The sequence below is a fragment of the Dryas octopetala genome, chromosome 2, assembly GCF_963921425.1.
Source record: "Dryas octopetala chromosome 2, drDryOcto1.1, whole genome shotgun sequence".
NCBI classification, from domain to species: Eukaryota; Viridiplantae; Streptophyta; class Magnoliopsida; order Rosales; family Rosaceae; genus Dryas; species Dryas octopetala.
In genome coordinates, this window is record NC_141367.1 from 3,065,270 (window position 1) to 3,137,358 (window position 72,089).

At 35.8% G+C, this 72,089-nt stretch overlaps 2 protein-coding genes across 2 annotated transcripts; one reads left to right on the forward strand and one right to left on the reverse strand.

The window, feature by feature from the left end:
* The first annotated feature begins 26,307 nt into the window (after positions 1-26,307).
* J20 (DNAJ-like 20) lies at positions 26,308-28,713 on the forward strand. Its single transcript, XM_086232494.1, has 2 exons — positions 26,308-27,058; positions 28,284-28,713. The coding sequence occupies exons 1-2, from the start codon at positions 26,405-26,407 to the stop codon at positions 28,431-28,433; spliced, it is 804 nt and encodes a 267-aa protein (XP_086088620.1). The 5' UTR covers positions 26,308-26,404; the 3' UTR covers positions 28,434-28,713.
* Positions 28,714-38,575: 9,862 nt separating this feature from the next.
* Positions 38,576-48,184, reverse strand: LOC147292517 (uncharacterized). Its single transcript, XM_086234518.1, has 4 exons — positions 47,854-48,184; positions 46,576-47,539; positions 39,964-40,966; positions 38,576-39,666 (listed from the first exon to the last, which is right to left on the reverse strand). Exons 2-4 carry the CDS (start codon positions 46,651-46,653, stop codon positions 39,179-39,181), a joined length of 1,569 nt encoding a protein of 522 aa, XP_086090644.1. The 5' UTR covers positions 46,654-47,539; positions 47,854-48,184; the 3' UTR covers positions 38,576-39,178.
* Between the last annotated feature and the right edge of the window lie 23,905 nt (positions 48,185-72,089).

A 72,089-nucleotide genomic window follows, 5' to 3' on the forward strand; every position in this document is an offset into this window, starting at 1 on the left:
AGAAATTGTAAAATGTCTCATTTAAATGGTTCGTTTTATAAAGTTTATTGAAATTCAAGTATAAGCCATTCCAAGTGACAAAATTAGAAAATATATTGAGAAAAAGAGTTGAGTTTTATAGCATTTTCCTTGTATTTTTATCCAAAAGTTCAGCACTTAACGATCCTATCTCTATTGTCCAAAATAGAGATAAAAATTGTAGAATGTCTCATTAGAACCCTATGTCGCGAAATGTCTAAATTTCCCCTAACAAAAAAAAAAAAAAAACATTCCTATCGACCCACGTTCTAAAGTAACATACTCAAAACCCATCTTTAATTTTTAAAGTTGGAAAATTTAATAATTTATTGAATTTAGTTTTGTGGATGAAATGAAAAAATTGGTGAAAGAAATTCACCCCCCCTCCCATCCCTTTATTGTAAGCCTCTATGAAGCTGATTGTTCTGGTTTTGCTAGGCCTAGGGTGATTTCAGACTAGTTTTGTGTTTTTTGGGCTGTTTTGTCTCCATATTACAAAAAAAAAAAAAATTCATGTGTCATTCGGTTGTCTTGCTTGCCTCTTGTTTAGTTTTATGTTCTCTTTGGTCTAGTAATAGTGTAATACGGTTGCATAGCACCATTTGGATCACACCCTTTTATCATTTGGTTGGGCTTTACTTAAGACCACAAGCCCATGCGCGTATCAATTGGTAATGAATAGGTGTGTATCAATTGGTAATGAACTGATGCACGCTTAAAATATAGTCACGACTCTTTTGAAAGGGGTGCTTTCACAACTATAAATACTTGATCAATCGCATCCAAGAATATAGAGAATGTTTGAGTTTTCCATGAATTCAAAATAGTCTTTCTTCCTTCTTGATTGAGAGAGTTCAATGTGTTTTGATCCTCTCTTATCTTGTGATTTGAAGTATAACCGTCACAATGATTGTTATATCTTAGGATACGAACGTCGATTAACCATAGTATTAGTGACGTGCGTAATTTATTTTAAGGACATAGTGTCGAACACTAATCTCTACCAAAATTAAAAAATTTTTTTAATTCGATTGTTGTCTTTAAGTTTTCATTAAATTTTATATTTAATGCGTATTATTTTATTATTAAATAAATATAGCTATTAACCCCACGTTTTCTAACATTTAAGTATTTAACCCATGTTTTTTTTCAAGACTCTTCTCAAGAAACACATATTTAAGGAAAAAAAAAATGAGATAATGGAAGAGCGCTAGTTACACGCGTCCGTGCATGTTTTAGAAAGCTAATGATATAGTTTTAGTAACTAATAAAATATTATTGGAGCTGTCCATTGCTCTTGTTTGGATTGCAAGAGTAAAAGAAAGAAATGCAGGTGTCAATTTTATTATTATTATTATTATTATTATTATTATTATTATTATTATTATTATTATTATTATCTTTCTACAAAATAATATGGATGTTAGTGTAGATCGGAAGGTCAGAACCATTTAAAATGAAGGCTGCTATTTGCACACCCCTAAATTTCTTTTTGCACACTCTTCATAAAAGAAATAAAAAAGATCAAAGGGAAAAGACTCTTCTCTCCTTCTCTCACCCAAAGCCCAATTATATTTTCTCTCTTTGCACACCCCCATCAACAGAAAAAAAAAAAAAAAAACACCAGCCCATTTCCCTCCCTCACCCCGACCAAAAAAACACACACACCAGCCCCGACTCCCAACTCTGCCGGTAACGGAATCAACGCCGGCGTGGTGCTTTTGGTTTCAGCGCCGTCGCTGGTTTTCTGGGTGGTTGGCGGGTGTGGAGAGGAAGAGGGAAGAGAGATGAAGTTTTTGGTGGGTGTCTCGTCGCCTGGTTCGTCGGCAAACGCCACCGGGCTGAGGAGATCGAGTTGCAGCGAAGGTTCGGTGGGTGGCTGCCGAAGGTAACTCGAATGTTCGGTGGGTGGTTGCCGAAGGAAACCGCCGGTTTCGGCGGATGGCTGCCGAACGAACCCGCATGTTTCGGCGAATGACTGCAGAACGGCCTGCGAAGCTCATCCTTTTGGCTGGCACTGCGGCATGGTCGTGCGAGCTGGGCAGAGCGAGGTCGGGCGTCGGCGGCGTGGTCGGGCATTGGGGCTGTGCCAGCTTGGCATGGTGGTGGGCGCGGGGAGGGTGGTGCAGCAGGGAGGAGAGAGAGAATGAGAGGGTGGTGCAGCAGGGTGGCGCATGCAAGGGGGTGGTGCTGCGCGCGGTGGTGGTGCTGCGCACGGTGGTGGTGCTGCGCCGGTGTGTGTTGACAGAGAAAGAAAGAGAGGGAAAGAGAAAGATGAGGTGTGTGAGTGTGTAATGAAATGAGGGTATTTTGGTAATGGGTTAGGTGTGTGTTGAGAGGTTTTGAATTTGAGATGAGTGTGTGGAGTGTGTAAGAGAAAAAAAGAGAAAAATGGTGTGCAAAAAAAATTTAGGGGTGTGCAAATAGCAGCTTTCTTTAAAATTTACCAAATGAAAAAACTTGACTCTTGAGAAGTTATATAAGACATCGTAAGAAGCAATCTTGAGTAATTTGATATTGATTTCCAAGATCTTTTGCAATCTGATTTTGATTAATAAAACATTTTGGGTCTAGCATTTGAATTTTAAAATGGGTATGATTACGCTCATAAAACTTTAGAGGAATGCTATCGTTTCTTGTTCATTATGCAGTGTATAGTCATATTATTTGATCATGAAATTACACTACAAAATGGATAAAAAATAGGCTTAATTACATATTTGCCCACGGACAATGACGCAAATTTCAAGTGGGTCCACGAAAGCCTAAAAATTTCAAGCGCGTAAAACCACGAAATTCTCAACTACGTTAGGTGATTGGCGTTAAGTGCCAGCGAGGACAATGCTAACGTGTATTTTTTACTGACATATATGCCACGCAGAAAAAATTAATTAAAACAATTTTTCCCTTCCTCTCTCCTCTTTCTTTCTCTTCTCTCCTTTCTCTCTTCTCTCCTCCCTTCCCGAAGGCCTCTCTCTTCGCACAACCGCCGTCTGGCGGCAATGACCGGCGAGACCATCACGGGTCTCTCCTTCTCTCCTTTCTCTTCCTCCCCATGCCCATCACTCGCTCATAAAACCCAAACAAACATCGGATTGAAACCCACATACCTGAAAATCCCGCCCTCGAGTTTTTTCGATTTCGGCGACGATGAGGCTCGGAACCACCTAGGTCTTCTTCCTCTCATTGTCCTAAGCACGATGGTGTTCTCCGATCTTCCAGCCAATCGCCGCATCAGCAGTTTTGAAGTAGAGAAGCCGATGGTGACTCGCCGGCGATGTCTGTGCTCCGAAGATGTCGCAACCCGACTTTGGTCGTGGATGATTACTCTTACTATGCTGGTTCCATTAATGTCCATGGATCATCCATTAGACCACATGTAGCAGATCGATTCAAGGAAGCTAATTAATCAACCATTAATTCTTGATAATTTTTTAACTATCAAGAATTAATGGTTGATTAGGTTTGTGGGTTTGATTGGTTGATTCAGAGTGGATGAAAAAAAGCACCCAGGGAAGCTTCCAAGGACTTAGGCTTTAGTTGCAGAAAGTTTGGGAGGAGGAAGAAGGAGGGGGAGGGGGTGGGGGATGCTGTGGAGTCCAATCAAAGTGCTTGCTTCTCATAGGCGACATAGATCTCGTTCTTTTGCGCAAAGACTTATCACGCATTCTCATAGAGGCCTCTTATATGCTCAAACCCAAGCTCTGCTTCATTTTCTTCGTTTTTAGGCTCGAGATCTAGCAACGGAGCCAAAACCTAAGGCTTCATGGGGCAGATCTTCCCTTTCAAGAATAGCTCGTCAGCTGAGCTCATAGGCCCGGTTATACCCGATTCACTTGACTCGAACCTTGCAGAGAACTTGAACTCAAAACCAAGAGACGACATAGAGTTGTTGTTATGATCAAACGAAGAAAAAAACTAAGGTTTTTTGGGTTTATTTGACATTTAGGTGTTGTTGCAGAAGGAAAGGGAGGAGGAAGAAGGAGGGAGAGGAAGAAGGAGGTGGGGTGGGGATGGTGTGGGTATCTGCGGGGATGGGTTTGTGGGGCTGTGGGTTTTTTAAGTAGTTTAGTTTTTAGTTTTTAGTATACAAGACTTTTGGTGGACAATTTTTCTTTTTCCATTGACGATTTAAAATAGTCCAATCTTTGTGGAGAGGACCTCACAAACTTCACAGCATTCCTAATGGCTAACACAGACCTATTCAGCTTCTTCAACCCACTCCCCACTATTAGATTGGTTATGTGAGCAACACATCTCATATGCAATTACTTCCCACCCAAAACAGCTTGTGAATTCTCCCAATTATTCATCTTAGACCTCACCCAATCTATGGCTACTTTATTTGCAGAAGCATTGTCAACAGTTATGGCCATGACCTTCTCTATTCCCCACTCCAACAAACAAGCCTCAATAAGCTTCCCTATGGTGGACCCTTGGTGATTAGGAATCACACAAAAGTTTAAAACTCTTTTGTGCAACTTCCAATCATTATCAATAAAATGGGCAGTGAGCACCATATAATTAAGGTTTTGGACACTTGTCCAAGTGTCAGTAGTGAGGCTAATCCTATAGCCGGCCACTCAACTCCTTCTTCAAGCTGGCCTTATGGACATCATACATGTTGAGAAAATGTCTAACTATAGTTCTCCTGCAAGGGACATCAAACAATGGGCAAGCAACACTACAAAACCTCCGAAAACCCATCTTCTCTACAAAACTAAATGGAAGCTCATCAATCACAATCATCTCAACACAAGCTTTCATAACATCACTCTACACAAACCCCCTAGAAACCATCTTGTTACCCTGACTCTTATCACCAGTAAGGATCTTTTGGTTTTTATCTTGATTGGGTGGGTAGTATCTGCAATATTTTCTAATGTGTTTAAGCATTCTCGATGCATGTCCCATTTTTTCCACTATCAACAGCATAATCTCCTAAAGAACCTTTAGGACAATATATGCATTTAGCTCTCTTATGAACAACTTCTACTTCTATCATCTTCCCTATTTCATTATCTTTTCTTTTTTCTTTTTTCTTTTTCTCATACTCTTTAAAGTGATCCCAAACCCAACTACGCTTGTTTGCAAATCTACCTTTACTATCTGTATTGAGCTCACTTACAGGTTCATTTGCTTGGGATGGCATGTTCTTTCCTCCCCATTGGCTCTCTTCTACTGCAGGTTCAGTTTGCATAGAGTTGGATAGTGGGCATGGTGGTCCCATTGGTGATGGTGAGGTTCCTGTTGAAGAACAAGCAACCCCACTCGGGCCACTCTGCTGCTGGAGGGGATTAGACTGCATAACCCATAACATATAACATATCAATTGCCATAAACAACAGAATCTAAGTATCTAACATTCTAACCCAGAATGCTCAATCACTTACCATAACTTGTAGACAGAGGCTGGTGCAGACGTGCAGTGCGATGCGAGGGGGAGAAAAGCTGGTGCGACGGCAACAGAAGCTGGTGCCTGGTGCGATGGCCAGAGAAGCTGGGCGACGGCGACGTGCAGTGGTGCGATGCGAGGGGGAGAAAGGCTGCCAGTGGTGCGACGCGCAGTGGTGCGATGCGACTCGATGACCAGAGGCTATGGCGACTGCGAGGGGAGAGAGGCTGCCAGTGGTGCGACGCGCAGTGATGCGATGCGACTCGATGACCAGAGGCTGTGGCGACGGCGAGGGGAGAGAGGCTGTGTCGACGGCAACGACGAGAGACGGCGACGGCTTCGAGGGTTGGGATGCGAGAGACACTTCGTCGAGAGGCACTTCGTCTGAATCTGAAGTGGGATGCGAGGGACTGAGGGAGAGTGGCTGCTGGGAGAGGGTTGGGCTGCGAGGGCGAGTGGCCGCTGGGAGAGGGTGTGGGTTGGGTTTTTGGGTGAAAGACTGAAATTTAAAAAATAAAATGGGTTGAGTGATATTTGCCTATTTGGGCCCATTAAATTATTAAATAATTAAATTTTTAATTGATCGGTACGGGACGGGATCATCCAGGTATTGAATCTTCAGGACCGATCCCATCCCGTTTAAGATCGGTACGGGATGGGATCGGTACAGGATTGAAAAAAAAAAAACGGGATGGGACCAAATGATACGGAATGGCACGGAATGGGATGGTTTCGGTATTTTCGGTCCTAATGCCCACCCCTAGTTTTTACTATTTTAAAAATACTTTGATGAAATTTTTTATTGTTTTGTTTCCATGTGGCATACAAGTCATAAAAAAAATTTATGTCAGCAAGGTCCACGTAGCACTTAACACCAGCTTTGACGGATGACGAAAGTCAATTTTGGCAAGGTTTTCGGGAGTTCGTGGACGCGCTTGAAATTTTTAGGCTTTCGTGTACCCACTTGAAATTGGCGTCATAATTAGTAGGTAAATATGTAATTGAGCCTAAAAAAAAAAAAAAAAAGGTGTACGGACTAGAGAGAAGGCACAAAGAAGAAAGGACACTCCTCCAAATTCTATTTAAATATTTATATCCTTATCCTTAAATAAAAGGGGCATTTTTTTTTAAGTCCATTTTTTAAAATCTACTATTCATCCAGCCCACACGCTACAGTGAAATACTATAGCGGCCCACTTTTAAAAAACCCGGTGCTACAGTAACATCGCTACAGTGTTTTAAAAAATGCCATTTTTTTTTCCTTTATATTTTTTCATTTCAGTACCAATTGGTACATAAACTACCAAAAAAAAAAAATCATAATGTAGGTATTTTTCATTTCATAAACATGTTAAATAATATCTAATATAAAATAAAAAAAAATTTAAGATGAGGCATCTATAATCTTTTACGTTTTAATAGTAAATATAATTGTTACTATCGAATAATAACAATTACCTATTGCTACTGCCGGGCAGTGGCAATCAAGTATTATCATTATTTGATAGTAATAATCATTTATTGCTACTGTCTGGCAGTGACAATTAGGTATTGTTATTATTTGATAGTAACAATCACCTATTGCTACTGTCTGACAGTGACAATTAGATATTGTTATTATTTGATAGTAACAATCACCTATTAAAGATAACTAATATATTTTGTTATTGTCATACAATAATAATCATCAAAATTCAAACTATAGAAAATCACAAAATTCAGAGAGTAACAATAACTTGATTGCTACTGTCACACAGTAACAAATCAGGTGATTGCTAATTTGCTAATTTTCTACTATCACACAGTAACAATCACCTAATTGCTACTGTCACAGTGACAATTATTATTTATTGCCACTATCGAACAATGACTATTTTCACTGTGCCAAAAAAAAACCCAGAAACAACATACATATACAAATCTTATGTATTTTTCTAACATAAACACATAAAAAACAAAAAAACTTAAACAAAAATCTTTGGCTTCTTCTTTTTTTCTTTTTGCTGAAGCAGCCATGTACTTCCTTTTTATTATTTTTTATGAAGCTGTCATGTGTCTTCTTCTTTTTTTCTTTTTTGTTGAATCTGTCATGTGTCTTTTTTTTCTTTTCTTTTTTAACAATAGCCACCGCCAAAAAAATAGTCACTGTCAAAAAAATACTATTTAACAATTGTCACTATCAGGCAGACAGTGTCAATCACATAAAAATTAGTTTAAATATGCAAGAAACACATCAAAACCAAATCCAAAATAAAAATAAGAAGTAGAGATCTCAAAAACAAATAGCCTCTAGAAAAAAATGTCATTTAACAGTGGCGACAATAGAAAACTATTAGAGAACTGCCATTTACAAAACACCATTAGAGAATTGCCACTCTAAGTGAGTAATTTATGTAGGCTAATTGCAATTACTTGGCCAATGTGACTGCATATATTGCCACTGTATGACAGTAACAATTACCTATTGCTACTGCGAATACTGTTTTGCAGTAGCAATCATGTATTGTTATTGTTTGATAATAACAATCACCTATTGCTACTGTCGCAATAACAATCACCTATTGTTATTGCCTAACAGTGGTAATCAGGTATTGCTACTATTTGCCAGTAGCAATTAAGTATTGCTAACAATCATCTATTACTACTGCACCTATTGTTACTGCATGGCAGCAACAATCACCTATTGCTAATGCCTGGAAGTAGCAATCAGGTATTGTCCAATATTACCTGCAATTCATCTACTCAAAATTATGTCTACAAACACCACTTTTTAACGCATCAACTAAGCATCAACAAACATTTCTAAGGTACCAGTGGTGCCATATTAACAAGAAGCTAAACACAAAAACAAACCAAGAATAAACTAAATCCAAATGAAAACTATTGTTGATTATCTAAACCCAAGAATCCAAATCAAGACAATTGCTAAACTTTGTGTCCCTTTCTCCAATTTTTGCTGTCATTATATGCACAAATTCATCAAAGTGAATGGCACTATTGTCATCATTGTCAACATCTGCAATCATTTGAGTAATTTGTTGGAATGAAACAACAGAGCAATATGTTAGTCATTCAGTCAATGGCTATAGGAAATGAAAACTTCCACCTAAAAAATCATGCATATAAGAAATGAAAACTTCATTCATTTGTTTCGTTTACTCATGCTTATTATTACGCTAAGCAAGTTGCAAGCACCAAGCAATTAGCTTAAATTAACTTTTATATATGAACCTAATAACGCACATGTAGACCCAAAATTAGCTTAAATTTATCCCCTGAAATAACCTTAAGCCTAAGCCTTACCGTAAATATATGTTGTTGTTTGGCTGCACCATAGCTTTCTTTGACAACCTTGCCAGCAACAGTTCTATTCCCTACAATCCTTCCATGCCTTGTCACTTTATCAAACCTGTGTGAAATCAAATCCTCAATAAAATAACAGCATCAAAAGAATTGAGGACACTGCACAAACATAAATGGTGCATAATATTTGCAATAAAATCGAACTATCACATTTCCCTAAAACAGCTTGCAATGTAACATTTGCAAAATTAAATTACAAATATATTGCCCTCAAGAACAGGAATAATATTTTCAGATTGTGCCTCAAATTTTCCTAAACCATTAGAACCAATTTCTATAAACTATCATCCAATATCCCTAACGAATTAACATCAAATTTCATCAACAAAATACCCATCAATTCATCAGCAACCTCCTGCCTACAAAAATTTCAAAACAAAAAAAAAGAAATAAAAAACAGCAACACATCAATAATCATAACGACCCAAAAAGATGAACTACCTGGTTTGCCGAGATACGAGAGAGAAGAAGGAGACTTGATACGTCGAGAGAGAGAGAGAAGAGGAGTAGTGTAGACTTGGAAGCGATCTCCTGGTTCGTCAAGAACGATCTCGCGCCTATACCCATATCCAATGGCAGATGGATCTCGAAGGTCGTCGATCCGATCCAGTGGAGAAGTCGCCGGGCTGTGCTCCATGGCGAAGACGAGAGAGTGAGGTCAGAGAGAGAATAAGGTTAACAGAGATAGACGGAGAAGAAGAGGAAGTTAGAATGTGGACCGGGTTAGGTGTTATTGGACCTCCTTAAAAAAAAAAAAAGCACATGGGTCTTAAAGGTATAGAGAGCCCAAATTTGGGTTTTATAATCATTTACTTTAAATAAAATCTAAATTTATAGAGTTATTTATTAAAAAACCCAGATCTGCAACCCACAGATCATCCGACCCGGTTGCAAAAAACTGGTACCCAGCCTGTCCACTTGTTGCAGAGAGAGAACGTGAGGGAGAGAGGAAAGAAATCAACTCCTCAACTGCTGGTGCAGAAGAAGAGAAGAGGAGAGGAGGCCAGGCCCGACTGGTTCTTGCAGTAGCATTCAAAGCAAATGGTGAGGACCGATGCTGGGGAGATAATGATGGTCAAGAATGTAGGGGCAGAGTTGTGGACATGCCAATGCATATTGGCTTCATCACCATGGAGCCCAAGTCCCTCTTCATCCCTCAGTACCTCGACTACAATCTCATCCTCTTCGTTGATCCATAGAGGTACTAATCAATAATATCAATTAAGTTTCTCTTTCTCTCTCTCTATCACACAGACACACATACCTCATTTTCTCTTTTGGTGTTTATGCATCACTTTATAAGAAAATTTACTTTTGGAATTGCTTAATTGGGTAATGTTTGCGCAGAGGAAGATAGAGAGATTAGGGAAAGAAAAGTTGATTGGTAGTGGGAATTAATTATTAATTGCTACTGTTTGTGTGACAATCCTTATTATTGTGGGACAGTAACTATTCAATTTGCCAAAATACACTACAGCAGTAGTAATCATTGTCACTATGAGACAATAATTATTTAAATTACAAAAACACTCTATTAATTGTTATTGTTTGACAGTAACAATCATTGTTACTGTGGAACAATAACTATTTAAATTGTAAAAATACACTATTAATTGCTACTGTTTGACAATAGCAATCATTGTTACTGTGGTAATTTGCTTAGTTTTTTTTAAAAAAGAAACCATGAAAAAAAACATAACGTGGATTTATTTGTACAAAATGGACTTATTTGTCATTCAACTTTTTAGGTGGATTTTTTTTGTACAAAGGACTCTAAAAGTGAACTTTTTTGTAATTAACTAAAATTTATATCCAATGCCCATGTTTAAGAAAATCTAAATTTTATTAAACACATGCATTGGATTAAATTCTAATTCTAATCCTTTGACGTTGCATTTTGACAATATATATAAATATAAATATATATATATATATATATATACACAAAAGTGTTATAAAGTTAACTGGTTAATAAGTTGATAAAGAGGTAACCACTCTTTTATACTCACCACATACACTATATAATCTCATAATCCGAATCGTTAATTTTTTATGCCACACTTTAAATATTATCTTTGTAAAAAATCTCCAAAATAAAAAATTATTTAGTCATTTGATTATAATAACAAATGGAGTTTGTCTATTTATATGCTTTTATCGAAAACGTTGTTTATCTATTTATTTAATTATAGTTAGATGATTACATGAATTACGATTTGGTTGGAATTTTGCAATGATGATATTTGAAATGGGGCCTAAAAAATAGACGGTTCAGATTATACTATTAGTCATATGACTGGCCAAAAATGGTAGTTAATTTTGTATTAATTTGCTAAGTAGTTAGCTTAATTTAGAGCGCTCCTTACTTTAAGAAAAGTAAGAACATCTTCTCTGTGAAACACCTGGCAATGCAGTTCGATGATCGAAACCATTTATTTTTTAAGTTCTTTCTCAAGGGTCATTCTTGCAAAAAATCAGCTAAATCGGTGATTGTTTGGCTATTTAAATTGTGCAGACAAATACAGTTCGTCAAATAAAATTGAAATGATGTTTGCTATAATAAACTGGCTAAATAGTTTTCGATTTGGCTGATTTTTTGCAAGGGTGATCTTTAAATAATGTTTTAAAATATAGACGGTTCCGATCATTGAATTGTAGGTCCAAATAAGATGTTCTTACTTTTTAAAAATAAGGACATTATTATTTAAAAATTTCTTTATAAATATATATATACACACACACGTAATACATTATCATTTATATGTACCAACATATATGTTCACAATTTAGCATAACATACCTACAAATAACTTACAAATTCAAATTATTAGAATCAAAATCTAATCTCACACTCACTTTATTGAAACTAGCTATTATCCAATAAAAAATTCTAATTCTAACTTTTTCCAACAAATGATATGACAATTTCTCATTTATAAATCTGGACTTACATTGAATCTCTTATATTTTTAAGGCTCAATTACAATTTACCCCTACGAACTATATGAGTGATTTCAAGATGGTCCACAAATAAAAAAATCTTTTAAGCGCGTCCTTCAGCTTTCATAAATTATGAAACGTTAGTGTTTTCATCCAATTTTCCGTTAAATGCCAGCATGGAGTGTCACATGGATTTTTTTAATGATGTGGAGTGACACGTGGAGATAAAAAAAATAAAAAATTACAAAAATATTTTATAATATTAAAAACTAAAACTAATTAAAAAAAATTAAAACAAAAAAATTCCTACCTCCCATCCTCTTCGGTGCATCTCTACCAGAAGGCAGTAGCCCCCAGGCCACAACCCGACCCTCTAAAGTCGCCATCTTCACCGGCAAACCTCTGACCTCTCTCCCTCCCAAACCAAAAATCAATCCAAACCTTCGTCGACCCAAACCAAAACCCAAACCCCACCTCTCATTCTCTTTCCCCAGCTTGTTAGACTCAGAGGCCGACGACGACGCTGTTTCGCGCTCCTCGAAAAACAGCTACTGTACACGTACCAGCGGGGAAGGGGAGGGAAGGGGAGCCGGCGGTTGGTGAGATGGAGGGAGGGTACGGGTGGGCTTGTGATGCAGGGAGGGATGGGTGGGCTTGTTCTTATAGTTTTTTTTGCCAATACCAGATTATGAATACCCACAAAAATACATCCAAGCAGAAAATAAAAGATGTCAAATTTCCAATCAATTACTCCATTTTTTCTTCATTGAATTTCAATTTTCCCAAAGAAAATACTGTTAGGAATGTAAAGATTTAATTTGCAGGTTGGGTTAATAATGTACAAAAGGCATAACGGGTTCAAGAGTCACATGGGGGACTTCTTTAATTTTTTTTTTTTTTTACTTTTCCATGAGTGATATGTTCATAAATTAACATCCTTTTATATTTCTCTTACTTAGTTTTTGTGAGTTCATTTGATTAAAAGCTTTAAATTTCATTTAGTTTTGTGTTTTTAGATTCCGAGCAATAAAATGAGAAATTTCACAATTTATTCTCCTTAATAGATTTTAACATGAATCCAATTGGAGATAGAATCTAACACCTTGAAGTTATTCCAGGTTAAATTTCGTGACATTTGAAGACTTTTAAGGTGTTCATTTTGAATTTCAAAGTCAGCACAAAACTACACCCGAGGAGAACTGAGTTAGCTGCATTGTGTGAGGCATAACTTTTTGGTTCGAGCTTGGGTTGAGGCACAAATAAAGAACCCAACGCGGACCAAATTCACAGAACAAAAACAAAAAGCAGTTTAATCCATAAAGAAACACTACATTTTCTAACAAAGTAAAAACAAATGTAAAACTAAAAATTTGAAATTTTTTTTTCTTTTATACTAAATAAAATTAACCCTAAATGCAACCCAAGCTTAGGATTAAAGTCCTAGGACTCCAATCCCCGGCAACGACGGGTGCCAAAATTGATGTTAAGAAAGGGCTTATGACCATGACCGTTCATGACACTACCATTGCCTCTAGGGTCTTTGATGCATTAAAGAAGCCATCATAAGCTCATGATTGTTACCGGATTGAAGTGATGGATTGCATTGACAAATTTGTGAAGAATATATTCATTGAGACATCAACAAAGGATCCTTTGGAAGCTTGTATCATGCACAATGACATGAATTTCATGGAAGATAAGACACTTGAGGCCGTGAGGCCCTACACACCACACTTGGCTCCCAAGTTTGAGGTATATCCTTCTAACCCTACTCCTTTACTCTCATCAATTGCATGCCCCCCTAATCTTGAGCTTAAACCTCTTCCTACACATTTAAAGTATGCTTTAATTGGTGAAAACCACACATTGCCTGTAATTGTGTCTTCTTGTTTGAGTGATTTGCATGAAAGTAAGCTTATGAGAGTGCTTAGAGAACACAACGGAGCACTTGGATGGACCATAGCCGATATCAAGGGATTGAGCCCTAATTTGTGCATTCATAGAACTCTCCTTGAAGATGATATCAAGCCAACAATGGATGCTCAAAGAAGACTCAACCCTCCTATGAAAGAAGTTGTTAGAGAGGAGATCATGAAGCTACTTGATGTGGGAGTGATATATCCATCTCGGATTCAAAGTGGGTGTCACCGGTTCAAGTTGTGCCCAGGAAAGGTGGAGTGACCGTGGTATCAAATGAGAAGGGAGAGCTTGTGCCACAAAGACTCCCCACGGGTTGGAGGGTGTGTATTGACTATAGGAAGCTCAACAATGCCACAAGGAAAGATCATTTTCCACTGCCATTTATTGATCAAATGTTGGAGAGATTAGCGGGCCATTCCTACTATTGCTTCCTTGATGGGTATAGTGGCTACAATCAAATCCCTATAGCACCGGAAGATCAAGAGAAGACCACTTTCACTTGTCCATATGACACTTTTGCATATAGGTGGATGCCCTTTGGTTTATGCAATGCTTCGGCCACCTTTCAAAGATGCATGATGTCAATCTTTAGTGACATGGTGGAACGCTCCATTGAGGTATTCATGGATGATTTTAGTGTTTTTAGCTCTTCTTTTGATGATTGTCTTCACCACTTGGATCTTGTACTTCAAAGATGTGAAGAAACCAACCTTGTGCTCAATTGAGAAAAGTGTCATTTCATGGTTCAAAAAGGCATAGTTTTGGGGCATGTTGTTTCTCCAAGAGGGATTGAGGTTGATAAAGCAAAAGTAGAGCTCATTGAAAAGTTACCGCCACCTACAAGTGTGAGGGTTGTGATGTAACGCCCCGAACCTTGGGCCCATAAATACACTGAAACATCAACCTTGAAAAATCTATTTTCTCTTTCCTTTGAGCCATGCACATAAATATAACTAAAAACAATTTTGCCAAAAAACCTTTAAATGAAAACGTTGTATAAAACAATTAAATAAATCACGTTGAGTCCTACTGCCTCGACTTCTCCTCATTGCCTCCTCAGCCTGCTAAACCTGCAAAACACAAACCCTACACCGCATCTATGGTGTACCGGGTTATACAACAAACCCGGTAAGCTCACTAGAGCTCGTATGAGTGAAATGACAAAATAAATATCCTCAATAAAATCCTCAATTCCCATACTTAATAATAATCCAAAATAATATCCATAAATATTTAATCACACAACAAATTCATCACCAATCATCCAACCATTAGGATAAACAATAGTTCCTCATATTCACATCAATTTTCACCAATAATAATAATCATCATTCTGGCAACAATTGCCTAATCGTCATCTACTAACTTCAACCTCAAATTATTCACATCCTAAATTTAATAACCTCAAAGCATAATTATCATCACTTCCATTCTCAAGCTTTAAGCCTAGACATTACCAAGTCCTAGCCAAACCAAATCCTAGCAAACATAAGCACGCAAGCACACAAAGCAAAAAAAAACAAACTATCTAATTTCACTCACTGTTTAACCACATAAAATGACAAAAATGCCCTTCTTGGCTCCTTTGCTCGGATCTCCAATCCGGCAGCATAACGGCACCGAGAATGAGATTTCCCGAGCCCGTGTACCTGTTAAGACCAGACAATCAACAAATTAAATCCAAGATCACAACCTGGCCGTTCAACAGCCGATATGGGTGGTAACCACCATGCACGGTGGCTGCCCGGCCCCTAACAACACACAAACACTCACCGAAACGGAAGCAGACCCTAAAATTGGACTCTGGATGCTCTGAGGAGGATGATTGACGAGGAAAACCACCCAACCCGCCGCCACAAGTGCCGGAGTTGGCGGTGGTAGCGGCGGTGAACCGGACCTGTACAAGAAAATCGACAAATTCGAGCCCAAAATCAAAGCTGAGACTTCAATTCAACTGAAATGGGTCAAAAACAACCTAAAAATCTGAAAATCAAAGGGAAACTCGAAATGGGTACAAGCCCTAGAATTCAAACTTCAATTTTCTCAAAATTGACCAACAAAACCAAGGGGGAAAGAAAGGCCATACCAAGAGGATAAACTTTCATAACAGGGTCGACGGCCAATTATCGCCGGAAAAGCTCGAAAATCGCCGGAGAAGCCGCCGAACAAAATTCTTCGATCCGCCGCCGTGGTGGGTCGTCAGAGCCAGGGAAGCACATGGGGAGACTTGTCGTGACGAGAGGAAGACAACCTAGGTGATAGGAGGTCGCGACGTCGCCGAAAAATCGAGATCACCGGCGAGGAGAGGCTAGGCTGTCCTGCGTCGTTCCTTCGTCATGGGTGATTGGCCAGAGAAACGGAGTCCACAGAGAGAGAATGGAGGGTGGCGAACACAATGGGCGAAACACTTAGCCCAGCCGCCGCCGGACGCGCCGGTGGCAGGGGCGGAGAAGGTGAGGGGCAAGAGAGAGAGACAGACACGCGGGGAGAGAGAGAGAGAGAGAGAGGAAAATGAGGAGAGAGAAATGACTTTTGGGGTTTTAAAACCACTTTTATAAAAATTACAAGTTTACCCTTTACTTCAAAAGCCCGTAATTTACAAACCATAACTCCGATCGACGTGTGCTACGTGTCTACTAAGTCGTGGACTCGAGACCTATCCAACGTGCCCAAAGTCAAAATCAAAAGTTCACTAATTTTAAAAGTCAACTTTTAGGTCAAGCCCAAATTACAACAAAAATTAAAAATTTAAACCAAAACCTTTTTAAATTCCAAATAAATTCCCAAAATCCTTAAACTAATTTCTCAAACTAGTTAAAATAAATCTTTGAAAAATACGGGGTTTCACACGTGAGAAGCTTCTTTGGCCATGCCGGTTTTTATAGAATATTTATCAAGGACTTCTCCAAAGTATCAAAGCGACTTTGTGATTTGCTAGCCAAGGATGCACCATTTGTGTTTGATGAGGCTTACCTACATGTTGTTGAGAAGATCAAGGAGTTACTTATCAAATCTCCTATCATTTGTGCACCGGATTGGAGTATGCCATTTGAGTTGATGTGTGATGCTAGTGACTATGCTCTTGGAGCCGTTTTGGGACAAAGGAATGACAAATTTCTCCATGCCATCTATTATGCAAGTAGAATCTTGAATGATGCTCAACTCAACTACACCACAACAGAGAAGGAATCGCTTGCCATCATCTTTGCTTTGGAGAAGTTTAGAAGCTACTTGTTGGGTGCCAAAGTCATTGTGCACACGGATCATAGTGCATTCAAAATATCTCTTGTCCAAGAAAGATGCAAAACCAAGGCTTATAAGATGGATACTCTTGCTACAAGAGTTTGATATTGAGATCAAAGATAAGCCTGGAAAGGAGAACTTGGTTGAGGATCACTTATCAAGATTTGTAGAAGGAGGTGATGATTCTCACATCCCTTTGTGTGAATCTTTTCCGGATGAGAGCCTTTTTGTCATGACTACTAGAAAAGATTCTTTGCCTTGGTTTGTGCATTTTGTGAACTACTATGCATTTTCTGAACTACTTGACTACCAAGCCAAAAAGAGGTTTTTAAAGGAGGCAAGACACTACATTTAGGATGATCCCTTCTTGTTCAAAATGTGCAAAGATCAAGTAATGAGAAGATGTGTGCACCAAGATGAAGTTCAAAGCATTCTTAAGCATTGCCATTCATATGCTTGTGGAGGACACTTTGGAGGCAAGAAAACCGCACTAAAGGTACTCACTAGTGGATTCTTTTGGCCTACTATATTTAAGGATGCATATGCTTTTGTTACTAGTTGTGATAGATGCCAAAGGGTTAGAAACATTTCATCAAGAAATCAAATGCCCCTAACTAATATCTTGGAAGTTGAATTGTTTGATTGTTGGGGCATTGACTTTATGAGACCATTCCCTAGTTCCTATGGCAATCTATATATTCTTGTGTGTGTTGATTATGTGTCAAAGTGGGTTGAGGCCATGACATCCAAGACAAATGATCACAAGATGGTTATGAAATTCTTCAAGGAGAACATCTTTTCAAGGTTTGGCACTCCTAGGGTTCTCATTAGTAATAGATGATCACATTTCATCAACAAGCCCCTTGAAGCCTTACTCAAGAAGTATGATGTGAATCACAAAGTGAGTACTCCCTATCATCTACAAACTAGTGGACAAGTTGAGATTTCAAATAGGGAGATCAAAAATATCCTAGAGAAGATGGTAAACACTTCAAGGAAGGATTGGAGTTTGAAGTTGAATGATACTTTGTGGGCATATAGAATGGCATTCAAGACACCTTTAGGAATGTCACCTTATAGGCTTGTGTATGGGAAGACATGACATCTACCCGTGGAACTTGAACACAAAGCTTTGTGGGCACTTAAGGAGTTGAATTTTAACTTTATCAAGGCCGATGAAAAGGGGAAGCTTGATCTTTGTGAGCTTGATGAGTTGCGATATGAGGCATATGAGAATGCCAAGTTATACAAGGATAAAACCAAAGCATATCATGATAAGAAGCTTGTGAAAAAGAATTTTAAGCCAAACCAACTTGTGCTTCTTTACAATTCAAGATTAAAGTTGTTTCCGGGCAAACTTAGATCAAGATGGAGTGGTTCATTTCAAGTAGTTCAAGTCTTTCCCCATGAAGCCATTGAAATCAAGAACATGAAGAGTGGGGATGTATTCAAAGTGAATGGCCACCGTTTGAAGCCCTACGTCTCGGCTAGCTTCAATGAAGAAGAGGAAGTCCTTTACTTTAAGGATGCTCCTTGTGCACCATAAAGGAAACCCAAGTGTTGGAGGTCTACAAGGGGGAGTTTTTCTTGACCCTTATCTTGTTTTAAATTTATTTATTTATGCTTTGTTGTTTTATGTGTTGTTGTCTTTTGTGTTGTGTGTTGTGTGTTGTTTATCTTTCACTCCATGCATGAATTTTTCATTACAAAACTTTCAAAGTCACTTTTTAACATTGAGGACAATGTTAGATTCAAGTGTGAGGGGAATATAACTGTTGTTGAAATTTTTTAATTTTTGTTGTTTAATAAGGGCTAAGAAGAGAATGAGCATGTTTAGGTCTTAGAAGTTCCTCTCTTGTTAATAGTGAGTTATGAGACCTTATTTGAATCTATTTACACAAACTTTATCAATTTGATGCATTGTAATGAGAGAAGCATAGTAAGACTTGTGTGAACCAATTATGCCATATATGTGAGTTTTGAGCCTAATGGAAGTGCATATATTGTTCCTAGCACTTTGTTCTTCATGTGTGATCAATCTTGTGCATATTGCATCTCTAGAACTTGCTTAATATCTCTCAAAACTTTGTGTCATGTATGAATCCATCTTGGAAATGATCTAGGCATTAGGAATCCACCATGGCCAAATGAGCATAATCTCTAAATATGTTATATCCATTAGATTGCCATTTTGTGCCTTTATGTTAGCCTTTCATTTCTTTCCACTACAAATGTCTTACCCTTTTTCTTAAACACAAGCCTTACCCTTTTCAAGCTAACTAGTGAGAAATATGAGATTGAGTTATGTTAAGGTGCTTGCAAAGAAATAAGTTTGGGGGTGTTCTATGTATACAAAAAAAAAAATCGTGATTGTGATTGCATGTCCAATTGTGAAACACGGTGTGGAAGTGATAACTTTGAAAATGCAATTGGATAAAAAAAAAGTTTTATTCAAGAAATAAGAAAAGTTTTTATTTTAAGTTTGGGGGAATGGTTTGAGGGTTGAGTTTTGGCAAGAATCTTAAAGTTCTTAAAGTTCTTAAATCTCAACAAGAGCATTGCTTATTATGTTTGCTTGGAATTTGTGATAACCTTTTCTTTTCATTTCTTTAACCCCTCACCCTAAACCCCATTACAACCTAATAAAAGTCCTTTTGATCCAAGATATTTTGTGCATGACTAGTGGAGATGAGATTGAGTAGCAAGAATATGGAGGCATATGCACAACATTACATTGAGTGCATACACTAACCCTTAAACACTTGTGTGAAAATAGAGAGCATTCCAATAAGTGTTTGGTTATCCAAGTTTGAATTGCATATCTTGTGAATGCATTGAATTGACATATAGTTTATAGTGTACACACTCACTCAAGCATGTGTTTCATGTCTTGTTATTAGCACTAGAGGAAATCTAGAAAATATTTTGTGCTTATGAAATTCATAGCCCTATCTTGTATTTTTCTTTATTGTGTGTTTTGTTTGCTCGAGTACGAGCAAAACCTAAGTTTGGGGGTATTTGATATGTTCATAAATTCACATATTTTTATATTCATCTTACTTAGTTTTTGTGACTTCATTTGATTAAAAGCTTTAAATTTCATTTAGTTTTGTCTTTTTAGATTCCAAGTAATAAAATGAGAAATTTCATCGTTTATTCTTCTTAATATATTTTAACATGAATCCAATTGAAGATAGATCGAAGCTGACACCTTGAAGTTATACCAGGTTAAATTTTGTGACATTTGAAGACTTCTAAGGTGTTCATTTTGAATTTCAAAGTCAGTCCAAAACTGCACCCGAGGAGAACTGAGTCAGCTGCATTGTGTGGGGCATAACTTTTTGGTTCGAGCTTGGGTTGAGGCATATGATATATGGTTGGAAAGAGGACATGCAGAGCTTTCTATTGATATATAAAACGTAAATTTCTGAGTTGGTTAAGGGCTCCAAATTGCTCTCCAAAGACAGCTCAGAAATCATGTCAGCAAAAAGATAAAGTGGTCCTAAGACATCTTTCCATTTTGGGTAATTGCCTATCACATGCTCTCTTTCCTTCCCCTTTGTTTGCCCATTCTAAGCAAAATTCAGAAACCACAATGTGAAGGCTCTAAATGAGGCAAAGAGAACATCTACCTATCTCAACATCCTTTAAGGATCATCCATTGAGGGATAAGATGAAATATTCTTATTTTTGAATTAACCAAACCTTATCCATTCATTTCCTTTTAATCCTAGCCACATATTCTATACATAACAACTCACCCAAACCATAAAACATTCTCTCATTTTCGAGCTCCCCCCTCCATCCTTTATAATTTCACTCATTTCATCATCTCATTTCAAAAACACACATCTCATCTTCCATCTTTCAAAACCCTAGCTTTTTCTCATCTCTTCATCATTTCTTTTCTCCATCTTCCCTCCATCAACTCTTCCTCTCTATTTCAAATATTTCAAATATACACCTAATTTATTATGTAAATTGAAAAATGAAATTTCGTCCATTAATTTATTGAGAGATCAGTTAAATGTCAGCTTACCTTTTGTTAACGAGGATTAATTGGCGACGTGGCACCAACTCAGCATACATTTCCCGCCAAATGAGTAACACATGTCCACTTGACATGGGCCCACACACACATCACCTCTTTCCCGCTCGTTGAACGCTCTCCTGACCATTTAGTCTCCAAAAAACATTACGTTTTCCCCTAAATTAGAATATAAATCTCTCACTTGTGTTCAACAAGCAAGAAAGAGATGATGAGTTTGTGGACCCGTGTCAGGGGTTAGATGGACCTGTGTCGGTCATTTGGCGGGAAATGAGCGACACGGGTCCACCTAACCCCTGACACGGGCCCACAAACTCTCTCTCTATTATTATTAAATTGTGGGCCCGTGTCGCTCATTTGGCGGGAAATGTTTGCTGAGATAGCGCCACGTCACCAATTAATCCCGGTCAGCAAAAGTCAAGCTGTCATTTAACTGATCTCTCAACAAATCAATGGACAGAAATTCATTTTTCAATTTAGATAATAGATCGGGTGTATATTTGAAATATTTTAAAGTTCATGGGCCCCGTTGAAATAGCTTATATAGTTATGTGTCTAAATTGAATTTATGCCTATTTTTTAACTTCTTTTAACTCAGTAACCAAACATTATATTTTCTTACTAACCACACACCCAAACAACCAATCTTTCTAACAATTCAACCTTCCGACCACTGTCCCACCCAACCTTCCAACCACCATCATCCCAACTGCAACAACACCGCCACAAACCCATTTCATAAACCAACAAAAAGATGGGTTTTTTTTTTCACTTAATTTGGATTTGTTAGTGCTACAGATTGGAGGATTTAGCACCTCGTGAGATTGTGGGTCTTCTTTGTGGATATTCTTTTTGTTGTTGTTTGATGTTGGCTTTGGAATGACTGAAAAGGAAAAGAGAAAGGAAGAGTGAAATTGAGGGTTTGGATAAGTAGGATATGTTGGATCAAATATTGTGTTCCAATTGCTCCAAATTACTCACGGTTGCAGTAGGTCACATCTACCACTGTTATGAAATGAATTTGTGGCGGTGTTGCTATAGCGGGGATGACGGTCGTCAAAGTGGTGGGTGGACACAACGGTGGTAGTTCGGTGGGGACGGTGGGACTGTTGAACTACAGAAATTCTGATTGTTTGGATTTGTGGTTATCAATAAAATGTGGTGTTTGGTTATTGAGTTAAAGATTTATAAAATAACACGTGTCAAAATTTTATTTGGCCACTTAAGTATTACGGACATGAGGACCCAAGTATTTCCCTATTTTGTTGTTTGGTTGATAAAAAATAAAAAGAAAACTGCATGTAAATACAACTTGTGCGACACGATAAGTGACCCAGTCGTGTTTTGGTTTACACACGTTAATACGACACAACACGAACACGCTAAAACACTACGTTGTCGGGTCTAAACCCAATACCAATCTATAAAACAAAAATTTGGTTGTTGATTTTAAAGAAAAACCAACGCACAAAAAACTAGGCTGTTGGTTTTAAATGATATTTTGAAAAATAAAATTAAGTCGTTCTATTTCATCTCCAACGGTTATTCATCTCCTAACATAACCAATGCATGGTTGAGATGAAGTCAACGTTAGAGATAACGTCATCTGTTGGCAAAACTAATTTGTGAATTGGTATGTGTCCGACAGTGACGAGTGTTGCAGGCTATCAACGCAACCCTCTCTCTCTCTCTCTCTCTGTCTTTCTTATCCTTCATCACGTACGTGGGTTGGGCCCGATAATACTCTTAATCAAAACTCTGCTCATATTTGGACATGAATTTTACTCTTAGGTGATTTCTCTCTCTCTCTCTCTCTCTCTCTCTCTCTCTCTCTCTCTCTCTCTCTTATCCTTCATCACGTACGTGGGTTGGGCCTAGTAATACTCTTAATCAAAACCCTGCTCATATTTGGAATGAATTTTACTCTTAGGTGGTTTTAGACATCACCCTCACTGGCCTTTTGAAGCAGGCTCAATGACCCACATTTGAACATATCACTCTCATGCTTACCGGTTCACTGGAGATCTCCTAAGTTAGTAAGAAATATATGTTCTCTTGTTTCTTCGGTAAATTTGGTAAGTGAGATGCAACTGGGTGAGATTATATATATTTTTTTTTTTGTAGGATTTCAAATGTAAATAAAACCTCGATCTCTTATTTTAGTACGAAATTCATCGTATGTGTAATTATTGTTGGTAGAATTTGAAGACAAAATTGAAACTCTTGAAATTTTATGGTGGGATTTAAAGTACCAAAATTGTCACATCAAAAAAGAAAAGTACTAAATTGCCCTAGAATTGGGCATAAGCACGAAATGAGCCTGAACTTGGCACGACTCGTTTAATTAATATTGTTTATTTTATTTTTGAAGAACTTTTCAACAAGAAAATGAAAAATCAATTTTTCAAGAAAAAAAATGTTAATAAATTGTAACTTTGTAAGAAAGAAAAAATATCAAAAGATAAGTTTTCTCACCTTGAAAAAAAATGTCTCGTTGGCTAACCCATTTAAGGCATGACAAAAGCACGAATGGGTGTAGGTAGTGCTTGGCCTAGGTCTTAGTTATTTGGGCCACCATGTGCACGACACGCTTAATATTAAATGGGCCAGGTTGGCACCGCATAGCCTGTTTGGCACCTCTGCTTGGTATGAACTAGCTATATATATAGCATTGGCTTATTCGCGCCAATGCTCCCTGAAAGTAACTTTGATTTTCAATTTGCCCCTGAAATTAACTTCATTCCTTCCACTTTGTCCCCTGAACTTTACAATTTCAATATTACGCTAACTCCGTCTATGGGTCCGTCAAAAAAGCCTACGTGGCGCTTACGTGGAAGGGGCAATTAGGTCTTTTACATTAAAAAGAAAAAATAAATACTTTCTAAAAAAAAGGAAATTAAAAAATAGAAAAACCCCACCCCACCCACTCAGTCGTCAGTCGTCGGCCCTTTTTTCCGGCGCAACACCCCACCCCACCTCACCCAGCCACCGACCAGCCTCCCCTCCCTCTTTCTGTCTCTCTGTCTTTGTCTCCCTCTCCTTTCCCTTTCTCTATCTCACTCTCTTCCCCTCTCTCCTTCTCTTTCTCTCTCTCTCTCTCTCCCTATCTCTCTGTCATCTCTGCCCAGATCCAGACCAAGTCGAAACCCAAAGTCGCTGACCTTCGGGTAATTCACAGATTACGAAAGTCGTTGGTGGGGGGTTGGCTGCTCTTTTTGCCTCAAAACCCAGATCTAAGAGAAAGAGGGAAAGGGAAAGGAAGATAGAGAGAAGGAAATGTGAGGAAAGGTGGGGAGGGTGGAGGGGTGGGTTGGGTCGGGTTCAGGTGGGGGAGGGAATGGTGGGACTGTTTTTTTTTTTTCTTGTTTTTTTTTTCTTAATTCAAATTTTAATTTTTTTTAATTTTTTCGATATATTATAGTTTTATAATAATTTTGTCCACATAGCGAGTTGTCAGTCCCAGATATTGGACACGTAGGTATTATATTAGCATTTTTAACGGTTGGACTAACGGAGTTGACGAAATATGGTATTTCGTAAAGTTCGGGGGGCAAAGTGGGAGGAATGAAGTTTCAGGAGGTAAATTGAAAATCAAAGTTACTTTCAGGAGGCATTAGCGCGAATAAGCCTATAGCATTTTGGGTGAAGTAGCCATTGGTAATTATGCTTAATTTTGTGAATCTTTGTAGGAATATTTTGACATTTGTTTGAATTTTTTTATTTAAATTATGGCAGTTGATTTTAGAGATAAAAAAACGGTTACTTCATTCATTCTATTTAATCTCCAATGGTTACTTCATCTTTTGGGATGTAAACATTGGAGATGATGTCATGTTTTGGAAAAACCAACGCGTGAATCGGTGCCGGTCCTACACTGATGAAGTAATTGTTGGAGATGACGTCATCTATTGGAAAAACCAACGCGTGAATTGGCACAGGTCCTACACTGATGAGCGTGGTAGGCTGTCAGCTCTTTCTCTGCGCTGGTCCCACACTCCCTCAGCTCTCTCTCGCGCGAGTTGGCCTACTGATTTCACTCTTAGTCAAAACCCTACTCTCGACATGAATTTTACCCTCAAGTAATTTCAGACATCACTATCACATCCATTGGAATAGCCTCAATAACCCATATGTGAACATCACTCATACTTTCACCTAGAGGTGTTAAATGGGCTGGGCCGGCCTGAGCACGACATGAGTAAATGGGCTGGACCGGGCCGAGCTAAAGTTTTTAGCCTAGTAGGCACGACACGAGCGCGACACGAGTCAAGCATGGCACGAGCATAAGCACGAAGTGAGCTCGAATTAGGCACGACATTATTAACATTGTTTTTTCCATTTTTAAAGAATTTTTCAACAAGAATATGTAATTTTCATACAAAAAGAATGTTAATATTTAATTATAAAGAAGAAAAAAATATCATAAGATTAGTTTTCTCATCCTAAAAATTAAAAAATTAAAAAGGTATGTGGGTCGACCCATTTAAGGCATGGCATGAGCACAAATGGTTCACGGGCCGTGGGCCGTTCCTGGCCTAGGTTTTAACTGTGTGGGCCGACTTGAGCACGACATGAAAGCATGATGAGCCCAACTTAAATAGGTCAAGCCGACCCGTTTGACACCTCTACTTTCACCAACCCATTAGAGATGACCAGCCTAAGTGAGTAAGAAATATATGTTCTCTTATTCTTATGGTAAGTGATGAGGTATGCGTATTCGGCATATCTATCTTTTAATTTTAGAAGATTTATTTTATTTTAATAATTTGTAATAAGAATTAAGAAATCTATTAGTTTTAGAGACTTTTCTTAGGCTTTGTAAGATAGGATTTTAATTAATATTTTAATTAGAATTTTTGTTGCCCAACTATGTTTGGCGCCCAAGTAATCTAAGTCCTATAAATATGGGATTTTGTACTCTTTTGAGAGGTGGCTGATAATTAATAAAATTTGAGAAGAGACGATTTCTCTTTTTTTTCCTTTCAATTTAATAGAATTCCTTCTTTCTGGCCATTCTCGATATAGAGAATCAACGGATCTAAAATATATTGTGTTTCGAAAAACCGTATATCATTCGCACGCCGCGCACTGCATCAGTAAGTGAGATACACGTGGACAAAGATTATTTTTTTAGGATTTTAAAAGTAAATAAAAACTCTCTTATTTTAGTAAGAAATTTCATCACATGTGTAAGATTATTTTTCGTAGGATTTGAAGACAAAATAAAAGCTTTTGGAATTTGTATGGTTTGATTTTAAAGTAACAAAATTGTCACATCATAAAAGAAAAGTACCAAATCACCCTTGGATTAGGATTTAGGATCTCCATTGTGTTTATAATTTTATTTGTAGTGAGAGAATGTAAACTAGTAAGGTATGCATCTTCTGTAACCCACATACCCAAATGTACTCCACAAATATTATTTTTATTCGAGCCATCACTTTTATTTTTATTTATTTTTGGTTTTTTAAGTTTTTATGAACAATCATGATTCATTCTTTAATTTCGTGACTCAAAACTCAAAAGCCAACACTCAGCTGAATTCTTTCCAAAATCCAAAAAAAAAAAAAGAAGGAAAAACAAAAACAAAAGGCTTCATAACCTCTAGCATTGCCAGAAGCGCAAGCAAAACGAGAGAGAGAGAGAGAGAGAGAGAGATGCGAAGCTATGGATTGACGATCTCAGGAAGCGACTCCGGCTTCTTCAACCCAACCCAGACCACCTTCTCCGCCAAGGGACCCGTACCCAACCCTAAATCGACCACCCTATTCCCGAAACCCGAATTCTTGGTCCGGAATCGTTTCGGGTTGCTCAAACTCAAAGCCAAGGCCGCAACCAACGATGGGGTTCTGGCGGCGAAGGCCAAGGACGACCTCTCCTTCTACGAGCTGCTGGGGATACCCGAATCCGGATCCATAACCGAAATCAAGCAGGCGTACAAGCAACTGGCCCGGAAGTACCACCCAGACGTGTCGCCTCCGGGTCGGGTCGAGGAGTACACGCAGAAGTTTATTCGCGTTCAGGAGGCTTATGAGACCTTGTCTGATACAAGGAGGAGAGCTTTGTATGATAGAGATATGGCCAAGGGTCTTCATCTTGCCTTCTCTGCAAGAAGATGCCAATATGATGAGGTATTTGAGCTATGTTTAATTTTTGATGATCCATGTGTTCTTTTTACTTTAATTTTTTTGTGTTAATTTTCTGGGTTTTGAGTTTTGTTATTTAAATTGTTTCTTCTTGATGTGGGTTTCTGGGAAATTTCAGTAATTTTTGGGGTATCCTTGTTTTATTGAAATTTTTTTTTTCCCTTTTTTGGGTTGCCTTTGATTTTTTAAGTTTGCTTAGATGGGTTTGCTGGTCTGTTTCAATCTGGGAATGTGATAGTGTATTTTTCTTATTCTTTTTTAATTTGTTTTTCTTTTAAATATTTCTTTGCTGAATTATTGGTCTGCTGTGATATACTTGCCTATGAACAGTAGTATGATTGACAATTCACTTAAATTAACTAGTAGTAAATATGTTATGTGAGTGAGATAAGTGTTGCCAAACAATTTCAGCAATTGAGTTTTGCTTCCTATATGTTCTCAGAGTTTGTTTAACCAGCAGCTTTATTGCAAGGATTTGTTCGATTAATTCAGGTTTCATAGGAATCAAGTAGTCAGAGGTGACTGCATTTCCTTCAATCTGGGATTTAATTCCTGACTTTGTAATTGTTTTTCTTTCTAACGATGACCTAGTATGTAAACTCATGATTTTGGGTTGGAGTCGAAGATATTATTAAGGTTGTCCTCCTTTTGGATGTTTTGGCCCATCTTTGTTAGAGTTTTCAAGTTTTTATTGAGTTTGAGAGTATATTTTGTGAGAAAATTTGGCTTGTGCCTCATCGGCCTCATTTCTCAAATCATAGCATATTCCTTCTCCCCATTATATGTCATCAATAATTCATGTTCTTTGATATCAGCTGGTCTTTGATAATTTAACTTAGTAACTTGCCAATTTTAATTTGCAGGTTTCTAACTCTTTCATGTGTGTATCTGCATGTCTTGGTTTTTTCACTAGATAAAGTTACTTCGTCATGCTTTTGAACTCTTGGAGTATGGCTTTCTTATTTATAGCTTATAAATTAGTCTACTGTTTATGCCAATCCTTCATTGAGTTAGGGGCACTTCTGGATTTGTGCGTATTTGTGATCTTTAAATTATTTTACCCTCAAAAATGGCCAAGTTGGTTTCTTTTTGCTTCTCTTCTCTGCTTTTATCTTTACAAACAGCTGTATTAAGAAGGTGAGTGCTGGTGCCAGGCTATTAACTTGTGACCTTTGCATTAAGTTTTAATTTGGATTATTTATACTTTCAGGGAATGGAGGACAAAGGCGAGTGGAAGAATCGATGGCAAAGTCAGCTATCTGAATTGAAGAGAAGAAGCATGAACAAGAATGCTAGAGAAAATATGTCATGGGGAGCTCGAATGCGCCGGCAAAGAAATGGTCCATCCGATGAACTATAAGTAGGTTCTCTTATGTTCTATATGTATAAATAGTATATCTTCCCTGCCTCTTAGTCATGGTTGGCCTTGAAAGAGGAAACTAAAGCTACCATTACCGTACCATGCAAGGAATTTATGTCAATATGGTAACCAGATGAATTGTTAAAATAGAAAATTGTGAATTTGTATTCCTGTCCTTGACAACCACAAATTATAGGCAATGCAAGATATAGTGTACATAAAGTTTTGTTAAGTACTTGTTTCCTCTTAGTCATAACCCCTTTTTGTCTTTGTTGCTTAAGACTCATCTTTGTACAAGCTTCATCACTTTTATGCTTTTGTTTGGTTGATAGGAGTATAGGACCATGTATCTCTATTAGATTGAGATGCATTGCTCCATTGGGAATAAAATTTTGTGACAAATACTAGAAAGGTTGAATAAAATTTATGGTTTAATAGGGGAAAGACAATTTGCTTTTCTGCTAATTTTTAGTAAGGAAAATTTCAAATGTTGCTCTAGATCTAGAAAGTGTTATATGCAGGTAATATCATAATGTTCATAGGAGAATTTTGGTAACGTGGTAATACTATGTTTTTATGCTAATGTGGTACGATTATGCTATGTTCTTTGCACTGTAACCGTCGCATTGTTGTTGTGTATTATTTTGTAAATGTCGCATCGATGTTGTGTATTGTATTGTAGCCATGGCATCGTTGTTGGGTATTGTATTGTAGCTGTGGCATCATTGTTGTGTATTATATTGTTACCGTTGCCGTTGCCTTTGTTCTGTATTGTATTGTAATCATCCCATCGTTATTGTGTATTGTATTCTAACCATACTGTTGCGAAAAATTAGTATTGAAAATTTAGAAGAAGTTTTTCAGTTTCAACGTCATGTAATATAACGGTCGCCGTTGTCTGACAAAATAAATGTATTTGAAATTTTTGAGTTTCAATATGTCATGTATTGTGAGCAGACGCTTGTTTTTCCCTGCGTGCTTGTAATTGTCTGATTAAAAAATGTTTTGTAACTACAAAACAAAATCTTAAAACTATTATGATTTTTAGAATGATAAAATGAATAAATGATTTCCTTTTTGAGAGGTTTGATTCACCATATCAAGGACAAGTTTTTCTTTTTTGAAGAAAAAGAAAATGCTACTTTTTTGTAAGGAAACTTTCAAAGTATGCTCTTGAGTCAGTGTCATATATAGGCAAATATCATAATGCTCAAGAGGAGAAGAGCTTATGTATGTTGATCGTGCCATGATATTATGGTGATATGTTATGACTAGTCACGGTTATTATGCTGATATGGTATGACTAGTAACTCAAACAATGTCATGTATTGAAAATTAAAAGAAGTTTCTATAAAAAAAAAATTAAAAAAAAAAAATATATATATATATATATATATTAAAAGAAGTTTTTTTTTAAGAGAAAGCTGTGATTTTATTTAATGAAGATCATGATACACAGCATCCAAAAGCCTATCAGGCAAAGCATTGGTTCAAAAAGAGACCCCCGCATGGGTTAAAGACTTAAAGCATATTTAGCAATATCATGTGCTACCCTATTACACTCCCTCTTGCGAAATTGACACCGCCCAGTCACAAAGGAGGCAAGCAGCTGCTTCACCTCCTCCACCAAAGTGCCATCCACTCTCATTGATCTTTGAGAACACCAGTGTCGTGCTCTCCCACCGTCCCACCTGTGCCGGCGCCGTCAGAGTGCGATGAGGCAGCTGGTTGGCCTCCTTAAATTCAGCAGCGTATTGGGCCAACCTGTTGAAAGCCAATGTCGCCTCGCCTCCTCCTGTGTATTATTATGAACAAAATCATTGAATATAATGAATGTGGATGGCTCTACTTCCAATCGACACCAAACCGGTGGGTTCGGAGTGGTAATTAGAGATAGTGATGGTGCTATGATTCTTGCTGCAACTAAGCAAGTTCTTGGAGCTTTTTCTGCTAGCTAGAAAAACCAAAAGAGATTATAGCGGATTATATTGGAAATGGAGGCAGACGTGGTTCTTGTTTAGGATGTTAAGACACTCTTGATACCTTTTGTGGAAGCTCAATGTCAATTATGGCTAAGTCATAGGAATAGGGTTAGTTATGGCATTAATATGTCGTTAGAGGTTGGGCCTTTATGGCTGCAAGAGGCTGTATTTGATGATCCTTCTATCTAAATAAATTATTGTCTTCTTTTCATAAAAAAAAAATATATATATAGTGATTCATGTATGGAGATAAGTGAATTTATAACATGATCTCTCACCTTCTTTAGAAGATGTCCTATGTGACCCTCCAAAATATTATCCAAGAAGTTTTTGGAAAAATAAGAAAACAAGAATTAATTAGAGACTGGTCTCCAATTAATTCCACATAAGTTATATTAGTTGGGTCGATTAGAGATGATCATAATAACGCCTCGACTAGCTTGACATGTATTTATGCCCGGATATTGAGATTGGGACATTGTATGACAAAATGTATTTTACTGAATAGAGTTACAATAAAAAAAATTCATAAATAATTTTAGTTAATTCACGTAACTATGACACATGTTTCTAGGTGTTACTTGAAGCTCGAAGAATAAATATAGTGAGTTAATTACAAAAGCACGTCTTAAGTTCAATTATAATGGGTTAATTACACAGACACTCTTGAATTTTTAGCTCGTTTACAAATAATCCCCTACACTTCTATGATTAGCTACTTGAACAACGTCATGCATTGAAATTAAATTAAAATAAATTTTTGAGTTCTATGTACCTTATGTAATGAAAGTTTAAAAAAAAAAAAAAATTTCATTTTTAATAGGGATTAATACCATTTTGCTCCCCATACTATTACATTTGTATCAGTTTGCTTCTCATACTTCTAATTTGAAAAATTAAGGACTTTGACTTTTTCAATTTTTTCAATTGATGTTCTTCCGTCAATTTACACATTTTCCATCCAAATCTTTGAGAGCAAAATGGTCCCTTCCATTTAGATCTTATCATTTTTTCCTCGTTCATTTCTAGTTAAATTTTGGTTGATCATCCCGACATTTGGGATGAAAAATGTGTAAATTGACGGAATAACTTCAATTGACAAAATTGAAAAAGTCTAAGTCCTTAATTTTCTAAATTAGAAGTCTGGGAAGCAAACTGATACATGTGTAATAGTCTGTCGAGCAAAATGACATTAATCCCTTTTCAATATATGTCATGTACTGTAACTGTCATTGTCTAAGAAAAAAAATGTATTTGAAGTTTTTTCAGCTTCTATATATGTCATGTATTGTAACTATCTAATAAAAAAAATTTAAAACATTATTTTTTGTAATGATAAAATAAACGAATGATTTCTGTTGAGAGGTTAGATTCACCATATCAAGGACAAGTTCTATAACGAAACATTCACAGATTGCTCTTGAAGTCTTGAGTCAGTGCCCTATGTTGGTCATACCATTTTATTGTGCTTATATGGTATGACTAGTCATGATTATTATGTTAATATGATATAATTAATCACTTAAACAAAGTCAACTATAAAAATATTTTTATGTGATTAATTCAATGACATATCACAACTATCTTGTATGTGCATTGCTAGGTTTTGATGTTACAAGTCATATATAGTCTATCCATGATAGACTTGAAAAAGGATCGTGTTTTTTCGTGTCCATATATATTGCGTGAAAACTAGGTAAACCTGAACACGACTAGTTAAGCTAACGGATGAAGAACGAAATGCAAACTCAACCATGACCAAAAAAAAAAAACAGGTAATTAGTTAAATATTTCATAATTAAGTTTCCTAATGAGTGTGGTCCATATAACAATCATGATATGTTAAGGATTAAAATTGTTATAGTCAGACTAATAAGGATTGTGGGTTAATTTCCTAGTCCATACCTACTATGATGGAAGGTAGAGTTTTACTGTAATTGAAATAGGAAATTCGGTTCTTTCTCTTCCTATAAATATATAGGCTATTCCATATTATGGTTAATTGAATTTCCACCTTAAGTAATTGTGAGAATTATAAAGTTCTAGGTCTTGAATTTATGGATTGAGTCTAATGATTTACTCAATATAAAATTTACAATTAACCCACACACGGTTAGAAAATCTTATCTTATTGGATATTGTCACCCTTTAGATCCACTACTTGAAAAAAAAAAATTAATAACTTCTGTTTTCAATAAGAAAACTTAAATTAGTTATATTTTTATGACATAAATTTATAGACATCACAAATGAAAAATATCTCGAAAATCTGTGCAAACGAAATGATCAATAGCCTAAGAAAAAGTTTAAGATTGAATATCTTTATTTCTTAATAGGTCATCAATAAGTTTTGCTGATTAACATGAAATTGACCCATTTTATAAAGAGTCTACCTGTTATCAACACAACCCGATAAGGCTCGACCCGAAAACCAAATTTTTTCGTGTGTGTTTGTGTCTTGTTAATGCACGGGTCATGTATTATTTTACCACGGCTAATCCATGAGATATTGTTAGTGATTCACGTATGGAGATAAGTGATGTACAACATGATTTAATTGTCACCTTTGTTAAAACTTCAAATACATTTCTTTTTTCAAACAACGGCGCAACGTTTATAGTACCCGACATTGAAACTAAAAAACTTCTTTCAAATTTTCAATACTAATTTTTCACGACAGTGCGGTTACAATACAAATAACAACGATGCAACATTTATGATACAAACGGTGTTCGAGTAGCTAATCATACCACATCAACATAAAAACACAGTACGGCCATCCTACAGAAATTTTCTCCTGCAAACATTATGATATTACATATATATATATATATATAACACTTTCTAGCTGATCAAGAGCAACATTCGAAATTTCCTTACAAAAAATTAGCATAAAAGCAAAATTGTCTTTCCCATGCTGCATTATAGAAACAAATATTAAACAATAAATTTTATTCAACCTTTCGAGTATCTGTCACAATTACAAGCATTTTTATTCCCAATGGAACAATGCATCTCGATCTAATAGAGATACATGGTCCAATACTCCTATTAACCAAACAAAAGCATAAAAGTGATGAAGCTTGTTTAAAGATGAGCCTTAAGCAACAAAGACAAAAAGGGGTTATGATTAAGTGGAAACAAGTACTCTCCCAATTTGAAGGGTATTTTCCTTAATTTGAAGAGTATTTACCCTCTTAGGGTGTAAAGTAAGTTTTGTAGAGAGTGCATGTTAAGTTTTAACTCCGGGATTTTGGGCGGAACTTAAAATTTCGAAGTTAAAACCTAACATAAAGCCGTCAAAGAAGAAAAATAAAAGGACTTGATTAAAAATTCTAAATCACTACCGATCTTAGTCTAAGAAAGACTCATAAAATGGACTGGATTCTAAGTCTCCCTTATTTTTATGAGATTCATAATTTAATATTCTTTGAATTTTTAATTCTACATTGCGTTTTTATCTAATCTTCTTAAATAAAATCCTAGTTGGAATGCCTTCACACCCGAAAAAACAAGTGGATAATGGGTAGTGAGTAGTTAATACACACCCAAAACTGGATTGTGATTTATGAGACAAGTGTTTTGTTTGAATTAATTAGTTGATTTCCATCCATGTTATCTGTTATCTAGTCTAGTCATCTAATCAATGACTCATCAAATGATTCAAAATGTATTTTGGCAAATTGATGGTTGTAAAGAGTTATCAGAAATTAGGACATGGACCACATCAATGTGAGGTAACTAAAGCCAACCGTTGCTATATATACTCGTCACTATCACCTCGGTTTTGGACAATTTGAGTGAAACCATAAGTTGAGCTTTCATGAGCTATACCTATCACAAGACAAGAGAAATTAAAGGCTATTCCCCATATGGCTATTCAAAAGTTTAATATTTTGTTTTTTGTAAAGTGTTGGAAATAAGAAAAGAGATTTAATTAATTGGATTTGAAAGTGGTCTCCTTCATATTGTACACATAATATGGCCGATCTTTAGATTTTGAAGATTTTAATGTGAAATATAAAAATTGAATCTTCAACTTTTCATGTATATTATTTGGGCATAACATAGTATATTTTGAGTGTAATAATTATTCATGATATTCAAAATTTGTCCTTTGAAAATGCACTATTCTATTTAGAGAGCAAATTTGCCCACCACCTCATTAAAGTGGTGAGCATCACCACCATATTAAGAGTTTGACATGTGTCCTACATGTGTTGAATGTTAAAGGTTGTGTGTTGATTGAAGATCTTCTTTGTGTATTTACTGCCTCTATTTATAAGAATCAAACTCCCTCAGTCATTTCCTACGTACTTGGATTAGGCTTCTATCTTACGTTTCCTTCATGCCCAAGACTCTCGCTTCACTTGCCTCAATTGGTTTTCTAATCCACCAAGGCAATCTCGACAATATTGATTTAGAAACCTTCCAGAACTCACACACTCTTTAGACTTGGGCCTTGGCTGTTGGGTTTGAACAAAACCAGGTCTGGTCGTGATTTTGACCAAAAACCAAATTGAGGTGTAAACAATATATAAAACTTATATTTGTCCAAAGTGTACTGAAAATATGTCTGTAGTTGCAGTTTCAGTTTTCTAACGCAATTTCAGTTTGTACGTAATTTCAGTTTAGCGATTGTTCTGTTTTGGGTGGGTTGAAATTGTTTTAGTAATAATTTTTAATTTTGAGTGGGTTGGACTTGTGTTAATTTCAGTTTTTATTTTGGGTGGGTTGAACTTGTGTTAGTTTAAATTTTTTATTGGACCTTCTAGAAGGTTGCTTGGAAGTTAAATTTATGTGTTAGGATGGTTTTAGTTAAGTTTTTACGTTGTCAAAACCTTGAAATAAAAACACTCTTTTTTAAATCTAAAGAACCCACCATTCATAAATTGTATTTAAGTCTTACACGTACAGCTAAAGGGTTGGTAATCCATTCTGATTTTTCCAGATTCTTCTGGAGTTTTTAAATGAAAAGGTCCCCCATCTATAATATTTATTTTCAAAGGGGAAACAGGAGAGCTATAACAACATATTTTTGCTAGTTTATGTCCTTCTGTTAATTGATTAATTTAAATTTAATTTCTCAAAGAAGAGATGTACATTATCCCCATTTTTAAGTGGGCAGGTGTGAATAAACACATTTTATATCACATAAAATATCCTTGAATCGTACTTGTTAGTCATGTATTTAGTTTAATTTAGGTCACATAGGGTGTTGTACTTTTATATAGTTTCAGGACCCAAGTAAATAAAAGGGTTTTAAGGGCCAGTTTGGTATTGCTGTGAAAAAAACAGCTGTGAAGTAAAACAGATGTGAAGTAAAGCCAGTTGTAAAGTAAAGCAGTTGAGTGTTTGGTAAACTATATTTTCAAAAGTACTGTGAGTGCAAAAAATAGTATCAAAGTGTTTGGTAAATGTTAATGTAAAAGTGTTGTGACTGTGTATAATTACTAAAATGGACATGATGCTGAAAGTGTCTTTCACTTATTTGTTTGGTAAAACTAAAATATTTTTTTACTTATTTTTTAAATTTGTGGCTATAAATTTTTATTAGCATTAAATTTTTTAAGAACAACATTATTAAATAAGTATTCCTATTATTTTTTTAAGTATATTATAATTTTAATCGTACAAATAAAATATCATAATTAATCATCACAATATAAAATATAACTAACAATGAACATATTTTTTAATTTAAAATAAACAAATAAAAATTATAGAAATCAATAAGGGTAGTATGAGTAAAATAAAATATTCATTGTTATGATTCACTACAGTTTTCAAAAGCACCTAGAAACTTGTTTTCTGTTTTTGCTGTGGGGAGTTGAGAATTGTGGGGGAAAGCAGTTTTTTATTTTTTTACCAAACACCAAAACTGTTGTAGGTGATTAAGAATTGTCATCCACAGCAGCTTTTGGGTCCTCCACCGCAATCCCAAACGGGGCCTAAGAACTTAATTTTGTGATCACATCCAAGTGGACATTTGAATCAATTCACGTTCAAATTATAGCATTGGGTCGTCCATTTATCTCTCTTAATCTAGCTAACTATTTGATTATTATCTATCTTTCTTAAGTGTTCTAGAAAATGTTGTGATTTATCTTAAAAATACTTAGGCTAGAGTCTTTTAAAAAAATAATTTTTAAATGGAGACCTGGGTGTTTTAAAATTTATAAGAAAATTATTTTAATTCATAATAAAGTCTTTTTAATTTATAAGAAAATCTTTTTAATTCATAATAAAGTCATTTCCCGATTTGAAGGGCATTTCCCCTCATTCCCCTCATAGGGTATAAAGTGGGCTTTGTAGAGGCTGCATGTTAGGTTTTAACTTCGGAATTTTAGGCTATAAAGTATAGAGTGGGCTTTGTAGAAGCTACATGTTAGATTTTAATTCCGGAATTTTTGGCGGAACCCAAAATTCTGGAGTTAAAACCAAGCTGTCAAAGAAGAAAAATAAAATGACTTGAGTAAAAACTTAAATCATTACCAGTTTTAGTCTAAGAAAGACTTATAAAATAAACTGAACTCTAAGTCTCCCTTTATCTTATTGCTGAAGAAAGTCTCATTCAACAAAGAGCACACGTGGCACAAGCTGGTTTTCTTCTATAGTATGAGACTAATGATTTGTGTGCGGGCTTGGTTTCTTCCTAGTGCGGCAGTAAAGGGTTTATTTGTGATTAAGAATTTCAGAGAACACAGATGATAAGCTCTACTTGGCTAAGGAATTTGAACATGCTGATAGGATAGGATGAGTTGCAATCAAATGAAAGATATATCACACTTTTGAAAGAGTCACCTTCTGACTTGGGAACCCAGAGACTTACTCTATAAATAGAGCTCATGGGCACAGGATGTGGGGGGAGCAAAAGCTACAAAACTCCAGTTTTGTTCTTTTGTTATTTTTTTCCATGTCTTTTAATTCCAATTTTCTAATTTTCTATCTAATTCCCTAGCTTATGTGCTTTATTGTTTTATGATTCTTGCTTCAGTATTCAAAGACTTTTACTCCTTTCACCACTCATGCCAAGTATTTGTGGTAGTTAGGATTTTATTCAATTGAATTTTGCTCGGCTTTATATTTCTTAATTGCAAGTATTTTTTCTTTTATGTGTTTCAAAAGTTTTGGATACATTTGATGCTTAAAACTTCTACTCTTAAATCAAAGAAGAATTTAACTTAGATTTTATTTATGCGTTTCAATGATTAATCTTGAGAAGCACTAGGTTGGTTTCTAGCTTGCTATTTTTTAATTAGGGAAATATAGATAATTATTCAAAGATTTATTGATTAATGGTGTGGAACCTGATAGCTTGTTATTGGTTATTTTTCAATTTTTATATCCAGTAGACTCGTACTCTTACGCATCAATGTGACTTTTAAAAATATCCAATATCTTTATAACAGTATAGCTAACTAACTTTGAACAAAAGTACTTCCCATTGACCAGTTGAACTAGCAGTACTTTTGACCATTGTTACTTTTGTGGGTTTTTTTTTTTTTTGACCAATTAGTTTTGTGGGTTTTTTTAAGTAGTGCTTTTTTGGTACTAGAATAATACAATTTGAACAAAGTACTTCAGCACTCCCTAACTAGTCAGTCTGGTCCTAATCAGCAATCTCTCACTAGGGGACAAAATCTGCATGAACAAGGAGGCCTGTCGTAATAGGGATCTCAAGTTTCAAACACTAGCTAGATACAAAACAATTTGGGCAGTTTGGAAGGTCCATATATAATAAATACACTGGGGAGCTAGTGAACAACTGATCATGATCAGACTACAACAATTGAAAATCCTAAGCTTAAACTTTTAATAGATGATCATGAGTTCATGACCTAAGCTAACTTTTAATGTGTGGGGCCGTGCAGTGGCTATAAGAAAATGAGTTGTGATTTCTTTCTAGACCTAAAGCACTGCTGCTAGAGTATTATTCTAGGGTGTACGATATTCCCTCTACGTAGGAATTTCAATTCTATTTCGCCCACCTGTCAGTAATGATGAGAGGTCAAAAGGTACGCAACAGGTTAAGGTCGAAAAAAAAAACCTTTCATGGTATTGTCCTTTATGTTTCATGTACGTGACATGATGAAATAGAGAAAAACAGATAAACAAGACCATCCTATAAAAGTTTTTCCCGGTTAAGCACAACAAATTTGGAAACAAAACTGGGTTTGGGACCTTTGGGTTATGAACAGAACAACAATTATGAGAGGTCAATAAATGAATGCAACTACTTTCCTTTTGCTCTCTATCTTACATTTCTTGTAAATAAGAGTTCTATGTTACAAATCAAAATTGTGGAGTTGCAAATACCACATCTAGTTTCTCTTAAACTCTCAATTAGAAAGAGCTTCTAAGCTCCTAAGCGAATAAAAAACAAAAATTGCACAAGCTTATATATCTCCCCTTTCTACGCGGCACCTTCACTTGGTCGCGTTTATGAAAATTTTCACTTTGAATGAATTAGCGTGTTTAATTCCATGCAGGAAAGACCTCCCTTCAAATCCAAATAGCCCTTCCGGTCCCGGAGCATGCCGTGAGGTGTGACAGATACCTTTGCATTTAAGACAGTTTGAGAACCAGGTGATCAGTCATATTCATTGCTACGGAGGGGCAATCACAGATGAATGCACAGCTAGAAAAATCATACAAATCCGTGTCCAAGGGCCAGATGCCTTTCTAGCTTCGCTCTAGTGTGGTCCTACGGAGGGTTGCCCGCATCAGAGTTAGGAAGTGAATCATGCCCATTTGGGTCAATCAATATGGAATGACATATGGCAGAGCATAAACATCAGCTGACTCTATCTGCAGAGCTTCTGACCATACCAACGGTGTCTCCTCAGCCCCTGAAGATTCCACCTTGGGCTTCTTTGATTGGGTATCACTGCAACCAAATAGCCATTCTTGATCGTCATAATCAGACAATTCATCCATTTTTGGAACCAAATAAACCTCGCTTAGATATCTGGAATCTGGATGGGGTGGTCTCATAGATGCTTCAGCAACTGGATCTGCTTGTGCAGCTGCAGAAGTAGGCTTTGCAGGGGAGACAGACGATGGCCGAGCTTCAATAATGCCATTTTTCTTGTGTTCCTTATTGTCCACCTTAACGTTATTGGCTCCTCCCTGCCTATCTGAAACAGAAGGGATGGAAGTTTGGCAAGGTTCCAGTGTCCTTCCATTTTCCGTTAATGGATGAGAGGAAAAAGAGGGTCGCAGCAATTTACTGGGCCTAATGTCATTGACTGTAAGAAGATCAGAAAAGGAAGCACCATTAGTCAGCTAAGAAGAAAATTACCAAAGTTTGAACCTGGTTGACATAATTGATTCAAGACCACTGCCAATTGACTTATACCAAGTTGAAAAATAATATTATTTGGAATCAAAAGGAAACAATGGATAGCAGGATCTGATATTGGGTCCAAAAAGTATACCTACAACCTCCCTCAGTTGTAGGGAAAAAGGGCCAGGTTGTGTAAGACAACTATATAGCATTGATTGGGCTGCAATGATGATACTTTACGTCATGAAAAAGAACTCACCATGCAAAACTCCATTCGTCTTTAAGTCCTTTCGTTTCTTAAGATTTCCCTCAGCACCAGCACTTTTGTTGCTGTCCTTTGAAAGTTGGGAGGTTTTAATGCAATGGGAATCAATACGATCATCTCTATTGCACTCTTTTGATTTATCTGCCCCAGGATTCTTTGAGTCACTTTTCTCCTTCGCTTTCTCTTCCTTTTTCTTCTCTTTGTCCCTGTCCTTATCTCTCCCATGGTTTTTCTTTTCTCTATCTTTATCCTTGTGTTTATCCCCTCGTTTATCATCACCTTCCTTCTCCTTGGTCTTTTCTTTTCCATCAATCTTTCTATCAACGTTGCTCTCCAATGGTCTGGGAACTCCTCCAACTTTAGTTTGAACCATTCCACCAGGGTTCTGAACCATTGCATTTCCACCAACCCATGCTGCATCTCTGACTCCTTGCCCATCCGTCTTTCTATCATCAATTCTCTTGTCCTTGTTCTTTTCCTTAACTTCAGCCAAAATGCCACTACCCTTAGCCACCAATCTGACCATCCCCTCATCCTTCTTTCGGTCTGAACCAGTAATCTTCTCAACCAACTGGTTCCCAATTCCTCTGGCCTCATCTTTAGTTTTCCTACCCAACTCCACCAACTCAGAGTTCTTGTTCTCCTCAGCCAGATGACTGTTTTGAGTTTTCTGACTGAGATTCTCTGCCTGATAACCTCCAACTTGGCCAGCATCTCTCTTGTTGATACTGTTATCTTTGTCCTCTTTATGGATGACTTTCTCTGCACCATGACTCTCAACTTTTCCTGGAATTTTTTTCTCATCGGTAGTACTAATTTTATCTTTAACTTTGTCCCTGTCTTTCTCCTTATCCTTCTTTTTGTCTCTGTGTTTTTCCTTCTTGTCTTTCTTTTGCCGATGTTTTCCATCACTTCTATCTTTCTCACTTTTTTCTTTACTTTCTCTCTTCTCTTTGTCCTTTTTTTCCTTCTTATGCTTTTTTTCTCTTTGCTTCTCCTGTAAATTATGAAACAGTTCACAATAACAAAGGTAAGGATAAATATAAAAAAAACAAAAAGAATATGTACTTGGAGAATTGTGTTGATTTTTATTACTAAAAAAAAATGTTTCATGGATTCCATACAGAAGTAAGAGATAATAAGAACTGTCCCAGAAGAAATGTCAAACAAAAAGAACCATTACTAATTGAAGACCTGCGGGAATTCCCTCAGTCATTTGAAGGAATTCAAATTTAATAGTATGTCCAGCTTCAACATGTGCCTTTCTACCTATAAAGATCTGTGCATTCCTCCATTCTACTCATAAAGAACATTGCATTCCTTCTCAAAAATCCCAAAAAGCAGAAAAGAACACAAGAAACAAAAGGTTGCATCTTTCACATAGTTTCTGCACACTTAAAACATCAAATACCGTCACATCAATAGTCCCAGACATAAACATTCAGTATTTGAAGCATGAGAAAATATTTTGTGAATCATACATCCAAAGTGAAATCTCCAATTTATTCACTTGGAAAACCTTGTTTTAGAAGTAATATAATTTGTGTACATGTACAAAGCAGTGTCACTCTAGCACACAGGAAGCATAAATCACCCAATAAATCATTTGAACATGAGAATGTCCTTAAAAGAATACTTGAAGTCATCCATAATGCCTTTACAGAGAAAATTCCAGAACTTAATTATAAAAAACTATCAAGACAGACAGTGACGTAAGTTGCAAGTACTTTAATCACACTACCACGCTTCAATATTTGCCTCTCCAAAAAGAAAGGTGCATTTCAGAAATATAATTTAGGCATATAAGATGGTGCAGAAAAAGGACGTGTGAAGGCAGTCCACCCCGAACCATTGTTCAAGACAAGCAAATCAGGAAAAATAACCAAGAAAGAAAATTAGAACATTTCAAACTCAACTCCATCAGGACAATCATCACAAAGCCATCATTGAAAAGATAAAGGAGATACATGAGCCAAAAGAACCCAAAAACAAGCAGAAAGAGAAAACTTCTTGTTTTCTAGACTACACGAAGTCCACAATGAAAATGAGCAGAGATAAATCCACGTTTTAATACTCCAACAGATCAAGGCAGCACAGTAAACAATAATCCATACTCTCCACTCATCATAATATGCCCATCAATAAAGCCAAGAAATCCAAAGGCACTGCGTTACATTGTCATATGCCTTTCAACATTGACTTATCAATATAAAGACCAAAATGCCTTCTCTAACCCTTAAATTAATGCATGTGTTTTGCAATGAGGGTTGCATCTAAAGATTGTGTGCCTTGTACTTTTGATAAGAAAAAGTTTAATTAGATAACCAAACATAAAATAAAAACAGGGTACAACCCAAGTGCAACATAGTATAAGGGAACCCCAAAAGAACGATGAGACAACAATTTAAGAGATCCATATATTCCAAAAGAGATTAAAGTAAACTCTGCCCAAGGCATTCAGCTTATCAACACAACTCCTAAATTAGCATTATACTATGAAATGTTTAGAGGAACTCCTCTGATCTGAGGAGCTATAGCTTTCAATAATTTATGAGATAAAAGTTCTTTTATGTAATATGCATTCAGCACCCCCAAAACTTCAATGAGAGAGTAATGTAAAGCAAATAACTGCCGCTTTTAAGAAAATCTCATATGTAAAATTAGAATCCCCTCCCCCAGTAAATCACAGCTCACCCACGTCAACTGTTCTCATAAAAACAAAGCAACCAATTACAATATCTATAATTCAGATAACAATTCCAGGATTATAAATTCTAAGATGCAAACTTGTTAAAGATATTTAACTTAATTTTCTTGTTATGAAGAAATTATGGAGCAATATAATAAAAAATGAAGACTAGTTTTTTAGGGCTTTACCAGTATTAGTAGACTATCAACGACCTTGAATTTTTAGAAATGAATGATTTGAGGATTTATTGGTACGTTGAGAAGAAGTTGAAGGAGCAAAAGCGAAAAAAGAGAAATAGATTAATCGGACAAGTTATGCCGTGGCCCATGTGTGAATTGCAAAGAGACTTGGGGAGGATTTCACTCCATTTTGTCTTCTTCATTTGAAAAGATTTGTACTGGGTGACTGGGAAGGGGGACATGGTGTGACCCATTCCCGAGAATGAGTGTGTGTGTGTGTGTGTGTGAGAGAGAGAGAGAGAGAGAGAGAGAGAGTATCCAAGTGGACAGAAAATTAAAAGGGGAAAAAGAAAGGGTTTAGGCATTGGATTTAAAGTAGACCTCAGTGCAGAAAAGTTGTAACAATCATTGGATGATTTACGATGGTCTAATTGGATCTGTCCCCACAGCTACAACAAAATTGATACACAAATGAATACAGTCTTCTTATATTTGAGAAATGCTACTAGGCTCGCAGACAGCTACCTAGGGCATACCAAATCTCAAACTAAAGCCAATGCATAATACTTAATAGCCAGATCGATTCTAATGATCACTGACAAAAACCACATCATACAAAGTCCAACTTAGCAATTAGCATGGGAGTGTGTCTCATTTTGCCATCATTTAAAAAATATCCATCCTAATCATCATGGTTCAAAATATTCTAATTACATCTTGTCAAACCAAAACATTTGTTTAAATATTAAACAATAAGAAACTGGCATAGTACTATTAGTAAAAACAGTTCTTGTATATTGTATTAACAATCAAAATATCTTTCGCGGAACGAAAAAAAAAGACACGGCTTCTAATACCTATGGAAATGAATATAAGTAAAAGTATCAATCTTGACCAATTTTTTTTATCATTCCAATCTTTAACCAATTAATTGTTATCATATGATGAATACAAGTAGGGAGTGGAATTTAGACTAATTTATCTGATTTATCTGGAATACAGCTTATACAAGATAGCATGAAAGAACATATATATATGGATACCAAAATATGATTAAAAGGTGGTACTAAAATATGACTAATTTTGATGACGGCACACCTGATTAAAAGGTGGTACTAAAATATGTGGAACAAAGAAAGAAGGTGAAATTCAGGAGACCAAAAAAGGATGAAGAAATTGAGACAAACAATAAGGTATTAGGGTTTAGGGTTTAGTAAAAACAAAACAATACAGCACATTCCAAATTTAGGTTTGAAAGTAAATTTTGGAATAAATGGTAATGGCACAAGCAAAGGCAGAGTTAGCACAATGTTAATCAGTAACCCTCAAATTGATATGCAAAGTTTTAAACCACTTGGCATCCTTAAATGTTTCATTCTAAGTCTTCTATGATTCAAAGTATCAAATTGCCAAAGTGTATTTTAAACTTCTGTTAACAACCATTCTCCCCATATCTCAACACATTTTAAGACGCTGTGCAAATGTCCACCACCAGAGGATTGTGTTCACCAAACATTTATCGTCATCATTGACTTTATGAAAACTAGTCTTCTTTGTTACACATACTCAAATAGAAAAATACGTAGCCCATTAGTGTACTATCAATCACATGCATGCACATATGTGTAGCCATTTTCTTATTAACATACTTTGGAACTTACCATGGCTAACACCACATGACCACATCAAAACACAAACACTAATGTCTATGTGACATCTTAGAGTTCTTTGTGAAAATCATTCTTGTAATACTTACTCTCTTTGAATCTTTTTTAATGAGAAACACAGATTTTTAATATGCTATAAATTGAAGTGCAAAACATAGTGGGCAAGCTGTCCACTGGAATGCATACAAGAACCCTAACCAACCAGCTCCTTAACAGTATACACCATACAATGTCCAATAGTAACCTGAGTGCAATAATTACAAAACAGCTAAGCTCTGCAGGCGCTCGGGAAGGGAGAAAGATATTTAGAGACCACCGCCTTCCAATCCACGTGAATAAGGAAAGAAGGTATATCCCAAATGCAAAGATATTGAAGCCTACAATGAAGCCCAAAAATGACAGTTATCCAAATCCCTCCACTTCCTCCCTCTAAAATTTTCAGAAAAAACCTTTTATTTCGTTCCATTCACACTAGCCACACCATAGCCATCACACAACAAACCCACAAGGTTTCCCCACACCCCCGCCCCCTCCCCACAACAACAATGCCTCTCAACAAACAAATTCATAATTTGAATATCACCCACAGCACATTAGTTGCCAAAAAGTGTGCCAAAGCTTTAATGTAACAAAGAAATGAAGGAATATATGATTTATACTTTTAGCTTCCTCATTGCACACAGTGCACCAATGTGGGGATAGACTCACATCAGGCCTCCTCCTTTGAATAATGTCACAAGTATTGGCTCTACCATGAGTGATAGTCCAGTCAAAAATGTGTACATTACAAGACACTTTTGCCTTCCAAATCATGTGAAAATGGACGAAAATGGGGCGAGATGACTCATCAATCAACCTACTAAAGTGAGACTTGCACAAGAAAAAACCAGAAGACTGATGCAAGTCTATGTTTGACTGACCCATAACTAATATTGGAATATCTAGACTAACATAAAGTAATAAGAAGTCACTTACACACTATGAGTATAGCCTAAGCTTATGTATCAAAAAATATATGGTTGCAATCTGATGATAATGACACTAGAAAACAAATATGCCTGGGTGATGCAGCTTCCATGCACAGAAATTCAGTATGAGAACAAGGAACCAGGTAGGAGAGAAAAGGGCAAAATTCTCTTGTGGGTTTGTATGTGGAAAGCTCTGAATTGTTCATCAATGATCCATTTAAAAGACCAAATCTCTCTTATAGCAATGAGGACAGCCATTAGATGCATTAACCACAGTTCCAAAGCCCTTTGATAATGAAGGGAGTAAATCCCAGTCAACAAAACAACTAAGTTCCTAACAAACTTGCCATATCAGCAACTACACACATATCAAACAAACAACTACACAACCGGAAGCAAATGTACACAAAACAAAGCTACTTAGCGCTCTTCTCCGTCTTACAATGCTCAAACTTCCCTAGATATGCCAATGTCCTATCTTGCACTGCATAACTGGGTATTGATCCAGTTTAGAGGGCACCTTAAAGTATTGCTAAGTCAACGTGAAGGGGTATATATTGCTCTTAGAGGAAAACAATTTGTATTCCAAGTAGTACCTCGCTTTCAAATTCCAACAAATTATACAAGTAGCTCTTAATACCACTAATTTTTCACTTTGGCGCGGGCAAGAAAAGCATCCACCAAATGTAATCAAGTAGAAAACAGGGCATAATCACCAATGCTGCACTGCATTTCAGCCTTCCATAATTTTCACTAGCACCCAAATATTTACTAAAAAAATTTATTGTAGATTTTAAAATTTTATCTGCTCCTAAACTACAGCATTAAATAAATAATCCTTACACATAACACACAGAAGTTTTGCGTCTTCAATTAAAACATTTACTGAAAGTAGAGAAAGCAATTATTTTACAACAATTTCAGATGCCCCATGAAGATGTGCAAGCCATACTGGTTCAGTGCAAGGCATAATTACATTCATTTTACATGCCTCTGATGAATGATTTATTTCTTATTTTCCTTTTTCTCTTTTTGATAAATCATGTCCTTAATGACCGTTATATTAGGAGATATTAGTGAGAATATAAGGAAAGTAAATTAACCTTTTTTAGCAAGTCCGCATCATCCGTCCTAGCCTTTTTTTCATATCCTGGTGGCGGAAATGGAAAGCAGCGCGACATTGCATAAAATCCCACAAAACAAAAAACCAGCGCCTTCCAAAGAAGAAAACTCCTGAATTATTTCCCAGTAGCACTGTTCCGGAAAGGGAACGAACCAGCAACTATGCTCCTGTCCATGCACCATGTCACCGCATTCATTTCCAGCATCAATAATCCTCCATGAGCTTCTCAGTCACTCCAACAGACACTTAAATTTTTTTATTTCTTTTCAGGCAGCCGGGCACGCAGAAAAAGCAGCCAGATGTCACAAAAATTCACTTGAAAAATCAAGGCTCTGAAAAAAGCACCAACTCAATGAAAACAACTGCAATACTAAAACTACACTGAACTACACTCCAACAAAACCTAGATAAATTAATAACTTGAAAAGCTTCTTCGGTCAAGAACTCTGCTCGAACTAAGTTAGCCCGAACGGCTTTTGGAGAAACGAGAATGGTCCAATACAATCTAATCCTCTGTGTTGCTTTCTGGGCCAATTCAGAATCATCAGCTCCTCCTTATAACCAAAACCCAAAACCAAATTCATTCCAAGCTGAGGATCAAGCTCGTAAAAACAGCAAAAACCCAGAAACCCTTTTCCTCCAAAATACCGATTCCGCAAGTCTCTGATCACTCCTCTAACCAATTCTATATGTGCAATCTTCTTCCATGCTCAGAAAGACAATGTTTTCCCATAATTCTATGCAATCTCAGAGTTCATATACTCAACCCAGCAGCGCCAAATCAACAATTCCATCTCCGTGAAAGATCGGAGCTCATGCTCCTTGTATGCAGGGCCGCGATGATACCAAGATCACTCGGTTTTCTAAATCTCTGCTCTGATCAAACCCTAATTAGTCGAAAACAGTGGAATTGGAAGAGTACCCAGTTACGATCCAACGAAACCCTAGAAAATCCAAAAAGAGAAAACATGCTGAGCTAAGATACCCAGTATCAAAAACCCTAATCCACTCCTCTTAAAAATTAAGCAGAAAAAATCAAAATTTCAAAAAAGAAAAAGAAACAAAGAGAATCGAGCACTTTATAATTTTAATCTTTATTTGGTGGTTGGAAGCTAATTTGAAGAAGAGGGTATCGATCAAAAGAGCAAAAGACAGTGGATTCAAAGCGTTAACTGTTAAATGTGTGAAAAACAGATTGTGGGTATTTGTGTGTGTACGTGTTAGAATTTGTGGGGATGACTGTTGAGAATGAGATTACCTTGTCCACTACAAAGTGGGCAATGTGGGATGACAAACAAAAGAGATCTGTCTCTTTGTCTTTTCTCTGTAGGAGAAATGAATGATTTAAGGATAGCAAGAAGAATGGTTTGGATGAATAGATAAAGCAGTTTCTTCTCTGTTTTTGCTCTTTCTCTGTGAGTCTTCTTCTGCTTGTATTTTATGGTGGTGTCTGTGTCTGTGTGTGTCTGAGCCTCTCTCTCTCTTGTTGTGTTGTGTGGTTTTTCGTTGAGAGGGTTCTCCCTATTTTCTTTGTGGGTTGAGAAATAGAATTGAGAGAAAGAAAGGGGCATTGAGGGGGGTTGAAGCCCATATAAATTTGTGAGACGCCACTCCACAACACATGCTTTCAAGAGAGAGAAATCAAAGCTCCATCAAAATCAAGTCCCACGCTCTCAATGCATTGTTTGTGTTCCAAATTTTCCTAATGGGATGTGCATGAGCCGTCCGAGCCAAGTGGAGTATTTGGATGGTCAAACTTGGTTCATTTACATGTTACTCTTATTCGTATTGAAAAAATTATAGGGTATAACTGATATACCATTATGTGTATAACTAATTTAATATGTAAGAGTATTATTAGATGATATGTTTATATTAGTAGGGTATAGTATTAATAACATCCACTCATATTATTACAAATAAACTGATTATACCACGTGTTAATATATCGATTATACAAAATTATTTCTCTTCGTGTTGAAATTTGGCTTGGATATTTCTTTGTACATTGTAGTTTGGCTTTGACTTGGATTGTTTGTGTGACAACTTGAGCTTTAAACGAGCCAAACTTGAGTTTAAGGATCAACTCTATTAAATTTAGGGCAATGATATATACGTCCAAATAAAAAGATTAATGCACGAAATAATTCACGTCTTTAAAATTAAAATAATTCAATTCACTTTTACTATTAAGTGTTCACATAAAATTTTCATTGAGTATTTGAAGGCTCTTTGTTATATTATTGATCAGTTATACTTCGAAAATTATGTTAAAATAAATGTGTGACAAACCAATCATTACACAAGTGTTTGAACGCTCAACTTGAAATTAGACCATTTTCAATAACAATTACAATCATATACTCAAAAGGGCAAATAGATGATTTTAAAACTTTGATGATAGTTGTATGTTTAATGTTGGACGTTCAAATGCTTACTTACAACTATAACTGCACATATTATAATGAATGGGTAAGAACCAAATCGTAGTGTTACACACATGAACAAAAATAATAGGGTTAAATACAAAAATGGTTTACGAACTTTATACTGATTCTCAATTTGGTCCATAAATTTTTCAAGTTGTACCAAAGCAGTACAAAAGTTAACTTCTATCCGAAAATTAGCAGAATTGGTTACATGAAAATGTGATGAACGAATTGAAGTTCCCCTGAAATTAAGATTACCTACTTTGCACATGATCAGTTTCTGTTAAATTTTCGATGGAAGTTAACATTTGTACTGTTTTGGTACAACTTAAATAGTTGGTAGACCAAATTGATACTTTTTATAGTTAGTGAACCACATTGAGATTTATAGTAAAGTTTATAGACATTTTTGTATTTAATCCAAAATAATATAAAGCTGCATGGGTTACAGTCAAATACAAATCCCTTACATAATGCTTCTTTTTTTTTTTTTTTTCTTTATGAACTTTTACATCATTAATAATGTTGATAGAGACATTGTAAATACGGGAATATATTACTCAAATTAAATATGAGATCAAATAGATAAAAAATTCAATATAAATTGATTCTTTTGATATCTTTCTATTTTCGAGCAAGTTATAATATTTTTTGAAAAAAAAAAAAATATGGTTGTTTATTCTTTGATTTGACCTTGCATTTATGAATCATTTCAAATTTACTAGATATTAAGAGAAAATTAAAAGTTTTAAAGAAAATGTCAGTTTTTTTGTTTTGTTTTGTATAATGAAAATGTCAAAATATTATTCAAGCAAGCTGAGTTTTTTTATAAATTAAAAGTTTTAAGTTTTAACATATATATGTCAGTAAATGATGAATAATTATGTTCTATACTTCTTAATAAATCACACATAATGTTTTGTAATGTAAAAATATCTACCCAATGATAAATATGTCTACATTTTTTTAAAAAGGTGCTGAAATTGAGACAAAAAAAAAAGAGGTGTTGAATAAACCGGAGGCACGATACTGAAGTAAGTTAACTGAACCAATATTTAATGTTTCGACAGTAACTCTATAATGACATAATCAATGATAAGCATATATATGATCGCTATAATTTATTTTAATAAAAATACAATTAAAACCTAACATAAACAACCAAATTCCTCATATTAATTATCTCCAGAGTAAATAGAAAAGATGAAATACAGTCCTTAACTCTAAACTTCATATTCCTTAACTCTGAACTCCCTATTATTCCAAAACTATCCGCCAACCACCTAATTATATTTCCAGGTAGAGCTATTCTCCTTTTCATATGGAGAATACTTTTTTATCACAAATAGTTCTTTAAAATTTTACGAAAATATCAATTTGGTCTCTAAAGTGCATTTTATTCAATGTCATCCTTCATCTTTGCCACCAAACATTAATTTGGTTTCTAGACACACTTTAAAAATTCGCCAAATATAGTTTAGGATATGAAAAAATTCTCTGAAAATTCTTATAGACTCGTCTTGACTATTATTATTTTTATATGGGGTCAAATTATCAAATTGACGTTTATTATTTTTCACAAAATTCGGGTAACTAGTTTGGGAATTCCAAATTTTTTGGAAAATTCATTTGATAATTTGACCTCATATAAAAATAGTAGTAGTCAAGACGAGTTCATAGTAATTTTTGAATTTTTTTTTTGTATCACGAACTATTTTTTGTGAATTTTCAAAGTGTGTTTAGGGACTAAATTGATGTTTGATAACAAAGATGAAAGATGAAATTGATTGAAAATGTACTTTAGGGATCAATTCAATATTTGAGTGAAAATAAAGGGACTATTATTAATAAAAAGCCTAAAGAGAATATTTGTCATGGTTTTATTGCGTGAAGTAGTACACAGCACGCGCTCTGGACGCGGGTGTGGGGAGGAAAACTGCGGCTCAAAAAGGAGTTTTTTTTTTTTTTTTTTTGGGTCATGAAAAAGGAGTTATTTGGGTAACTGGCTAAGCACATGCGCTGATGCGCGGGTTGGTTTGGTTCCTTCACCATCTCTCTTTTTTCTACTATTGCTGCATCTCCAGGTGGCACTACCCTAGCCTATCACACTATCTATCTGTCCATACACGTGTCGCTTTATCACTCCCTCAAAAAGCAAAAGATAATTGACTATCCACACCCCTACTCAAAAAGGACTCTCTGGCCTCTGCTTGTGTAGTATTTAGCACCCGCCAATTAAATTGGTATTATGTCTTCTTGCATACATGGCCAAATGGTGCAAAACCCAAACTTAGAAGCAAAAAAAATTTGCTTGCTAAGTGACGTTTCGCTTGCTTAATGGTTGATATATCCACCTAATCCACCTAGGGGGCTAGGGCTAGTCCTTCAATTTTTGAGGAACTTTGTCATATTGGGTGGGTAAAGAAGACATTGAACGGATTGGATTTAGGTGCATGTTCTTTATGATTTAGAGATGGGATATTAAGGTGACATGTGTGCATATTAATTGTATGTGTTACCAATTTTATTAAGATATCCTTTAAATACTATTTAGAACATATTAATTTTATGCGGGTAACTTATTTTTTTTTTTAATTAAATCTTGTAAATTTCAGATTTCTTCAAGAAGACAATTTGTTAACATCAAATATTTTGATGTTCTTGAGAAGCAGGACTCTATCTTCGATTGCCGATAATGAGAATGGAGGGAATTGTACCGGCAAAAAACTTTCTGATACCTAAGTTAGATTGTGTTCGAAGAGTGAATAAATTGCAAGGAGGATTTTTCATAATTTGAATTGAAGATCAGTTAAAAAATTTAGTATGTGCACAAAACAAGTGTCTTAATTAATCTTATTATTTTTTTGGTAGTTTCATATTATTGTTGTTATATAAATTTGATATTAATTAGGCTTTTTATTTTTAAATCCCATTATGGGAAATAGGCTTTTTTTTTAAGGCCCAATATAAAAAATCAGGTCCCAATGTTGTTCACTTTAATGAAATCACGTGGAAAAACGCACTGGGCAAGATGCCTAGTGTGCCTAGGTTTTTTTTTCGCTCTTCAGGAGAATTGCCACTGTCCAATAGTGACAATTATAGTTATTGTTGGACAATGACTATTCTCACTGTGCAATAATACCCTAAACAAGACAACTTATATAAACCTTCTATCTTTTCTTCCATAAACATGTAAAAAAAAAACATAAAACCAACACAAAACACAAAAATTTAAGATTTTGGAATAAAAAATATTAATTTTATAATTGCCACTGTCCAACAGTAAATATCGTCCCAGATAGTTATTGTTCGACATTAACAATCGTCCAGCACTTTCAGATCGTGCCCTTAACAAACTCTGGCCTCTATACTTCTCGATCGGAGGTAAACACACTTTGATCTACAGGTCGCCGGCCTCCTTCAAGGCTTCAACGATGAGTTATAGTGAAGAGAAGAGAGAGAGAAATAGACAGAAAGAAAGAGAGGTCATAGACGATGAGAAAGAAAGCAAAGAGAGAGAACATAGATAGAGAATGAAGTCAAAGATCAGAAAAGAGATCAGAGAAAGAGATTGGAGAGAGGTAGGAGAAGATATATCAGAGAAGAAGATGGGGAGAGAGAGAGAGAGAGAGAGAGAGAGAGAGTTGATCAGAGAAGGAGATAGAGAGAGAGAGAGAGAGAGAATTGATCAGAGAAGGAGATAGAGATCAGAGAGAGAGAACCACCGTTTTTTGGAAAATGTGGGTTTAAAACTAATTAGGTGGACCCTTTTATCATTTCGGTAAAGTAATTGGGTTTATGTATCATTAAGAGTCCAAAAGTGAACTTTATAATAATGATATGATCTTTATTAATTATGATAAGAACATTAGAAAAATTAATTCTCAAAATAAAAAAAAAATGTTCAAAGTTGAAACAAGCAACAATAATATCATTTCATTCTAAAAAAAACAATAATATCATTTCAATAAAAAACTTAAATATTATAATTAATGGAGATAAATAACATTAACTCATCCTAATATTATCTAAATAAGGTAAATGTTATCTTAATGGGGAAAGAACGCACCATATGAGAGAGACAGAGCACAGAAGAGAAAGAGAGAGAGCGTGAGAATGAGAATGAGAGAAATAAAAATGGAAAACTGATTTTGAATAACCTAGGGTTATAATAGGGATACTAAGGGGGGTGTATTCAATTAGGATTTTAAATGACTTTGGTAGAATTAAAAAATCTGGTGGTATTCAATCAAAACTTTTAAAGAGTTTATAAAAGTCTAGTGTTATTCAATCAAGACTTTTAAAAAGTCTATGGTATTCAATTAAGACTTTTAGAGAGTCTATAAAAGTGACATGGTATTTAAAAAGTCATTGACTTTATTAAATGATAGACTTTCATAGACTTTGTAGTGAAATATGTTATATCAAAGTCAATAATTCTCTAGCGTTCCCCCTACATATTTAAAAGGATTTCAAATATTAAAAAGCTATTAAAAAAGTGGTATTTTTTTTTTTTTTTAAAGAGTGATGCTAAATCTCTTAATCTTATTTCTTCACCCACCTCTTAATTTATTTTTTCTAATTACTATATCCTCTTATATTAATTTTTTTTCTCTTATATTAATTGACTCCTTATCTTGGGTTGGAACCAACAACGTTGCCGCAATGCAATGTAACATCAAGATATTCAAACCAACCATTTCACAATCTTTAAGTACTCAACAAAATCACAAGATTATATATTCATAATTTGAGAAATAATGTTACCACCACATCATATAATGTTCTCAACCTGTCAATTCAATTAGACAAATTCTAACAACTCATTAAAACACAATATTTGACAGTCTAATAACATAAAAACATAAAATTCAAAACACTTATAATAAATTATGGAACAAAATAATTTTGGTCCCTACAATTTTAGTCCCAATTTTTTATATTGTTTGCAATATTAGGACAATTTATAACACATGCATCTTGGTCTTGAAGCTCATCCCACGAAAGACAAAACAATAAAAAAACATATTGGAAAAATCCTAAAATAAATAATAAAAAAATTATATCAAAGTTATTTGAAGTCTATAAAAATCCTTTAAAATCCATGAGAAGAGTCAGAGAAACTCTAAATAAAATTATGTCAAAGTCTATGTGGAATTTATGAAAGTCATTAAAAATCCATCAACTCTACTAAAGTCAATGACTTTTAAAAACTTTACAAAAATCCATTAAAATCCTAATTAAATACACCTCCCTAAAACAAAAAGGGGTCAAACCAAACTGGGTGTTAGTTGACTAGGGGGTTATGAGAGAACCTAGCTCTAAATAGGGGGTTAGTAATAATTTACATTTTAAATTATGCTGACTCATCCAAGTATATATTCAAAATTTGCTTATATGGACACTAGTCAAAGGGTTAAACCTCTCAAAAACATTATGGTGGCCGAGTTGCACTTAAGAAAAATATATATTGCAGGTGGTTTATCTTAATTTACTATATAGATTGTCAAGGCTCGGGCTTCAAGCATTTCCTCTTCTTAGTTTTTCTGCCACTTCCCCATGTGTGCCACTTTGTTTTGTAAGAGGAAATCAAATAACTTGGCCGTCAATTTTAGCTAATTGTGGCGTTAGTGGGAGACTGGTTTGTGCTATGAGAAAATGTGGTCTAGATTGTCTACTCGCTAGTTTCTTTGTCATTTCCTCATGTGTGCCACTTTGTTTTGTTAGAGGGAATCAAATAACTTGGCCCTCAATTTCAGCTAATTATGGAATTAGGGGAGATTGGTTTGTGCTATGAGAGAATGTGGTTGTGATTGTCTATGGTAATGTGTAGGGGTGGGTTTGGTGGTTTCGGGCGGTATTGGTAATACCGAACACGTTTTAATTGTTCTAAATTTTGAAATCTAAAATGCTTTTCAACAAAAAGTAAAAATATGGATTCATAATTTGATTTTCTAGGCAACTCTATATTTTTACTTCACATATCAATATGTCATCCATAATTTCATACAAATATACAATACCTTAATAAATCCAAGTTTCTCACACACATACACTTAACCTGTGAACAATTAACAAATTAGAAGGAGGAACTAAGAACTAAGTAATTTAAGTTTTACAAATTACTAAATTATTGTACCAAGAAAGGGAAAGGGAAAGGGAAAGGGAAACTTAAGTTACAACCTTGCAAATTACAAATTACAAACTTAAGTTTAAAACTTAAATTATACAAATGAAATAGAAATGAAGCTCTGCAGCTGGAAAATGGAAAATGGAAGGCAGCAGAAATCAAGCCCATCTTGGCCTGCACATTGAAATTCAAAACCAAACCAAGTAACTTAGTAACAACCTACAAACAAAAATAATCAAAATACCAAACCAGACAGCCAGCAAAATTGAACATAGAAATGTTAAAACAAATAATAACCAAACCAGGCAGCCTGCAAAATTGAACATGAAAATTTTAAAACAAATAATAACCAAACCAGGTAACCAGCAAGTACCTCAGATTTAATCATGTAGTAGTAGAAGTAGGAGGCATGGCACTTGCACTGGGTCCACTGGGACTTGCACTTCCTTGAATCAAAGTGGAGGCTGCATGTAAAATAAATTACAAACTTAGAACACAGAACAGAACAATCAATATAATTTAAATTGTATTGAAATTTGAAACACCAAAATCTTACTTGCTTCTATTTCTTCAAGATCCCTATAAAATTCAACCTCTTCGTCCATTGGTTCCTAGTAGAAGCTAAATTCTTTGGCTCTAAGCCAATCATTAGTACACACTAATGCCTCTACCATTTTTGGAGTCAATGACGCTCTAAAAGGATCAACAATCCTCCCTCCTAGGCTAAAAGCATTCTCACTAGCAACGGTAGAACTTGGAATTGCAAAGATATCCTTGGAAATCTTTGCAAGGATTGGATATCTTGTTGCATTCACTTTCCACCAATTCAAGATGTTGAAATCAGCCGATGTCGCACTCTTAAAAGGATCCAACAAGTATTTATCCACTTCATTGGATACTTCCACAAGTCGTTGCTCAACCCTTTGTTGTATAAGGACTCTCCACATGTCGGCTCCTAGATCTTCTTCTACATCATCATCAGCCATCTCAACCCTTACCGACCCCCTACATATCGGGCAGCTTGACTCTCATTGGTTCCACTCCCTTTATACTCATCATACAAAGCAAGCAAGCATTGTTTAACCTCACCCACAACTTCTTCAACCCTAGATGGATCGGCTCCAATATTGAAGAAGGATATTTTAATCATTTCAAATTTAAGTCTAGGGTCTAGTGCTTCGGCTACAAATACAAGCTTGTTTATTATCTCAAAACTCCCCCAATACTTGTCAAATTTGGCCTTCATCGAAGAAGCCACCCTTTGCAATGTAGGATCTCTTACATCACTCACTTTTTTCAGTATCTCACTTTGTAACCCAACCATTTGTTGCCAAATTATGGGTGAAGTACAAGTCTTGGTGGCACTAAGTTTTAATGTTGTTTGATAAAATCTTTTAAGAAAATGCACATAGGCTTTTGCCTTGTCCCAATCCTCATCTCCCGGAGGCCCCACTCTCTTAGCTAGGTTTCTTGATGCATCCTTTTCATACTCATTAAATTAACTCACAAAAGGAGCCGATTCCTCCCTCATCCTTTTGAACACCATCCTATACTTGAATGCACTCTCAAGCATCTTATAAGTGGCATTCCACCTTATAGAAACATCCATAGGCACATTTGCCATCTTGTCCATGCACTCTAAGATGGCAAATTCCCTAAACTTGTCTAACCTAGATGGGGATGAGTGAATGTACTTCACACAATTCCTTATCCCCTCAATTGAGCTATAAAGCTCCTTCAACCCATCCTTCACATTTAAATTCAAGATGTGACAAGCACACCTCATATGCAAGTACTTTCCATCAAGCATTAAAGTTTTAAATGCCTTGAACCTTTTGGCCATGTACTCAACATCCCCATCATTTGTCTTAGCATTATCCACTACAATGCTAAACACCTTTTTTATCCCCCAACTGTTCAAACACCCCTCTAGACACCTCTCTATATCTTCCCCCTTGTGACTTGTGATCTTAGTGAAATTAATGATCCTTTTATGCAAATTCCAGTCACTGTCCAAGAAATGGGCAGTGACTACCATATAATTGATGTTTTGGATCGAGGTCCAAGTATCGGTTATGATACTTACCCTTTGGTTACCTATCACACTCAATATCTTAGCCCTTTCCACTAAGAACAAATCCCACACTAGGGCAGCCACCTTCTTCCTATCGGGCATCTTGAACCTAGGCTGAAGATCTTTGATGAAGGCTCTCCACCCTTTTCCCTCAACTGTCCTAAAGGGCTGCTCATCAATAATAATGTATTGCACAAGCATTTGTTCAAGTCTTTGTTGGTTAAAGGACCAAGGAACCAAAGGAGCACCCATTGTCTCATTTGTCAATAAAGGTTGAGTAGGATCCTCCTTATCATAAAAAGGACTAACCTTGCATCTATCTAGGTGACTTCTCAACCCAGTGGTCCCATTCTTCCTAGAATCAGCAGGTACCTCCTTTTGGCAATAGTTGCAAACCCCCATGGTATGCTTTACCCCCTTATCATCTGTTTTTTGGATTTTCTTGCAGTGTTCCCACACAATAGAACCACCCTTTTTCCTTTTTCCTTTTTCCTCCCATTTCAGCGACTGTTTGGGGTTGAGATTGTGTTTGTGGTGAAGGTTGTGTTTGGGGTGAAGGTTGTGTTTGTGTTTGGGATTGTGGTACAGACCCTAATGAGGCACCTAGTGTATTTGATTGACTAGAGGAATTCATCATATCCTAAAACAGAGACACAAATCTTAGGTGGAAAAATGCAACCTTGCAAAATGCAAATCATACAACCTTGTAATGTAATACACTAATACATGTTAATTAGTCAATATGTCATACTAATACTAACATTTCAACAAGCACAAAGCACAATTAACAATCACATATTCACATTACACAATCCCAAAATCAAAGCACAATTAACAAGCAGCACAAACCCTTAACCCCAAAATCAAAATCACATATTTACATTACACAATCCCATTACTTCAATTTATTCAAAATCAAACCCAATTTATGTCAACTAAGCCAAACTAAGCATATAAAGTTATAAACTAAGTTACTAAGCCATGAAATATTGAAATTAATATACCTGATCGTTGCCACCAGCCAGCTTCACTCTCAATCTCTTAGCAGTAAGCAACTAAGCACTAAGCACTAAGCAACACGAAGCTTCAACCTTGCAAGGAAACCATGAAGATCAATTATATTTCAAGCCATTTATATATGCAGATTACAAACCCTAACCCAAAACCCTTAATTAATCCCTAATTTTAAAACCCTAATTGAGAAATTATCCTAATTCGAAACCCTAAATTGAAACCCTAATGAATTCCTAACAAACAAAATATAAATTGAAACTTTGAAACCCTAAATCTAAACCCCAATAAATTGAACCCAAAAAACCCCAATTCGAAACCCTAATTGAGAAATTACCTTCTGATTGGCGTGGCGTGGGTGATTGGGACGTAAGACAGAGAGAGAGAGGCGACCAGTAACTACGGTGGTTAGACAGAGAAAGAGGCGACAATGGTTACATGTTAGATAGAGAGAGAGGTGGTGATTGGTGAGAGTCGTCAGACAAAGAGAGAAAGGGAGAGAGGGAGGCGACGGTGGATGAACTGGTGGTTTAAGGTGGTGGTGGGTCGTGTTTGGGGTCTAAGATGGTGGTGGTGGTGGTCGGAGATGCTGTAGTGGTGGTCACTGGAGATGCTGTAGTGGTTGGGAATTTGGGATCGCACAAGGAGACTTCGAGAGTGAGAGAGAGACAGAGATTTCGAGAGTGAGAGATTTGACTATTTGAGAGTGAAACAAAAAAAAATCTGTTGTTTGTGTTTAAGTGGTTTTTCTAAAAAATTCATTTGTTATTTAGATTTTAGACATTATAAAATTAGGAATTTATGAATAATAGGATTAGGGTATTTTGGGGTTTCATTTGGGGTTTGGACTTTGGGGTTTAGGGTTTAGGGTTTAGGGTTTTTTGGGGTCAAATTTCAATTGGGGTTTGGTTGGGGTTTGAAGTTTTTTATTTTTATTACGTATGTTTTTAAATTTATAGTATATATTTTATACTTTATAGTTTATACTTTATACTTTATAACTTTATACAATTATACTCATAGTTAGTAGTTAACTAGTTACTAGTTACTAGTTACTAACTTACTATATAGTATATACTATAAATTTATAATAACTTATAAATACTAAACCATATAATTTATATGTTTTTCAAATTTTTATAGTATATAGTTAATACTTAATAGTTTATATGTTTTTTAATTTACATCATTAATTATATCCTAAACCTTAGGGTATAGCACTATAGCAATATAGCCTATACTCTATACTTCTATAATGTATTAATGTATATAGTATATACTTAATAGTTAATACTATATAGTCTATATTACTTTACTACTTTATACTTTTATAGTATATTAGACATTAGTAAATACTATATACTATTTAGTATATAGTATATAATATAAGTCATATAACTATATATTATTTATTATTTACTATTTACTATTTAGTATATACTATATTAGTATATTACATTATTACTATAATACTATATACCAAGTTATCAAATTACTACCAAGTCTACCAACTTACCAAAATACCAAGTACCAAGTACCAACTATGAATTATAAATTTATAGTATTAAATTATTAAAAGGATATAGTGATATACTAATATACATTATAAGGGAGGAAATTATTAATAGGATATGATATAGTGATATAGTATTAAATGATTAATAGTATAAATTTAATAGGATATAGTGATATACTAATATACATTATAATGTATATCACTAATATACATTATATAATTTATATAGTGATATACTAATATACATTATTAATAGGATACATATGTTTTATTATTAATTTTTAATAGGATATAGTGATATACTATAATACTAATATACATTATAAACTATATAGAATTATAGATTATAGTATATAGTTATATACTATATAGGGTTTATAATTTAGTATAATATTAGGGTTTAGGGTATTTTAGTATTTTTTACTTAGGGTATAGAATAGAAATGTATTTTATAAATTATATAGAAAGGTATTTTTTATTTAGGGTATAGTATAGAAATAATCAAATAAATGTATAAAAATTAATTTTTTAAAATTTTTTAAAAATGATATTCGGTATCGGTATACCGTCGGTATTATATTGCGTAAGCCGGTACCGTTACTGAAATAGCCGGTTCGGAATGAAGACTGAAACATCGGTATCGGTAACCGCAATTTTCGGTAATGGTCCACACAATTTGCGGTCGGTTGTCGGTAATTTTCGGTAATTCGGCATAAAATCCCAGCCCTAGTAATGTGTATGGACATGTCTCAAATAGATGACACATATAATGTGGATTTTTCCACCCCCAAAATCCCTATAATTTCAATTTTCCAACAATGAAAGGCAAATTAGAAAATTTCCATGTTAAATGAAAAATGTCCATTTTTTATGCTTTAAAGCAATTATTTATAAGTCAAGGCAATTTTTATAATTTATTACACTCAAGGGCTTAAGAGTTTCTTAAATTACTCAAAATAATGCAAATTTGATATATTACCTTCAAAGATTTAGACAACTAAATTTCATAACAGAAAGAACAATTTTCGAGCAAGTCATGCAGAATTATACCACGGATCAATCGACGTAGGAACCGATTCCTCACCAACTATAGCCAAGGAATAAAATTTCGGGTTTCGAGGAAATTTCGATGGAAATTTTGAATGAAACTTTACCATATGTTTATTTAACATATTATCTACTAAATTGATAAAAAATATTGAAGAAATCAATTTATATAGTAGGTTTTATGTGATATAAGGTGAATATAATGCGCGCTGGACCAAATACTGTTAAATAAAATTAGTATAATGAATAAACAAAATTAGTATATACTTTATACTGTATAATTTAATTATACACTAAAATCTAAACCCTAATACTCTATATATTTTATATACCCTAATACTCTATAATCTATACATTAAACCTTATATACTCTATATTTTTTAGAATATTAAGTTTTAAGCCCTTTAGGATATTTTTAATTATTTTTTTATATACAAATGTATTAAAGTTTAAGGTTTAAAATAACTAAACGAAATCTCAAAATTTTTTTTTCTTTCCAATTGCCCAAATGCCCTGAACCCCCCCTCCTTTTTTCTCTTTTTTATAATTTTTTTGAAAGCAATTTGACTATTTTGAGGTTATAGGAAATTAGTACTCATCAATACGAGTCCATAAAGTTTTTCGGTGAATTATTTGGAGTCTCAAGCTATTTTTGGTAAATTTCTGAAGTTGGATAAAATAGAAAATATGAAAATTTTGATAATTTCGATAAATTTCGGTAAATTTCGGTAAATTTCGATAAATTTTGGTAAATTTCGCCGAAATTTCGAAAATTTAAAAAATTTCGGCGAAATCTTCCCAAAAAATTATTAAACATGTGTTTCGATTTCGGCACCCTAAAAAAATGAAATTTAATACCTTGATTATAGCTGCAGTTGTCAATCAATTTTTTTTTTTCTACTTGAATCTTAATTTTTTGGGTTTATTACAATTTTTTATAGGATGTTTAAGTATATTTTAGATAATTTATCGATTTAAGATTTAATGTTAGCATTTTTATTGAGGATACATAATGTACCTGCAATGTTTTAACTGAGATGTAGTCTTTTTTTTTTTTTTAGATGTAGTTAATTACCATATATATGCAATATATTGTAGTTGTTCACTTGTTTTTAGCCAAGGTTAGCCTGAATCAAACTTTGGTATAGCCTAAACCCTAAACCCTAATCAAACTTTGGTCTGTTTGTGTATGAGTGCGAGGCGTGCCACCGTCAAGCCAAGTTTTGGCTTGATCAGAATAAGAATGTGGTTGGATTGAGTTATTGCACTTGAACTTATTATTATCAAATGATTGATCGGCCGAGTTAGGAACTGCTCTCGGCCTAGGTTATTTTCTACCTTGGGGGCTTGGCTTTGTAACAAACAATAAAAGAGCATGGATGAAATTGAGAACGTAAATAAGGCTTTTAAATCAATTGCAAGAAAAGTAAAAAACATCAAATATAAAGAGAATTGAAGAACGAAAACGTAAATAGTGCGGAAAATATAAAGTCAATTGTATTGAAATTGAATTGAAGAGCAAGAACAAAAACTAAAGTACTTGAAAGTAAATGGACAAGAAAACTAAATCGATACTAAGGCTTTGCAAAGGCATTAATAGAGCAAAAAACTAGAACAAAGACTATGGGGGACTAAATTAGGTAGACATGGTGTCTGAGTGTGTTGAATGTTAAATGTGTGTATCCTCTTTCTCGAATACCTCTATTTATAAGGGTTTGGACATCAATGGGCCATTACTTGGCCCATAATTCTCTCTAAACTCCTTGTATGGATGAGATTTGAACTCTCTTGAATTCAAGATTCAATTGGATTCTTGGTTGATTCTTACTTGATAATCACACGATCTTGTGCATTGATTACTGAGCAGAATCCTTTCCTAACTTGGACTCTTTACTTGAATGTTTTGGCTTCTTGGTCTAGTCCGGATACTTAGTCTTCAAGACTTTCCGAATTCTTTCCTTGGTAGGATTTGTATTGATCTTTCATTTAATTTATGAGTTCCTCTCAAAGCAAAGACTTCAACTTGGATTCTAATTGTGAGCGGAGTCTTAACTCGAAAGGGTGTTTCTAGGCAAATCCCATCATTGCAGACTGCTGCATTTGACAACTTATAATCTATCTACATTCTTTTCCCATTAGCTGCATTTAAGGTTTGGGTAGTCTTCGAAAAATATTTAGTTGGAACTAAGCCTTCTTGAAAGCAGTTTAAATCTGCTCCTGAGTCCATTAAGGCTATGGTTGAAAATTCATAATTTTGGTTTATCAAAATATTTATTTCAACAAACCATCTTTGGGAAAAGACCTTATCAATTTGGTTGATATAATTTAGGCTAGTCATGCCTTCATTTCACAAGTCAAAATCTCTTACCTTTTTCCCTTTGATTCGTTCTATCTCTTTGGAGGATTCATCTTCGAATCCTTGTTCTTCAAAGTGTTATGAGAGTTTGGACAACTCCAGGGCATTGACTCTTCCTTTTAGGTCTTTGATTTCTTCTTTAACCTGCTGCATTTCCCTCTTAAGATATGGGATTGTAGTTTCTTGACTGACTCTGTTTTTGGAAGCACTTAATCTTTCTAAAATGCTTTGGAAATTGTATGGTTCAATAGGGGAAGTGAAAGCATTTTCTTTTCTCTTTTGTGGTTCTTTAATTATTCCTAGATATTTTTTCTAGGGCAATTCTTTTTTGGGTAGGATCTTCTATTTTATCAATAAGGTCCAGGAGAAGGTTATCTTGGTTAGTTAAGACATTTACCTCCATACTCTTGATTCTTTTACAGATGCAATATGTCTCTGAGTCTTGACTGCTTGAACTTGTGACACTTTCTGGTTCACTATCTTCTAAACCTAACACCTCTTCATTAGAGGAGCTTTCTGAATTTAGAAGGATACTGAGATGTTCTTCTTTTAGATCTTCATCGATTTGTAGAGAGTTAACTTTATCTTTGACCCTGCCATCATTTTTATAATGCCTAATTTTTCCACATTTACAACAAGTTGGTGGCTTTTTATTTTTAAACCTTGTAGATTTAATTTTTGAAAACCTTTTATTTTTCTTCTTAAGAAATGTATCATTTTTAAAATCATCTTTCCAGGTTTGCTTACACCTTGGATACTTCCTATAGGTTTTTCCTCCTGATTTTCTTTTCAAGTTTTTTGGGATTTTGGAAAACCCAAATTGCTCGCAAAAATCTCCCATTTCTTTTCCCCTAGAGGACTTTTCCTTTTCTAATTGTTTTTTGAGCTTCATGTCTGTACATAAAGCTAGACCCTCAGCACAAATTTCCGAGATTAACCTTCCAAAAGTAATATGTCTATAAGGAATCCTTTCTCCATTTTTTTGTTTTAAACCTGTTTCTAACCTTTTCGGCAAATAAAGAGGGACCAGACACAAACTTTTCCTTCCAGAATTCTTGATGGCAATCATCTATGGTAAAAACCTTGGCAAGAAAAACATCTTTGTACCATCTAAACTGGGACAAAGTGGAACATTTTAGGTTCATCAGAACTTCTCTAGACCTGTCATGTTGCAGATCTATTGTTCCTACAAAATGAAGTGTAATAGTGTAAACCAAAGTGTTTACCCCATAAAGGATCTCATTCTAGTTTCTTCTTTTAAGAAATCCCCCCAACCTCTTAATTGACCTGAGAATCCCGTGACGATGGCTGAAGCCACCTGGCTATCTAAATTACCTGCAGCTTTACCTGTTGCAGCATACATCAAGATATGGCGAATAGTATCAACTATTTGGTATTCAGTTCGGCCATCAATATTCCATTCAACTATAGACCCATCGTCAAATCTTGCTGTGTCATAGTGAAAGTTTTCTTCGAATCCCATATCAACAGGTGTTGGCCTGTAATAATAATTTCGGGCAGGGGCCATAGGTATTGGGTTTCTTTTAAAAGATATTTTGTTTACTTGGGGATGAGATTCTTCTGGCTGGTTTAAGAAGATTTGCTGTAAATCTTCTATTTCTGATTCTTCTTTAGATAAGACATTAACAATTGGTCCCTTTTTTATATCTAATTTAGACAGCCTTTCAACTATCTCTTCCATTACATCTTTCTGTTGAGTGATTGGTCCTTTCATTTTGTAGTTTTCTAATTTAGGTGGTGGTTTGAACATTACTCCCTGGGGTTGGTTAAGGGATTTTGAACTTTCTACCTTGAAAGTAATTTCTTTGGGGTTTAATTTTTTAATTGAATCCTCTATCCTGGAGGTTTGGGTTCCTAAGGATTGTAGATACAAATTAGTGTAATTTCCTTGAGACAAAACATTTGGAGAATGTTCTGTAGTAACTTTGTCAACTCTTGACAATTGATCAACTTTAAATGGAGAAGTTGTTCCTCCATTAACATCTAAGGCTTCTGCTAGTGGGTGGATTGACCTTACCGTCTTTCCCTTTTTTGTCATGTAATTCTTGAAGGGACTTTCTAAAGTATTAATGACTTTCTCATATTCTTATAACTTGTTTCTTCTAGCGAATCCTTCGAACCAAGCAAAGAAAGCTATATGCCTTCTGTGTCTTGTTATATTAGCATTGTAGGCTCTATGTAAAACTTCTTTTTGTTTTGAGCAAAAGGTTTGCTCAAACCATTCTCTTTTAGAAGTATTCTTTTGACTCATAAATTCTTGTTGTAAGAGTTCATGGTCAATTTCCAAGGGGTGTTCTATTTGTAAGACATTAACATAGAGGTCTCCTTCTATGTATGAGAAAGTTGGAGATTGAGGTCTCTTGACTTGGTTTGGACGAGTTTCTGTATTTTCAGACTTTGGTGTCTCCACTCTATACCATGGTTGGTTAACCTGATTTTTTGACTGTGTTACTCCCCCCATGATTATTTTATTATGTTCTGTTTCTGCCAGAAAGGAATTTCTAGCACTAGTGGGTCTAGAAGACTCACCTCGTGAACTGATGCTTGTTCTTCCAATTCTTGTTGACCTATTAGAGGAAAATCTAATTTCAACATCACCATCCTGGTGTTCTATGATTTGTTCGACATCTTGGTTTTCTAAAGGTCTAATGGGCACTTGGTTCTGAAGTGTCCATCTTTCAAGAAGGGAGATTTCATTCCACATAATGGTTTTAGGTACGACTACATTAGTCTTTCCTAAGTTTGCCTGAAACAATGTGGTCTTACATTTGGATTCTAGGTTATGAGCTTCAGGGCACAAAGTATTCATGGTCTTGTAGTAAATCCGATAAACTACCGCCATATTTTGTGAACCTGGAATCATATCAAATCCTTGGGTTTGGATATTCAAAGTTAAAGCCTTTAAGGCTCCTTCATCTGCAAGAGATATTGAGAAATTTGGGAAACAATTAATGAAAATTGGCCCATCGCATAGAGAAGATTCAACCACACCTAAGAGGGAATCAGAAAACATATTGTGTCTACAGTCTCTAACACAAATGAGAACAAAAGTCTTAAGTCCAGTTCTTGTTAAAGGTTTTACAGCAACCTGTACTAATCCTATATGTAGATATTGAAAATCTCTTTTTTAATGCTCCTTAAGCATTTATGGTGAAAACAACTGAAAATTTTCATGAGCATCAGAAATAGCAACAGTTCTTTCACAGGTTTTAATAACATAATCGCTTTTAAAAGAAAATGATTCTTTTCTATAAATATCATAAATTGGAACTTTAGGGATTTTCCAGTTCTATAAATGTTTTTCATAGTCTTTCATTACTACGTACTTCTTCAGTATTTTTTATCCTCATGACTTCACTGGATCCACATCCATCAGACTTACGAGATAGTGACCTAAACAAATTTGCCATTTTAAAACAGATTGATTTTTTACGAAATGTCAACATGAACAATAGTGATCTACGTCCTCAACTCCTTACCTTGGCTAAACGGACTCCCACCCACTGCTACTAGTAAGTAAAACAATCAAGCTGGAATTAAAAGAGCAAAGTGTTGTCGATCAATGTTTGTAATCGGTGGATTAAGACCACTCCAGGGACTATGATTACCAACTACCTTTTAACTGGCTCTGATACCATTTCATCATAGGATTAATCTCTTTTGTATTTATGCTATATCCTATGTAGGTTACAGAAGCAGGAATTAAAGGTTCCATTATAAAATTTCAATTTATTCAAGAACCCCATGTTAAATACATCAATATCATCAAAGACAAAATCAAAGGAAAAGAAAGGTTTCTCTTTTCCTTAAAAGAAGAAGTCCAGTATAAACATATTGAACAAACTCTTAATACTCCTCAAGCCCAGAATCAGGTAAAGACAATTGAAGAAATCTTAAAAAGGTAAGTATGTGCTGATTTACCTAATGCTTTTTAAAACAGGAAACAGCACATAGTTGCATTGCCTTATGAGCCAAATTTTAAGGAGTCCCAGATTCCTACCAAGGCAAGGCCTATTCAAATGAATAGTAACCATTTGGAGTTATGTAAAACAGAGAGAAATGATCTCTTAAAGAAAGGGCTAATCATGAAGAGTTCTTCTCCTTAGAGTTGTCCTAGCTTTTATGTTGAAAAGGCCGCAGAGATCGAAAAAGGAGTTCCCAGGTTATTAATCAATTACAAGCCTCTTAACAAAATCCTTAGGTGGATCATGTATCCTTTACCAAACAAAAGGGACTTATTAAGTAGGTTATGTAATTCTACTATTTTCTCAAAGTTTGATATGAAATATGCATACTTGCAAACCCAGATTAAAGATGAAAGATATAAAACTGCATTTACAGTTCCTTTTGGTCATTACGAATGGAATGTAATGCCATTTGGGCTAAAGAATGCCCTATCAGAATTCCAAAATATCATGAATGAAATTTTTAACCCTTACTCCTCATTTACTATTGTTTACATTGATGATGTTTTGGTCTACTCAAATTCTTTTGAACAACATGTTAAACATTTGAAGATATTCCAAAAAATTATTATGGACGTTGGTCTGGTAATCTCTGCCAAAAAAATGAAGATTTTTCAGGTAAAGATTAGGTGAAACACCCCGAACCTCGGGCCCATGAAAATACTGAACATCAAACTGTTAAATCTGTTTTCTCTTACTTTTGAGCCATGCACAACAACGTAAGTAAATATAATTCTGTCAAAAACATTTTAAACAAACCACTTAGTAAAAACAATTAAATAAATCTCTCTGGATCCCACTGCATCGTCTTCTCCCCACTGCTTTCTCAGCCTGCTTAACCTGCAAAAACACAAATCATACACCACATCCATGGTGTACCAGGTTATACGACAAACCCGGTAAGCTCACTAGAGCTCGTATGAGTGAAGTGACATAATAATTGTCCTCAATAATTTTCTCAATCCCCAAACTCAAAAACAATCCACAAAATATCCATAATTACTTAATCACAAAACATTCCACCACCAATCATCCATCCAATTTCACTCACGACGCTCTTTGAAACCCTCCAACTTTAAAACTATTTCTCAAATCCATTTTTAAGTCATCTCAAATCTGTGGTTCGAACTCTGAAGATTAAATAGTATTTTCAAGTTGTAAAACTGTTAAAATAACTGAAATAAAAACACAAAACTCTACTGAAACTGTCATTTAAAATATTTACTGTTGTAATTTCATTTCTCAAAATGCTCCACAAACTGAAATCTCACGCCACACTAGTACCCGGGAAACTGCTGGTCATACACTGCCGAGTCATCTCTAGGCAAGTGCAGAGCAAATATACACCTGTGCTGGTCATACACCGCCGAGTCATCTCTAGGCGAGTGCAGAGCAATTATGTACCTGCTGAAGGGGGTACTAATATGACGGTTTAAAACTGCTCATTTATCTTCATAAAATTCGTAACTCAAATCAATATTTCTAATTCAAGACTCATGATAACCAAATAATAAAATCATAATTTAAGAAAGCACTTCCAAATCACAGATCCAATTCAACCTCTATTATCTTTCAAACAAATTCAATAACCACATAAATAAATCATGAATTTAGAAAAGCATTTGCAAAATAAAGTCCACTCACAGTCTACCCTGAACTATACTGAAACCTTTCTGAAATTGATCCCTACTCACGACCCTTCCTCACTTGTTTTTCATTCCTACTCACAGTCTATTGTATGATAATTGCTAAATCCTCACTTAATCCCTTAGTCTCAATTTTCGTCAATTCCTTCTCATGGTCTGAACCCTATACTGGGCTTTCTTTAACATAAAGCATCAACTCACACAAAACCGACGATTTATTAACGGTACTCTACATTAAAAGACCGATACGTTTCACTCACAATTTATCTACGTAAAAGACAGAAATATCCTTCACGGTGCCATTGCTCGGATACCAAATCCGGCAGCATAACGGCATCGTGAATGAGATTTCCCGAGCCCATGTACCTGTTAAGACCAGACAACCAACATTTAAATATTCAGAGTTCACAACTTCCGTTCAACGACCGAAATGGACGGTAACCACCACGCACGGTGGCTGCCCAGCCCTAACAACACACAAACACTCACCAATATGCAAACAAACCCTAGAATTGGCCTTTAGATGTCCTGGGGAGGCTGATTGACAAGGAAAAATCACCCGACCCGCCGCCACAAGTGGCGGAGCCGACAGTGGCAGCGGCGGCACAAACTTAAAAATACCCAAATTCAACTCCAAACAATCCTAATCATATAATTGAACCTTTAATTGCACAAAAACAACATGAATTTGAGTCCAATTTCAAGATATTCGAAAATAACATAAACCATAAAATCGAATTTCTAAAATCTTAAAATTGAACATCAACACCTTAGGGGAAAGATTACCCGTACCTAGAGGATCGATTTTGTCAACTGGATCGATGGCCAATTTTCGCCGGAAACGCCGGAATCGGCGGCGGAAGCCGGCAGCTGGCTTGGCTTCCCGAGCTCATTGCTCCGTCGTGGAGCCTCGTATGGACGAACGGAGACCATGGTTGAACTCACCATGACGAGGGCAACAAAGCCCAGTAGGTCCGGCCATCCAATTTCTGCCGAAACAGTGGAATCGCGGTGGTGCAGCCGCAACCCTTGTGGCGTCGAATCGTCGTCGTGGAGCGTCACCGTCGTGAGGGAAGGTCATGGGCAGACTCGACGTGGCCTGGGGAAGAGAACCCAGGTGGTCCGGCGCCACAACTTCGTCGAAAAACACATATCGCCGGCGGGGTGGCTCGGCCCTATTTTGTGTCGTTTCTCCGTCGTGGGTGATCGGCCGGTGGAATGGAGTCCATAGGGAGAGAGAGGGGATGGAGGCGATGGCGGCAGGCTAAAACCCGAGCCCAGCCGCCGTCGGACACGCCGTCACGCGCCGGTGACAGGCGCGGCGAGGGTGAGGGGCGAGAGAGACTGGCACGGGGGGAGAGGAGAGAGAGAGTGCGGGGAGAGAGATGTAAATAATGAAAGAGAGAATATTCTAGAAAGAGGGAGAAACTTCTAGAAAAATTAAATTTTTAAACCCAATTTGTCCATTTTACGAAATTGCCCCTCGCTTCAAACACCCATATCTTTTAAACCGTAACTCCGATTGACGCGTGCCGCGTGTCTACGAACTCGTGGACTCGAGACCTTTTCAACGTGCCTAAAGTCAAAGACGAAAGTCCATTATTTTTAAAAGTCAACTTTGGGTCGGGTCGTTACAACCTTCCCCCCTTACAAAAATTTCGTCCTCGAAATTTAGCATATATCGTAACAAAAAAGTGATGCCCAAACTCGTATCTCCTATCAACCTCGCTGATCCCTCTATTGACCACGTGCCAACGTGATTTGTTCAAGTCTCACCATGCTTCCGCTGCGCCACTCTGATTGACTCTCTGGTCTCTTATTAATAAACTTACTCAACCTTCCAACTTTTCTAACTTCAAATCTCATACTAAGTCTCAAACTTCCAACTTTCCTGAACTTGCTGAGGAGCAGAGAGACGATGACAGTGCATGGGACATTTCTCAAAACTTTCTCAAACATTTTCATGACTCAAATAAAATACATTTCTGGAATCACTTGAAAATCATTTTATTTCTCAAACTGGTTTCTCAAACCTTCTGTAACATCAACATTAAACATTCCTCACCCGGGCAATGTGGGATCACTCACTTCTCCTCACCTGGTAGCTCGCCACTGCCTCGCGCAGCCGCCTACTCAGGGTCTTGGTCCCTGGGTCTTGCAATCCACACCCTAATTGAAACACCCCGAACCTCGGGCCCATGAAAATACTGAACATCAAACTGTTAAATCTGTTTTCTCTTACTTTTGAGCCATGCACAACAACGTAAGTAAATATAATTCTGTCAAAAACATTTTAAACAAACCACTTAGTAAAAACAATTAAATAAATCTCTTTGGATCCCACTGCATCGTCTTCTCCCCACTGCTTTCTCAGCCTGCTTAACCTGCAAAAACACAAATCATACACCACATCCATGGTGTACAAGGTTATACGACAAACCCGGTAAGCTCACTAGAGCTCGTATGAGTGAAGTGACATAATAATTGTCCTCAATAATTTTCTCAATCCTCAAACTCAAAAACAATCCACAAAATATCCATAATTACTTAATCACAAAACATTCCACCACCAATCATCCATCCAATTTCACTCACGACGCTCTTTGAAACCCTCCAACTTTAAAACTATTTCTCAAATCCATTTTTAAGTCATCTCAAATTTGTGGTTCGAACTCTGAAGATTAAATAGTATTTTCAAGTTGTAAAACTGTTAAAATAACTGAAATAAAAACACAAAACTCTACTGAAACTGTCATTTAAAATATTTACTGTTGTAATTTCATTTCTCAAAATGCTCCACAAACTGAAATCTCACGCCACACTAGTACCCGGGAAACTGCTGGTCATACACTGCCGAGTCATCTCTAGGCAAGTGCAGAGCAAATATACACCTGTGCTGGTCATACACCGCCGAGTCATCTCTAGGCGAGTGCAGAGCAATTATGTACCTGTGCTGGTCATACACCGCCGAGTCATCTCTAGGCGAGTGCAGAGCAATTATGTACCTATGCTGGTCATACACCGCCGAGTCATCTCTAGGCGAGTGCAGAGCAAATATACACCTGTGCTGGTCATACACCGCCGAGTCATCTCTAGGCGAGTGCAAAGCAATTATGTACCTATGCTGGTCATACACCGCCGAGTCATCTCTAGGCGAGTGCAGAGCAATTATGTACCTGCTGAAGGGGGTACTAATATGACGGTTTAAAGTTGCTCATTTATCTTCATAAAATTCGTAACTCAAATCAATATTTCTAATTCAAGACTCATGATAACCAAATAATAAATCCATAATTTAA

What these genes read in the sequence shown, in the direction of transcription:
- J20 (XM_086232494.1), top strand. Translation starts at nt 26,405, where the DNA reads ATGAACAATCATGATTCATTCTTTAATTTCGTGACTCAAAACTCAAAA. An exon ending in GAAGATGCCAATATGATGAG is followed by an intron (nt 27,059 to 28,283) that starts GTATTTGAGCTA and finishes TTATACTTTCAG; the next exon opens with GGAATGGAGGACAAAGGCGA.
- LOC147292517 (XM_086234518.1), bottom strand. Translation starts at nt 46,653, where the DNA reads ATGTCGCGCTGCTTTCCATTTCCGCCACCAGGATATGAAAAAAAGGCT. An exon ending in ATGCGGACTTGCTAAAAAAG is followed by an intron (nt 40,967 to 46,575) that starts GTTAATTTACTT and finishes CATAATTTACAG; the next exon opens with GAGAAGCAAAGAGAAAAAAA. An exon ending in GACGAATGGAGTTTTGCATG is followed by an intron (nt 39,667 to 39,963) that starts GTGAGTTCTTTT and finishes ATCTTCTTACAG; the next exon opens with TCAATGACATTAGGCCCAGT.